Source organism: Adiantum capillus-veneris, chromosome 16 (assembly GCF_014529385.1).
Source record: "Adiantum capillus-veneris isolate H3 chromosome 16, ASM1452938v2, whole genome shotgun sequence".
NCBI lineage: Eukaryota > Viridiplantae > Streptophyta > Polypodiopsida > Polypodiales > Pteridaceae > Adiantum > Adiantum capillus-veneris.
Genome location: NC_140946.1, coordinates 69,718,910 through 69,790,998, shown reverse-complemented (window position 1 = coordinate 69,790,998; position 72,089 = coordinate 69,718,910). Strand labels below are relative to the sequence as shown.

At 42.9% G+C, this 72,089-nt stretch overlaps 2 protein-coding genes across 2 annotated transcripts; both read right to left on the bottom strand.

The window, feature by feature from the left end:
* Positions 1-5,922: 5,922 nt before the first annotated feature.
* On the bottom strand, positions 5,923-9,778 carry LOC147439243 (uncharacterized). Its single transcript, XM_086484278.1, has one exon. It carries the CDS (start codon positions 7,313-7,315, stop codon positions 6,335-6,337), a length of 981 nt encoding a protein of 326 aa, XP_086340404.1. The 5' UTR covers positions 7,316-9,778; the 3' UTR covers positions 5,923-6,334.
* Positions 9,779-18,755: 8,977 nt separating this feature from the next.
* Positions 18,756-51,063, bottom strand: LOC147439242 (transcription/mRNA export factor). The gene is made up of 5 exons (XM_086485111.1): positions 50,926-51,063; positions 50,741-50,828; positions 27,875-27,969; positions 19,450-19,526; positions 18,756-19,369 (listed from the first exon to the last, which is right to left on the bottom strand). Coding segments are annotated over exons 1-5 (336 nt in total). The 5' UTR covers positions 50,928-51,063; the 3' UTR covers positions 18,756-19,295.
* Between the last annotated feature and the right edge of the window lie 21,026 nt (positions 51,064-72,089).

Genomic DNA, 72,089 nt, shown 5'->3' with positions numbered 1-72,089 from the left:
CTGTGGGTTAGACAATTGGGATTGCATCTTTGCTTTACTGCTGTTGACGCATTGACGCAGTCTATGCTTACAGGACAGTCAGAGACAGTACAGGTGCAGGATAGGTTTACCCACAGCTTACGGTGTTAGAGAGACAGTGGTTTTTTGAGCTGTTTTTTGGTCTGTTTTTTTAGTACACCAGAGCCATTTTACAAAGGAGACTCTGCCGAAATTTCTGCAGAATCTGAAGCTTTCTTGGTTCATTTCACAGGTTGATATTGGTTTAGAGGTCAGTTTACAGGGGAAACTCTCCCGAATTTTTCCCAGGAAAGTAAACTATTGTGAAGCGTAGCTATGGCTGGATCACAGGACACTGCTCTTTACAATATCAAGAAGCTGGATGGAACCAATTTCCCATTGTGGAAGAAGCAGATTTGGCATGTGTTGGTACAAAACAAGCAGATAAAACATATAAAGCTCAAGGGGATAAAACCAAAAGATATGGACGAAGATGAATGGAGCGAAATGGATGAATTGGCACTTTCTACCATTATGCTGACTTTGGCAGAAAGCGTTTACTTCAATGTAGCAGACAAGATGTCGGCTTATCAAGCATGGTTAAAGCTGAGTGATCTTTATGAGAAGTAGAGTACAGCTTCACAGGTATACTGGCTTAAGAAGCTTGTTGACTTGAAGATGAAAGAAGGGACACCTATGTCCAATCATCTGAATGAATTCAACACCATCTACTGTCAGTTGTCAGCTCAAGGTGTCAAGTTTGATGAACCTGTTAGAGCTATGTTCCTGTTGATCACATTGCCGGAAAGTTGGGACACTTTTCGCACAGCTTTGAGTAATTATGCACCTCCAGATGGTTTGACCATAGCAGGTGTAGAAGGCAGTCTGCTTACTGAAGAAACCGACAGAAAGACAATGGACAAAGGCAAAGGAACAGCCTTAGTTGTCAGGGGAAGGACCAAAGAAAAGTACAAAGGTGGAAAGAGGGATCAGTCTCGTAGCAAGTCCCGCAGTGCTAAAGGCAAGAGTGACATAGAATGCTACCATTGTGGCAAGAAGGGTCACATGAAAAGAGACTGTATAGAATGGAAAGCAGAAAAAGGCAAAGAGAAAGCAGAAGACCATGGTGAGAAGAACAAGTCCTCAGTGAAGATTCAAGAAATAAATGTGACAAACACTGTTGCAGAGGATGACAGTCTAGTGTCAGGAGACATCTACTTCTTGAAGAATACAATAGACTCAGCTCTTCTTACAGCATCTGATGGAAATGCACTGAGTGACTGGATTATAGACTCAGGGGCATCACTTCATGTGTCTCCAAACAAGGAGTGGTTTACCTCTTATGTGACCACTAAAGATCATGTTCGGCTAGGCAATGGGCAGATATGTGAGATCTTAGGTGTTGGAGATGTTCAATTGAAGTTTCAGAATGGCTCTTCTTTCACGCTGAAGAATGTGAGACATGTTCCCGCAATTACAAAGAGCTTGATCAGCACAAGTTTACTTGATGATGCTGGCTACGTCACTACTTTTGGACAGAACATGTGGAAGATATCCAAGGGTTCTATGACAGTAGCACATGGAGTAAAGTCTGGAGGACTTTACATGATTTATGTATCAAATGTCTCTAAAAATGTAATCAATGTAACCGAGCAGCCGAACGTTTCTTTGTGGCATAGCCGGTTAGTACATATGTCCAAGAAGGGAATGGAAATATTGTCTCGTTCTGGTTATTTGCCTGGCTTGTCATTCAATGATTTTGAATTCTGTGAACATTGTCTGTATGGTAAGCAAACACAGCAGCCACATAAGCATAGAAGCAGTAAAAGAGATACACAGTTGGCACTTGTTCATAGTGATTTGTGTGGACCTATGCCTAACCTATCTCTAGGGGGAGCTTCTTACTTTATGACATTTATAGATGATTACTCGAGGAAAGTATGGGTTTACTTTCTCAAGCACAAGGATGAAGCGTTTAGTGTTTTCAAAACGTTTGTGACACTTGTGGAGAATCAGAGTGGCAAGAAGCTTAAATGATTACGCACTGACAATGGTGGAGAGTATGTTTCAAAGGCCTTTCAGGACTTTTGTGAGTCAAAAGGTATAAAATGTGAACTTACTGCTCCTTACAATCCTCCTCAAAATGGTGTTGCTGAGAGGATGAATAGGACCATACAAGAGAAGTTCAGAAGTATGTTGTCTAATGCACAACTGCCAAATGGGTTTTGGGCTGAAGCTATATCAACAGCTGTTCATCTCATAAATAGATCTCCTAGCAAGGTTTTGCAGAAGGATTCAGTGGCAGAGATGGTATGGTCAGGCAAAATGCCCTCATACAAGCATCTCAGAGTCTTTGGCTATGAGGCATATACTCATGTTCCAAAGGAATTTAGGAACAAACTAGAGCCAAAGAGTAGAAAGTGCATCTTTCTAGGCTATGGTAATTCTGGTGAGATGGGGTACAGACTTTGGGATCCCGAATCCAGAAAGGTTATCCGCAGCAATGATGTTCACTTTAATGAAGCCAAATATCATTCTAAATCAGAGAGGGTTGAGGAGATTAGAAGAGTTGTCTTCCAAGAAGATAGACCTGCACGTGCAAGACAAAATGTCAGGGCTCAAGAGGAGCAAGGACAGGATAGAGTGGAACCACAGGTTGTGGCTAAGCCTGAGCCACCTATTGTGCGTAGATCTGGACGTATCACGCGACCTCCTGATAGGTTTGTTCCATCTATGAACTATGTCATGTTGACTAATTGCAATGAGCCTTCATGTTACAAGGAAGGAGTGCAAATGAAGGACTCCGGGAATTGGCAATTGGCCATGCAGTCAGAGATGACAGCTCTGCATAAAAACCAGACATGGAAGCTAGTTAAATTACCACAGGGCAAAAAGGCTCTACCTTGTAAATGGGTTTACAGGTATAAGATCACCGCTCATGATAGTCAGCCAAAGTACAAAGCAAGGCTTGTTGCCAAGGGCTTTAAGCAAGAACAAGGCATTGACTTTGATGAAGTCTTCTCTCCGGTGGTCAAGATGACTACATTGAGATGCTTTCTTGCATTGGTTGCCATATTAGATTTGGTGTTGCACCAAATGGATGTCAAGATAGCGTTCTTGCATGGTGATTTAGATGTGGAAATTTACATGCAGCAGCCAGAAGGGTTTGTTGAGAAAGGAAAGGAAGATTTGGTATGCCAGTTGTTAAAGAGTCTTTATGGCTTAAAACAATCACCGAGGGCATGGTACCATAAGTTCCACAAGTTTATGCTTTCTCAAGGCTACAAACGTAGTGAGTTCGATCACTGTCTATATACAAACAAGGCTAAGGATGGCAGTTGGCTGATCCTTATTTTGTATGTGGATGACATGTTGATTGCTGGCAAGCACTTGGAAGAAATTTCAGCTTTGAAGTCAAAGATGGCAAAATCGTTTGACATGAAAGACATGGGTGAGGCAAGTCATATACTTGGTATGCGCATTGAAAGAGACAGATCAAAGAAGTTGATTTGGTTATCTCAAACAGAGTATATTGACAAGGTTTTGCAACGTTTCAATATGGAGAAGGGAAAGGCATTGAGTGTTTCATTGCCACCATATGTGAAACTTAGCAAACAAGATTGTCTGGTGTCTGAGGAAGAACATGCTGAAATGGATAAGATTCCATATGCGTCTGCAGTGGGTAGTTTGATGTATGCAATGATTGCTACTCGCCCAGACATTGCATTTGCAGTGGGAGTAGTAAGTCGATACATGTCAAACCCAGGCAAGAAACATTGGGAGGCAGTGAAAGGAATATTGAGATACCTGAAAGCTACAAAGAGTATGCGCACATGCTATGGGAGTCAGGAGCTAAGTGTAAAGGGTTTTACAGACTCAGATTATGCAGGTGACTTAGACAACCGAAGGTCTACGTCGGGTATGTCTTTACATTGGCTGGTGGAGCAGTATCATGGCGTTCTAGATTACAAGATTGTGTTACTCAGTCTACTACAGAGGCTGAATATGTTGCAGCATCAGAGGCATGCAAAGAATCAATTTGGCTTAATCGACTAGTAACAGATTTGGGAATCAAAGAAGAGATGCCTGTGTTATATTGTGATAGTCAAAGTGCTATACAATTGGCTCGCAATCCAGTTTATCACTCAAAGACAAAGCATGTGGATGTGAAGTATCATTTCATCAGGGAAATGCTCGAGGATAAGCAACTTCAACTTGTCAAAGTTCACACAGAAAATCCTGCTGATCTACTTACAAAAGGACTTCCCTCAGAGAGCTTTGCGCATTTTCGCAAGCAGTTAGGTGTAGGGTAGTACATCACTTCTCTACATCTCTTGTATATTAGCTTGTATAGTAGCTTCTCTCACACTTAAAGTACCACAATGGAGTTTAAGTGGGAGGTTGTTGGGGTATAAAGCCCAATGTGGTCGCCCAGGTAAGTGGGCGGGCCGCCAGGTATGTACACATATTCTTTTGTAAAAACCTAATAAGAACTCACTATGCTCTACACATTACAGTAGAGCGAGTTCACCATATCGTCATGCTCTTCTTCTCGCACTCTCTCTCGCGTCGCACTTCCGCTCGTACTCCTTCACAAACGACCCGGGGGATGGCTTTTTTGTAAAAGGGGAATTATGGGCTAGTGATCAGTCTCTACAATCACCTGAGTGCCGTGGAGGTATGGATGAAACTTGGCGAATGCCCAAACAACAGTCAATAACTCTTTTTCTGTTGTTGATTAGTTGAGTTCCGGTTTGGTGAGTGTCCTGCTAATGAAAGAGATGGGAGTCTAGTTTCCGCCAGTATCCTGCTGCAGTAGAGTTGCCCCCAATCCAACATTAGAGGCATCAGTTTGTAGTAAGAAAGGTTTGCTGAAATCTGGATGGGACAACATGGCTGATTGTTGTATGGATTCTTTGAGTTTTGTGAAGCTCTCTTGACATACCTGGTCCCAAGAGTAGGGTATGCCCTTCTGAAGGAGACGCCGCAAGGGTAAGGTTATATGAGCTAGATGAGGGACAAACCTGAGAGAAAACATTGCCATCCCTAAGAAACTCTGCAGATTGTTAACATTAGATGGTGGGGGGTAAGATTGAATTGCAAAGACCTTTGCAGGGTCAATTTGTATCCCTTCTCCTGAAACGATAAAACCCAAAAATTTGAGGCGTGTCGCACCCCATTTACACTTGCGAAGTTGAAGCTGTAGGTTGAAGCGTTGTATGCGGTTTAACACCTCTTGCAAAACTTTAATGTGTTCCTCCCAAGTAGATGTGTGTATAATAATGTCGTCTAAATACACCAAGATAACTTTCTGCAGAATAAGATCTTGGAAAATGGTGTTAGCTGTTCTCTGAAAGGTGCTACCTGCATCAATCAATCCAAAGGGCATTCGGGTGAACTGATAAAGACCACTTGGGGTTCTAAAGGCGGTCTTGTGTGCATCTTTAGGGTCTAAAGCTGGAATTTGCCAATATCCCGAAGCAAGGTCAAGAGAAGTGAAGTACCTTGATTTACCTAGCTGGTCAAGAAGGTCGTCTATTCGTTGGAGAGGGTATAAATCATGCTGTGTGATTTTGTTGAGAGGTCTGAAATCCACACAAAATCTGTAGGAGTTATCATCTTTCTTGACAAGATGTGGTTCAGAAGCCCAATCACTGCATGATGGTTCTATTACTCCTTGTAAAAGCATATCATTGACAGCTGTATTCAAGTTCTCCACTTCTCGTGGTGAGCGTCTACGAATAGCCATCTTTACTGGGGGGATGATTGCCAGTGCAGATGCTATGGAAAATAGGCAAATTGATGACTGATGACTGAGGGTTCCTTTTCAACAAGTTTGGATATTGTGAGAGAATTTGTCGAACATCTATGGTGCGTGAAGTTGTATCTACAATAGAGTGTTGACAAATTTTGGACCTTCTTGTGAGTACATGAAAGGGATAGGGAGTTTCTGGGGCAACATAAGAGCATGAGTTGCAAAGTTGAGCTTTGCCTTGGTTTTCACAAACCAATCACATCCTAAAGTTATAGGAAATAGTTGTCTAGGTAATACAAAAAATTCATGGTGGCTGAAAACATATGATCCAATATGAAATGTGAAACAAGCGACTGTATGTAAGTGATACAACTCCTTATTGTCCCCATACAGGACTGAAATTGGACTAGAAGTGTAAGTAGGGAGGCCTAATTGGTTAACTAATGCATGAGATTGTACTGCCGGAATCAAGTAGTGCTTCATGAGATGTGCTTTCTAGCTGAATCACAGTGGAGCACACCATACGATCGGAAGGTGCGGTTGCTTGAAAATGTGAATGGGTTCCTTCCATCATCCACTCGCTTAGAAGTTTTCCGGAAGAGCTGCTAATGTGGCAGCGTCAGAGACTTGGATTTGTGTATTTTGAACTTGTCGTGCTTGTAGCCTCCGACAATGTCGACGCACATGCTCGTACATGTTGCAATAGAAGCATTTGGGACGGCCTTGAGCGTCACGTGCTGGGAGTGCTCGACGGGAGGTATTTTGAACATTCTGCACATCAATATCCATAGGTGTGGGGTGGGTAGGAGCAGGAGGGGAGGCAGAGATAAGACCCTGGGGAAGAGGGGGTATTGGTGCAGGCAAATCTGAATTCATGCTACCCTCAAGTCGTTGTGCAATTTGAATGGCTTCATGAAAGGACAAGGGTCCTTGGTCGCACACCCGACGTGAAATATCATGTTGAAGACAAGGCCAAAGGAAATAGAGCTTCATTTCTTCAGACATAGATGGATCAGCACATAAAAACAGTTGATTTAATTTGACTGCAAAGTGGGCCACTGGTTCAGTATGTTGTTGACGCAAAGAATTAAGTTGTTGTAATGCGGTTTGTGTAACATTTTGATGTGCGAAGCTCTGAAGCAGGAGTTGTTTAAGTAAAGACCAACTATGCTTAACATTTTCACCTTGTTGCACGAACCATGCGGCTGCCACGCCCTCTAGCACTGTGCGGAGTTCGTGAGCCCTGCATTCGTTATCCCAATTGTGGTAGCCTGCCACATTCTCAAAATGGTCCAGCCATGTGAGGACGTCTTCTGAGGGGAGACCAGAGAATGGTCGTGGCCGCACCTTTGAATCTGTATGCTTTGCTTGTGTTTGTTGCGCAGAGAGGAAACCTATTAGCGATTGGTGAGTATGATTGACTTGCAGGAGAATGTTAGAGATGGCTGAGAACATGTGTTTGAGGTGTGCATGAGCAGATTCCTGGGAAAATTCAGGATGCATTGAAGCATCCTCGTACCGTGGAGAGTTGGGGTTGTGTTTAGGTGATGCAGATCGACTCATGGCTGAGGGTTGTGGGAAGCTAACTGGTCATTATGAAATGCAAGAACCTACAGTCTGGGAAAGAATAAGGGCCAAGATATTGCCCATCAACTCCACCAATGTGAAGTCCTTTACGGGTCAAGAAAGGCTTGCTTACAGGAGGGCGGGGTTGCCCCTTTATGCCCTCGCTATCAGGTGCTTCTCAAGATTACAGGATCTTGATCTTGGCATGGCATGCCAGGTCAGCTATTGGCTCTGCGTGTAGGTGACTAGGCTAGGCTTATTGGGTGTGGGTGTTGTGACCATATTATGGAGAAGGCTTTTCAGTCATTCCACGTGGCAGCAGCTTGGGAGCGAAGTGGTGACCAGCCATAACGTCAAGACGACTCAAGCGGGTGCCAGTGCCGGCTTAGAGGAAGGGGAACAGGCAATGGGGTGCCACTTAGTCCTGAGGATGAGTGGGGGAGGTGGGGATAGGAGTGCCATCAAACTGCTTCACTCTCGAACGTGTGCGTTCAGCCCATATTTGTGTATTTGTGTTTGTGTGTGTGTGTGTGTGTGTGTGTGTGTGTGTGAGAGAGAGAGAGAGAGAGAGAGAGAGAGAGAGATCGTTCTCTGTTGCTATTGTGGTCTGTTAAGAGAGTGCGTAAGAGGGGACTTCACACATCATTTCACATCGCAGAGGAAGAAGAATTGAAGCGGCATCTGCCACACAATGCACATAAACACAACAAAACATGGCTTCATAGCAGAAGGTGAAAGGCAAGGAGACAGCCTCCGAAAAGAGGTGCACAAGACATGGGCCAGCAGTGTTGGGTTGCAGCTTTGGTGTCTCAGCCATGGCAAGAACGAGCGATTCTTAATGAGGCCTAATTTGAGACCATCAAAACTTTCTATGAAATAGACACAGTGGTCATTCAGGGCAGAGAACCTCTAGCAGTGGATACAGCGCTGGTGAAGAAAGCCCTCGGACTCCCCAATGAAGGCGACACAGAACCAAAAAAGACCTATGCCATCACAGATGAAGTACCCAAGAGATGATCCATACACCAAATAAAGGATGTCGCAGACGCAGATAGGACACAAATGGCTTTCTACCTCCAAAATGTCATATTCATGGCTAGAACAGATGACATGTCCTTGAAGACTTGCAGAACAAGGAGAGAAAATCAACTCGGCAGCAATGTGCCTCGAAAACCTAAGAAAACGGGCTGGGATTGCACTATAGGAAGAAGGCAACACAGTGATACGTGCTCATCTGCAGGCACTAGCATGAGCTGCCCCAATAGACGCTCAGGACCCAAAGGCCCACAGAATGTTGAAGCTCATGATGGGGCGGGCTCCTGGTGAACCTTCGAATGCTGACAAAGGGAAACGTAAGAGGCATGTACTAGCTATTCAAGAATTTGTGGATGATGATCATGATGAAGTGCTGGAACAGTTTATCAAGAAGAGAAGGGTGTGTTCAAGTGCTTAAGGGATGGTGTCACTGAGAGAACCGGACGCTACATCTATCCCATCGCCATACAAGGCCAAGGATTCAGTGTCCAGTGCAAAAGGTGAAGCTGGTAAGCAAGAGAAGGGTCTTGCCATGGGGCACGATCCTTCAGCTCCGGGATTGGATACCTCTGCAAGGTTTTCAGACCCTGTAACTAGAGAACCGAACTCTGCATCTATACAGGTAACCACCACACCAGCAGTGGCACCTGAGGAGTCAGACAAAGGTTAGAAAACGCTTGAAACGACTACACCAGAGGTGTTGATCATTCAGCTAGATGACCTGTCCAGACCACTGTCGGCAAAAGGATTTGTGAAGCAAGCTGTCGGAAAATTGATGTTCCTTGCCGATAAGTTACATAAGATCAGTGCCCTGTTTGATCGGATAGCCCAAGCTCAAACACATTTGAAGGACACCATGACGGACATATCCTCAAGCATGACAATAATCAGTCAGGAGGACACAAAGAGACAACTGGCAAGTGCCAAGCAACACCTGTAAGAAAGCCATAAACCATACAGTGGCAGCAGGATACTTTGGAAAGATAGAGGAGAAGGGATTCCGGGGAGTTGCTTAATTTCCAACTTCCGACGATATCCACTCAACTGGAATGCTTTCTTCCGCAGTTCTTCTTTGTTGCTGATCAGTGCCATTCCCCACTTCCACAACCGCTCTTCAATCCTCACTCTCTCGAGTCTCCTGCGACCCTTCGTCTACCCTTTGGCCACCTAGAAAATGCTCGCTCTCTCTCTCTCTCTCTCTCTCTCTCTCTCTCTCTCAGACCCCTCAGCTGCAGACGAGATTTCCATTCTTTGGCTCCCGACTGTGAGGAGTCCCGAGCCCTGAACAAGCCTATCTTAATCTTTTAAAGCACAGAGCAGGACGCTATGGAGATTTAAGGTTTGGAGCCCACCAAAATATCCATCGTCTCACAACCCTCTCACTCTTGATGCATACGAATTGCACCAACCAGCCAGCGCGCAAGAAAAAACCTTTGAGCTGTTGTGTAAACTATCGCGAGTTGGATCAGATTCTTGCTCTCAGTCAGACGAGGAAGAGAAGCAGAGTCCAAAAGGGTCTCTCTCTCTCTCTCTCTCTCTCTCTCTCTCTCTCTCTGTGTGTGTGTGTGTGTGTGTTAATAGTGGTTTCTCAAAGATTAACCTCATGCCTGAGTTCACCATGCAATAGCTTGGCTTGGTGCCCACCAAGAGCGCCACTTTCACTGTCACCTTAGCCGACCAACACAAAGTCCTTAGCCGACCAACACAAAGTCCGCCCGGTCGGAGTGGTGGAACAAGTCCCAATGGTAGTAGAAGACTTCACTTTTTGGCTCGACTTTGTGGTAGTACAACTACCAAAAGTGGATGGGGGTTTCCCTTTGCTAATTGGTAGGCCTTGGCTACGACACACTCGTGCACTTCATGACTGGGGGGCAATGATACAATGTGGATCACTACACCAAGTACAAGGCATAGACAGATCCAACTAGAAAGTGGAGCTGACCCATCCAATAGAAAGTCTTCCCTCAGTATTGCACAACATGATGACCAGAAGACAAAAGCTAAAGAGGTCGAGGAGAACCCACCAGAGGAATAGGTCTTACCCAACGTCCCCGGTGAAGACAAGGAGCTCCTATAATGGTTAGAGGCAGCACCCGACCCTCACTGTTTTGTAGTCCTCACCGAGATGGAGGAAGACACATGTATTGTAGAAGTGGAGTCTCTTGGTCTCGGAGATCCCATCACTCATCACAGGCATGGTAAGAAGTCTCCCCTACAAGGGCAACAAGAAGAAGATTTAGAGCATGAAACTGACACAGATGATTCTTCCCTGTCCATAGGCAAGGCTTCCCACCCCAACGAAGAGTCAGCAAACCAGCTCAAAGAAAAGTAGAGATGACTTGCCTCTGGAGGAACTTCCTTGGAGCAGGAACAAGACTTTCCCATTGATCAGAGTCCTACTCATGATGTGGATGCATTGACCAAAGCTGGCCAAGATGTAGCTGAAGAGTGGAACCAAGGCAACTATCCATACCCGATCAAAGAAGTCAACTTAGGTACTGAAGAAGAGCCCAACCCAGTACTGCCGGCTGCATGGCTCCGAGATCAACCCCAATTACTATATTTAATTATTTATTTTATTATTAGTTGGAAGGATGTCTTTGCTTGGTCATACAAAGACCTCACAAGACTTGACCCGATTTTGGGAGTTCACCCCATACCACTCTAGGACAATGCCAAGCCTGTGCAGGGTCAGACATACAAGCTCAATCCTAAGTATGCACTAGCAGTCAAAAAGGAAATTGATAAGATGTTGGATGCATGTATCATTGAGCCCATTGAAAATACACAATGGCTTTCTCCAATGCTTATTGTACCTAAGAAAAATTCAAACAAGATCAGGGTTGTGTGGACTTCAGAGCACTCAACAAGGTTACTATCCCTGATGGATTTCCTACCCCCTTCTCCAAGAGAGTGTTGGAAGATGTAGCCGGACATGCTTTTCTCACCTTTATGGACCATTCTAGTGGCTACAATCAGATGGCCATTCTAGACGATGACAAGATCAAGACAACTTTTATTACTCCATGGGGAGTTTTTGTCTTCAAAAGGATGCCCTTTGGACTACAGAATGCACCAGCTTCTTGGAATAGAACAACCTACATTGTGTTTGAGCCCTTCCTCATAAGTTTCTGCGGATTTTCATGGACGACTTTTCTCGCTTCTCGGGCCAAGGCTGTGCAAGTCCAGTCGAATGCTTCCAAGAGCACATGGAACAGTTAGCCCTCATTTTTTCTTGCTGTAGAGAGGTAAATCTGAAACTCAACCTGAATAAGTGTCATTTCATGGTCACACGAGGCACTCTATTAGGTCACACGAGCTCACGCAACCTCCCTTCGGCGGGTCTCGTTCGCTCTTACCTACAACGGGTGAATCCCATACAGTTTCTCAAGCTCATTCATGTGAGTATGTGTGTACGTACCTAAGTACGTGTGTGTGTGTGTGTGTGTGTTGCTCTTTTAAAATAACATGAAGTAATGGACTTTCTATCCAACATGATGTCAGTTGGATTATATTTTATATAGGATATGATCAATAGGCACGTGGCCAAGAAGCACTTAGCTATTTTTAGAGAGTGTGAAGTGAGAGATCTCCCAAATGGAGGCCTTTGAAATTCACTTATATCTATGGAATCTCCGGATGGTTTTCAATGAATGCAATAGGAGGGAATCTCGCAAGAAGCAATCACTTTTGTTTAATGTGCTATGCATATAGTCACTCATATTATTAGATGCAAGAAAAATTCCCCTTAAAAGCATGAGAGAAAAATATGCCATTGCTAAAAAAATGGAACGGAGACTTTGCATGGTTAACCTTTTTGTAGCCTAAGATTACTCTCTCTAATCAACAACAGCTCACCATAGCAGTAACAAAGTATGGCATGCATAGGTGGGTAGGGAATGAAGAGTCCTTGCATGAAGTAGTAAGGCTTAAGAAATCCCACTCTATCCCCCTTTGTTTGCTTTGCTCATGTCGTAGCTGAATCTCAAAAATGCCCTGTGATGTAGTCTCTATGCCAATAACCCAGTGCTTTGGGTCATCTCTACAGGCTCGAACAATCTTTGCATGTTGTAGTGCGACCCCTGTTTGAAAATTGGTAGGTGGTACTGGAAATTTTGTGAAAGAGGTATGTGAGTTGTGACTACCATCCTCAAGAAACAGACTTCCCCCTACTCTCAAATGCCATAAAAATCACATCATGTTATTTTTTTACTTTTGTCCATTCTTGATAGATAGAGGATACACACATGTATATCTGATTTGTCTCATAGTCTAACTTTGAGATCTAATACTCGTACCCCAGTCAAGATAAGACTACAAAAGATAAGAATGGGCAGACAATTAAAGAGATAACATAAACTGCACTGGGTGTTTGTGAAAGTCAAGATACATTTAGTACGGCATGCATACGTGCATAGGGAATGAAGAGTCCTTGCATGAAGTAGCAAGGTTTAAGAAAACCCACTCTAACTCCCTTTGCTTGCTTTGCTCATGTTGTAGTTGAATCTCTCAAATGGGCTCATGATGTAGTCTCTGGTGGCTAGTAACTTGGTGCTTACGGTCATCGACAGGCTCGAACAATCTTTGCATATCATAATGCAATCCCTATTTGAAAGCGATCAATGGTACTGGAATCTTTGTTGAAAAAAGTACATGAATTGTGACTACCATCCCTCCATTGGGGTGTTTGGGTGACTGAAAGAGAGTCTCTTTATGCCTAAATCTTTATCTCGAGATCTTTATAAGAATCAACCTAGTCTCTGGTCTCTCGACTCTAATGTGTGGGATGTCTTGTGGAAAGGGTTGTAAATTGGACCCGTATGCTCTCATATGTTGGGCATCTACATACATAGTGCACCTCGCTCTCCATCCATCCACCTTTATATGCAGTGCAAGTCCTTTGGTCTGATCATTCAATCAAGACATAGTGGATTCAAGTGGAAGATATGGGTGGGGCACATGACTGTGGAAACTGGGATAGTTGGTTACAAAGGAAAAGGTGAATCAATGGAGCTTGATGCCGATATGCTATTGTAGATGTAAGGAAATGGTGATGAAAGGGAGCTTAGAATGTTCTCAAGCTATTTAGTTTTTGTGGACTGCAATGAGTATTGGTACCATATACCATCGATGCAGTCTGCTACACACATGCATGCTACTATCAATGTAGGCTTCTACACACATGCACACCCCACAAATAAATCACACCCCCTCAAATCAACATAATTTGATCAAAGATTGTATGTGAGTGGTTGTAACCAGCATCTGTGCAAGGAAAATGACCATGAAACACTATCAATGTTGTAGCTAGTCATTACTCTTCTTAGTTGTTCTCATGATCTCGACCTCTTGGGACCATGGCATATCTCTCTCTCTCTCTCTCTCTCTCTCTCTCTCTCTCTCTCTCTCTCTCTCTCTCTCTCTCTCTCTCTCTCTCTCTCTCTCTCTCTCTCATAGGTGACATGGTGCAAGGCGAGGCATGCCTGTTTTGCCTTCTGCCCCCGGTTCTGAACTCAGCCTATCATCCAATCAAACTATTGACATCCAAAAGAGACAGCTAGTCTACACATGTAAATTGATGGCCATAAATGGACACTATGAGGCGAGGACTTTTATAGTTAGTGTGAGGGGTGACGGTGTGTAGGAATTATGTATGATTCTTCATAGGAAAGTGTGGGTAGGTTCTCGCCACTATTTGGGCACAAGGGGTAGAGAGCTTGGATTGCCCTGACAAGGTCACCCCTAAAGGTAGGGTATGTGTGGAGAAGTTCGTACAATGAGACGCTTTTGTAGGCGGTCTTGGTCTTCAAAATCTCCTCAGCTTGCAATGATGTTAACCTGTGTAGCCTTCCTTGTGGCAGGGCTTGGGCCTCCATGTCTTGTAGGGATTCTGTCTATGCTTGCTTTTGATGGCATAAATGTATATAGTTGCTCTGTCTCTTCTTCTTCCACTATCGGCTACACTTGATTGACTCTTTAGGTTGTCTTGTAGGGAGAGATTTTTCTATGGGCAAGGATAGGTTCTAGTCCATTGTTTGAGCTCTTGTGAGTACTCTAGTAGTGCTTGAGATTTCTTGAGCCAAAGTAGCAGATGAAGGTGAAGGGTGAGGAGTGAGGACATGAGTGGATGGTGAGGGCAAAGTGCACATAGTGGGCTCTTATGAAGCAAGCAGAGAATTTACCGAGATCATATTGAGAGAAGAAGACGGACATTGCTTGGGACAGTCTCTCAAATAGTGATCTTTAGCATATGGACAATGTCTGCACGGTGGAGCTCCTTCTGGTAGAGAACATCTAGTTTGGTAGTGACCATATTCACCACACTTATAGCACATCAGTGGACAATTGGCCTCCCAAGGGTAGGTAGGGCATGGAGGGCGCGGTGCCGTTGGGGCGGAGACTTGGTCTAGGCTAGGGATAGTATAGAAGCTCTGGATCACAGAGCCACCATAAGGGGGCATACTAGGTACATTGGGAGATGGTAGCAATGATGGAGATGTACTAGGGCCGAAATGAGTAGCCCAAGGTGAGCTGGTAGAAGGGCCCATGGGGGCAGCTCTCATGTGCATGGTCGAGACCAAGTTTTGTGCAGATGATGGACACCCTTCAGATGGTGGAAATACTTAGCTTCATGGCCAGGTTTACCACAAAACTAACAATGGACCATCATGGGACATTCTTGATGCGGGTGGCCAGGGTTGTTGCAGTTTCTGCACCATACTTGGGCCCTAGCCTCTTGCTGTGCTTTCAGTTCCTCTAGCTCCCTTTTGAGTTGTGCCACCACATCTGGCGGCTAAGATGACCAAGCTGATGTTGCTAATGACGTCTTTTCATCATGTAGTTCCCTTTGTAGCTTAAGTGTTTCTAACTCTCTTTTGAGAGCCACCAGGGTGTCGGCAGTAATGTCATTCATAAGAACAGTGGGCAAAGAGTTACCTGATGAGCCGGAAAATTGTAATCTAGCATTTTTTATTCTGGCGGTAGCGGCAACAAAATCATCCATGGTAGCTTCAGCCTGCAAGGTTTTACGAAGCTTCTATTGAGTTGAAGCAGGCAAAGCCTTCTCCACCCACTTCTTGATCATGAAATCTCCTGGTTGTTGGGGTAACTTGGCTACCAAGGATCTAGCCTGGGTCATCAACTCTGCGAAAGTCACCCCAGGACCCAACTCCAAGCTTTCTAGTTGGTCCAAGGCATTCTCCCTATAGTCACCCGATTGAAACTCAAGAGTGAAAGCCGCTTTGAGGGCATTCCAATTGGCAAAGTGGCCGTCTGCAAACTGACTATATGGTGGAAGGAAAAAGCATCGTGTAGGCATCTTCTCCGTTTAGTCCACGGCTTCGACAGAGTGACAAGAACCGCCTCACATGGTCGACAGCATCCTCCGGAGATAGTCCCTTAAAAGTAGGAAACTTGATGTTGACCCTTGAGAGAAGGTTTGTCGATTCCTCTGCAACTCGAAGATGATGTCCTCTAGAGCACATCCACCAAGGTGGCCATGCAAGTTGAGCTCTGTGTAGCCCTGTGGCCCTGCTACACAATTGTTTGTAGGAATCAAATGAATGTAGACCTATGTGAAATAAAAAATCATAGTCTAAATGTCTAAGATTTTCCAAAATAGTAAATTAATAACAGCCCTCCATGTAGAGAAACAACTTTCCTCATCTGTGAAAATAACATGTATATCAAAAATATGTGAAAAGAGGCCTATTCCAACACAAAAGAAGCTGAAAATGTCAAAGTAATAAAAAAGAATCGTATCATATACCATAGTTCGTGACAATGTAAATGGTTCTATCATTGTCATTGGTTCCATATAAACCAATTTTCATTACTCAAATCTTGAAAATAGTATGGTTTTCCATATATTTATTCTTAGATGTGTGTTTATTGTATAATGCAAGCACACAAGGGAACCCCTTACAAGTTGTCAAGAGGCTCAGAGTATTAGCTTATTCATGGTCTTTAACACTATAAGGATCAGGAAATTTCTATGGTTTTAGCACACCCAAAATAGTGATGTTCTTTTTAGACAACCTTTCTATTAAGCTTATGTAGGGATCTCCATGCTATCTTCTTCCTTATTTTTCTTATGCATATCAAAAAATTTAGCAAAGTTAATATAAGAGTTAAGAAGCCCACCTGTGTTTTGGTTTTCTTTGGTCCAAAACCAAGTAAAGAGATACAAAGCCCACCTTTATTTTGGTTTTTTTTTTGTCAAAACCTAAGTAAGTAGAAGCCCCAGCAAATGTTTATGGTTGTTTTCAAGAGTTCTAATCGTTCTCCACTCGTCTTTAAAATCTCAAGAATCTTTGCTCAATAGGTTCTCTCTCCATCTCTGCATTTATGCTCATGGGTTACAGTTGTGGTACCTCATTCTCTGCACATCACACTTCAATGATGTGGCTTTGGATAAACCAAATTTCCAATATTCTACTGGTTTTTTTTTAAAATAGTGTCATCTATTTTGGTTCACTCATAAAACCTGATAGACTTCTTATAAAGAACAAGACTCACATTCCTCTTAGTGAGGTATGTATGTGTTTATCAACATATATCCCTTATTCTTTTGTCCTACATTGATCATTCATTAGTAGGCACCACCAATAGGGTTGCTTCATCCACTTTACTTTTTATTCCACTTAAATTGACTCTCTCTTACTAGGGTTAGACATTCTAGAGAGAGCATAGTAAAAGTGCCAAGAATTACAACGATGGCAAGAATGTGCATTCATGATTTACTAATGGGCAAAGGATAATGCTGTCTCAATAATGCCTATGAATTTCACTTTGGAATTTGACGTGATTTTACAACATTAGAATGGCATGAAAATGGGTTCCAAATGCCTTCAAAAGTAAGCTAGAAGGCTAACTAGAAGGGGGAGAACAAGGGCTAGTGGGCATACTTGTACCCCGAGGCACCAAGAGATCAATGGGGCATGTCAAAAGATGAGCACAATGGCTGATGGGGGCACCCTAGGTAGAGTGTGGAGCAAGTAAACCCATCCTCCCCCAAACTCACTCCTTTCCATCTACAAAGTGGGTCTCCTTTCCCAATGCACGCTAACTCGGGTGGCCATCGTCTGGTGTCGACATCTTATCTTTTCCTCTACTCTTTTCCCTTCTCAAGGTTCCATATCCACGAAGCTCTATTATGCAAAACCATGTATCTAATCATAAAATATGAGTTGGCGATCACAAAGGAGATGGAAACCCCACGAGAGAGAGAGAGAGAGAGAGAGAGAGAGAGAGAGAGAGAGAGATGGTCGACATATTAGAGCGCACAAAATGAAACTTCTCTCTATTAATATATGGCTCAATACAATGTTTATAGACCGTCCACCACACATACTCCCAACCTCTCATCCTATGTTGTACACAATGCATGGTCTAAGAGTCCTATACACCTAGGAAGATTTTATTCATGTACTATGAGTTGCAAAACTCATATTCTTCATCCACAAAGCTCTCTACAATCAGTATGATATGGAATTATGGAGCAATCAATCTCCTTAATCTAGGAGGAACATTGTTACAAGAACAAGTACATTGATTAAGTCTCTCATATAGAGAGCATTAAATGAATACAATCATTTCAGAGAGGGGTCTACTTCACAAATCTGGGCACTAGGTCTTTAAGAGGCCTAGTGCCCCATAAGTGGAACCCCTAGAAACCTAGTGCAGGTTTGGGGGGGGGGGGGGGGGGGGGGGGGGGTTTACACAAACACCACTACTTGTAAGAAGAGCATGGGAAACTCCCCTATGTATAACAAATGGCTTCATTGTTTAAGTAGATTCCCTGAAGTGTGTGCACAAATGTACCTTTTCCTTACGTTACAATCGTCTCACGTATTTCCACTATCCCACAAAAAATGATGATTTGCACCTGTAGAGATTTTAACCCTCCATTTACCTGTGCAAGTGGACCGATCCCTTTCTTTTAGCATTTGATGCATGGACTACAAGTGTTCTCTTCCTTGAGCGTTGTTATCAATGTGCACCAAAAGACTTACTCATATACACATAATTCAAGAAAACTATTTCAAACCATGGCATGTCAATTCAAAATAGAGTGAAGGTGGGGACCACTACCCCAAGTATAGGGTCACACTGAAGTTCCCAAGCTCTTCTGAGAGAGAGAGAGAGAGAGAGAGAGCAAAATAGAGTGAAGGTGGTGACCACTAGCCCAGGGTCACACTGTTTTTCTTCCACCTTTGCTTTACATATTAATTGGATGAGCAGCAATGCGGCACATGGTGAGCTATCGGTACGACATGATTACCTAAATTAAATGTGATGTTTAAGGATGATCAAATTTTAGCAATACAGTATCTCTTTCTTTAAAAAAATGTCTCCATCCTAAATTAAGAATTTTATAAAGACTTTGAAGTACTCATTAATGTTTGCTCAAATATGACACAGATCAAAAACCTGTATCTACCTTTTATTTCATTTATTACTGGCAAAAAGCGAAGGACAACTTGAACAGAAAAGCATTCCTTTGTTAGACACTTGTACAACTACTTTGGTTTCTTAGACTTAGTACAACTCTTCTTTCCCTATTGTAGAGCAAACAGAGCAAAGAGCACAGGCAGACAGTTGATGAAGTCTAAATTTTTGGCCTCGACATCGGTTGATAATTACGAGGCCTTGGAATCTGTTTTCGACCTTTCTCATTAAAGCCTGAATGCCCAAAGCTCTGAAATATCGCTACTCTCCAGGGACAACAACCTCATCTTAGCTCGCCAAGACACATGGCATAATCTACTCCATCTGCACTTACATTGAAAAGGCCTCATGTGCTTGCTTCTTCTATCTCCAGCTTTGCCAGTGGTGAAGACGTTGTCCACCATAAGAGACAGGATTCCCATGCCAAGCCTAAAATGCAAAGATGAGCACCAGAGACTGCTCATCTCATTCACGAACACATGGTGGCTCTCATTTATAAAGCAGCAGATAAAAGAAAGCTTCGTATGCGTTGTAGTAACTCTGCTTTCACAGTGTCAGGTACTGATGCTGTCAACAATCAACAACTGAAGAATCAGACGTCAGCTAAGAAATCGTACATAGGAAAATATGGATATCTTCTTGATTACATCTTCCTTTGGGGGTGATTGTTCGAATGAGTTCGTCGAGTGTCACATCTGTTCTGCCTCTTTTTCTAGTAAAAGCTCTGCATTAACAATGACAAGTTGAACAGTTTCTAGTGGGAAAACAAATTGAACACCCGCATGCATATACATGACAGCCCCCCCACAACAACCCCCCAGCCCCAGTGCGCCTCCAAACAGGACCCCAACAGACCTACCATGCAGATGTGTTAGCACACTTTGAGACACTTTCATTGGACACTTAAAGTCATGGAATTAACCAAGATACGTAGGGGACAGTGTGGCTGCTTCTCAACATTAATGGTACTGCAAAAAATGGCGATTCAACACCACTTTTCTTGCAATCTTAGCCACCACCCCTGCATTCGTGTCTTTATTGCAACTGTGTTCTCTGGAGAGGGAGAGCTTTAACAACACCTGCAAACTTAAGATTCTCCCCCCTCTGGGAAGGCTCCTGGTCTACTATTTGCCTTGCTCATCCAAAAGCTCAAAACCCAGGCTCCAAGGTTTGAACACTGTAACTTCTCCATTGTAATGTCACATGCGTGATGGTTTTTATGTCATGAACTCTACAGCACCTTTTCCAATCGTAATCGCCTTGGATGGAAGAGCAAGAGATCCTGGCCAAAACTCCATTTCTAACACCATACTGTTTCCTCCATTTTCTACCTGACGTGGTTACTTTGGATGAAAGAACCAGGGAACGTGGTCAAAGCTCCATTTCCGATGCCTGGTTGCTGACAATAGAAAAGCAACCAAGAAGGGTCCCCAGATGCATAACTGCCACCCAACGCATAAACACCATGCAGTTCACGATGCATGGTGTTTATGCCATACTGTTTCTTCCACCTCCACCATGCCTGGTCACTGACTATAGAAAAGCAACCAAGAAGGGTACCCAGATGCATAACTGCCACCCAACGCATAAACACTATGCAGTTCACGATCAATCAAACATGGTCTGCTTGCATCCCAACATGGTTAATTATCTTTCATAAATTTTACAGTACAGACAATAAGCCCAAGGTGTTGCAATTCTTAACAAGGCACTTGTCGAGCTAGAGAAGAATACGACGTACGTAGCCAAACTGAAGGGGTAACTGGCAAAACCGAGAAGGCTAGACAAGTAGCAACAGCAGGAGGTGAACCATGTGGGTGGAAACGCAAGGAAAATTTAGCAAACCCATGCCACAAGCAGAGGCCACTACACCAGTCATCACAAAACATAATCACTCCATGCCCCACACTAAAATAAAATGCAGTCCTTCTGACAAGCCATAGACATTGTGAAGGAGGCTCCAACTCCTCTTCCAGATCAAATGAGAGGGCAGTACCAAAGAGTGAGGGACTCTGGCCCCCGACCAGTCTCCCCATGGGCGACTCAACTGCTGAAAACTTCACGCATACCACACACACAACCACCCATCCAAACACACTCCCCCCCAAAGCAAATGTGTGAGTGCGCAGAAAATAAACAAAAAAGCAAATGAAAAAGAAGATAAAACAAGAAAACAACATACACAAAAAAGGGGAGAGCGCATGACAAGAGAGCAGCAGCAATCGGGAGAGGTGGAGGCGTCAGCAACATTGGCGGCGTCTGTAGCAGAGCAGCTGCAGCATTGGTCGTGACGATGACATTAACGGCGGAGTCAGCCACTGATGGTGGCAACAAGCATCACTGTATGATGTCTTCCCTCTTCCGAACAAAGTGAAGCAATTTCCCAAGAGATTATGATTGTGACAGCTAGCTGTCACAGCTGATGATGTGGCATGACCCTAGGCACCTTAATGGGATAGTAGAGGCTGACAGGGACTCGGGAGAACACCCAGACGAAGGACCAAAATCTGACGTGAGCAGCCCGTAAATTGCCGTTGGATTTGCAGAAAAGGCACCAGAGTTTTAGGGCCATTGCATCTACGAGTGCCACTCCACCACTCCGTGTCTACTATGTAGAATCTCTCTCTCTTGCAATTTCAATTGTGTTCAACACTAAAAGTGCGTTTCAATTTTGTCTATTATTTGGCGCATGGTGCCCGCGTTTGTAACAGTGGTATCAGATCAATCGTTTATTCAAAAAAAAACGTCCTTCTAGAACACACAAGATGCCACTTTTCAATTCTAATGAGTAAGTGCAATCTCTTGTCGACGAACTTCGCCACATACTTTCGAAGCATCCTCGACAAAATTTGACTATCCTGCAGAACTTTCAATGATTCCTGAATTTTATGCTACCGCTTGTCATGCCTCAGATCTTTTATCCTCTAAACGACACGGGCTATGGTCTACGGAGCATTTTGTTGTAGATGGAAACCTTTGAATGACGCAAGTTGCGGTCTTGGGAGCATTTGGTTGCATATAGAACCCTCTAAACGACGCAGACTTCAAAATGGGAAGCGTTTGATTGTACCTGGATGTCTTTACGTTAAATGCATGCACATGTGAACTTTGTGTCATTTGTAAAGCATTTTGTGAAGCATATGATCTGGTGCATCAATCGTTCCAAATTGGATGAGATTGCCTAGGTACATGGTCTTAGTGCATCAAGGCACTTGCTAGAGATCAATGAGATGTGGATGTGATCACTATTACTGCTACGCCAAAATATCAAGAGCTCCAATTCAGAAGAGATGACTGGACGAAAATCTGATTGTCCCATTCTGTAAGAAGTTGCACTTCAAATAAGGATGTCAGGTAGCTTCAAGCAAAAGTACTTGAAAGCTTGCATGTCTGTAACCGGAGGGCACCATGAAAAGAAAAGACTACAATAGACTTTTAGCACTTCAAAACAACTATGGGGGGGGGGGGAGAGAGAGAGAGAGAGAGAGAGAGAGAGAGAGAGAGAGAGAGAAATGAAATGAAATGTACTATTAACGTCTTCAAAAGGCCAAAATGACCTATGAGACCAAAAGGTTACATGTGATGAATCTAATACCAGATCTGGGTACAAAAAGTACAAAGAACTGAAAAGAAAATAGTGGGTAGGGGTGGGGTGAAAGCTGATACAAAGGGAAGACAAAGGGTGAGCTGATACAATGGAGCTCTCTAATAGTCAAGGCATCATATACATATACATCAGTATCCGGGACGGTTCCTATGTCGTGCCAGTATGGTATGGAGAGAGAGAGAGAGTCCACATGGTAGACATGGAGTGGCAGAGTTCCACTCCCTGATCACTGGCCCCAAAATCATTGTGCCCCTTCTCTTAAAGGCCCTTGGCCCAAAAGCATCAGGAATGAAAAGCTTGGCCTCAAAAGCACCAGGTATGAAAAGCATGCGACCATAGGGTTGTTTTCGCAAATCGCCGACCTGTCCGTACAATGTGCCACGTCATCATGGATTTTCGTAATTCACGAACAACTGCCACATCAGCATGGTTTCTTGGCCCCTTATACTCCAAAGTTCGGCCACTTTGTATCTTTATAATGGTCCCCTATTTAGTTGGGTTGCCACGTCACCAACTTGTGACAATGTCATAACAAGTTCCATGGCAAGGCTCCAAAGTTGGGTTGCTCCTCCACGCCAAGGCTCTTCAGGCACGACCTCGCTCTGATAACTTGTCAAAGTGGACGATGCGGAAGCGTAGAGACCAAGGGGAGAGAGAGAGAGAGAGAGAGAGAGAGGAAACCAATAGCTCTGATATCAATGTAATAGAAATGGTCCATGAACTTTGAGAATAGCGGAATTAGGAGAATTAAAGAGAGCATTTTTGTGAGACTACTTTGAGAACATAGAGGGTGAACTTAATTAGCGATAGCAACATAACCATTATACTTAATTAACTTGGCATAAACAATACTTTTGCGAGAGAGAGAGAGAGAGAGAGAGAGAGAGAGAGAGAGAGAACTTGACAACAGTTGAGAACCGGATTTATGTGGAGCCGATCCCCCCTCCGATAGGCTTTTGTATTATAGATTCTCCCATAAAGAGAGACTTGGTATAATACATATATATACCTAGATGAATCCAGGATAAGCCCAGATTCACCCTTGAAGGAAAGTGCAAGGTATAGCCCCATGGTAGTCACCCACAAGACAATATAACCATCAGCTCCATCATGCATAGTATTGACTAAATACCACGACATCCCCACTAACGTCGTCAGTGCCCAATAGTGGGTGTAGAACTAGGTACTAACATATGCTCCCCAACACAACACACACCACACGCACACACACATGAGCATACATCAACACAAAGTTCAGCATGCTGAGTTTCTGTCATGACTCCGGGGCAGACTCAACCATAATGAAGCCTAGCACTAAAAGAAGCATTAAATCGGAAAAATTAGCACCAAAATGAGGTACTTGATAGGGCATACGCACCACAAAAGATAGAAAGAATTAGCACAATATCAATTGGTCGTAACTCGGACGAAAACTTCACAATGTGAAGTCTGCATGTCCGCAATACGACTAAAGAATATACCTAGATGAATCCAGGATAAGCCCAGATTCACCCTTGAAGGAAAGTGCAAGGTATAGCCCCATGGTAGTCACCCACAAGACAATATAACCATCAGCTCCATCATGCATAGTATTGACTAAATACCACGACATCCCCACTAACATCGTCAGTGCCCAATAGTGGGTGTAGAACTAGGTACTAACATATGCTCCCCAACACAACACACACCACACGCACACACACATGAGCATACATCAACACAAAGTTCAGCATGCTGAGTTTCTGTCATGACTCCGGGGCAGACTCAACCATAATGAAGCCTAGCACTAAAAGAAGCATCAAATCGGAAAAATTAGCACAAAAATGAGGTAGTTGATAGGGCATACACACCACAAAAGATAGAAAGAATTAGCACAATATCAACTGGTCGTAACTCGGACGAAAACTTCACAATGTGAAGTTTGCATGTCCGCAATACGACTAAAGAATATACCTAGATGAATCCACGATAAGCCCAGATTCACCCTTGAAGGAAAGTGCAAGGTATAGCCCCATGGTAGTCACCCACAAGACAATATAACCATCAGCTCCATCATGCATAGTATTGACTAAATACCACGACATCCCCACTAACGTTGCCAATAGTGGGTGTAGAACAATCTTTGTGTTCCTTGTGATCTTGGTGATGCTATGAAGATGGAAAGCTTCATGCATCACGAGCATAACATAAACTTAAAGCCTTAACCATCCCCGGTCTCAGTCCCAAGGCCTGAAACACCTTCGAAGGTGGAGAGAGCTAGCGGGGAAGGAGGGTAGGGAAGAGGAAGAAGAATCGTTCATAGGAGAAAGAAATAGTTCCTCACTTATCATTACTCTTCTTGCTTAGCATAGCATAATAGCATAGTTATGAAGACTGAGAAGATGGCAAGCTTAAGCATTGAAGCATAGCTCTTAGTTGGATTTGCATTTCATAGCCAAGAGTGTTGGTGTAGGCTCTTAACTTCTCAACAAGCTTCGAAAAGGAGATGGAGTTCTTGCACTTTCATCAAGTGAGAATGTGTGAAAAATGAGTGTGTGAGAGAATGTATACCCCCAAGCACACCCCTTGCTTGCTTTGTCGGTCCCTCCTTGTAGCTCAAGCTTGAAGCTCATTGGACCCCTCTAAGCCTAGCCAATCACATGCATAATGTATGGCTAGCATTAGGACAAGTGTCCTCCTTACCTCTTTGAGAGAGAGAACTTGAAAATATCTAGATATTTATTGAATTGAACTAGAATCTCATTGGACCCCTCTTTAGCCAAGCCAATAGGATTTAAGCACACCATGAGGCTAAACATAGGGAGAGCCTGACATGTGTCCATGTGCCCCTTGAGAAAGGGGGTGCCCTGTGGGTGAGGGGGAGGTTAAGTCAAAGATTTCCCTAACTTTGGGGCTTTCCCCTCCTTTGTAGGGTCTCTTTTTGACATCTGTTACAAATTGATGAAGGGAAAACTTGAATTTACATTTGAACCTGAATACGTTCCTTAAAAAAGTCCTCGATAACAACAGTCTAATTCCAAGGATTCTCGCAGCACGTTAACTCAACCTGCACGACCTCGACTTACTACCCGCCAACAAGAAACTTTGCAACAAGAAGGGGATAAAACTTTCCTATCATTGTCCACATCCAGGGTATAAAACTCTTGAGCGACCTCCCGCCAAGAAGGCAAAACCCACAGAGGAACTTGTTCCGGATATCTATGCAATTACTACACCCGATAAGAATTATGAAGAGCTTATGGAAACATCCATGGCAACAAGGCACTCATCTTCTATGATCTTGGAGCCAATGAAAACTTCAAACATCCAGATTTTTGAAAACCATGAATTTTGATTATGACTAATTTGTTGGAGGCATTGAAGCAGAGCTAGCTACAAGAGATACCAATACAATTGTTCCTCTCATTGGTGCTCTTCATATCACCATTCAAGGATACCATGGCAAATTGACTTCCACATTATGCAGTTAGGACACCGTTGCGTACGTTTGGAAATGCCATGGAATCATCAGAATGATACTACCATTCATAACTGCAATCATACCATTACTTTGAACCAGGATGGTAAATAAGTAGTCCTCTGAGTCAGCACCAAAACAAGGCCAAACAATACCCAAACAGTATTCTGAAAACAAAAAGATTTAAGTGTCTTAACTACAAAAGCGGTAGCAAAATCATTTTGGGTTTGTGAAATTTGTTTGATACTGGTTTGAATGCTCTTTCAATATTGTTTGATGAACCTCTAAACGGCGCAAGCTACGGTCTCGGGATCGTTTAGTTGCATATGGAATCCTCTAAACGATGCAAGCTGTAGTCTCAGAATTGTTTAAAATTTAACTCTGTTCAGGCAGATTGTGCTTTGAGCGCCATCCAAATGGGTCAAGTTTATGTTTTATGTCTTGTGACTGCATCTCTGAAAGCATTTGTGAAGCATCTAATCTAGTGCTAGGTATGTGTTCTTAGTGTATCAAGACATCTATAAAGGATCAGTACGATAGATTAACATCACTATGCTAGATATCGACAAATCCGACAAGATGAGATAGGTGGGTGGAAATCTGATTGTGGAACTGGATTTTGTGTGATGCATGCTAGAAAGTACTACCTTGTGTTGATGCTCATTGGCATGTGAAGACAGTGCATGCTCAAGAATCAGATTGCTCCTCTGAGAGTGCTCCTCCCCACGCCAGGCTTTTGGGGCCATTGCATCTGAGAGTAAAACTCTGCCACTCTGTGTCTACTGTGTGGAATCTCTCTCTAGATTTCAGTTGTGTTAATTGTTAAGTGTCTGTTCTAGTTTTGTGTGTTATTTGGCACGTGATGCCCGGGTCTGTAACACTAGCTGTCGATGGAGGCTCGCACAAGCAATGACAACAGAGGCTTACCCCACCCGCTGCTGTTTCTCTACAAGAGCAACGTCCAAATGCACAAAATGCACTACATAGTATATGGCAGACCAACTAAGCCATCTCATCAAAACATAAGCAACAGGCTGGCGGTGCAGAGAGTGATAAACAAGGGCTACAACAACAGGACGTGGAACAACAATCGATGGCAGCCAGGGGTAATTACTCTCCAAGAAAAATCCGCCTCTCATGGCAGGTAATTTTGTCAACGTTGATTGTTTATCTCAATTGCTTATTTCAATTCCTAATCTTTCAAGCTCTCTTTGGTTCAAGCCTCCTACCTGCCAAAGCTACAGCCGGTTACAAAGCACCCATCAAATCCTTGCTAAGCCTCGTTACTATAAACCTTAACTCCATTTACCCGTGCCTTGCCCACCTTCACATAGAAAAGCTTATAAAAATATGCTTCCTGGTAGTTCTACTCGAGATGAGTTGCCCCTATCAAAGTTCATGGCTCAATATGAGCAACACTTTCCACTTTTAGAAGATACACTTGAAGAAATGTTCTTATTGAGAAGATTAACTAGACTCAACAAAAACAAGTAATAGTCTGGTCCATTATACTGTATTTCGCACTGCACTTCTCCGTAGTCTTCTCTCATGGTATATATCTTTGTACTTTACCTTGAGCTATGTGTGCCTGAATCAAGCATTGATGGTGTTATCAAGTGCAAAGGTCTTAAAGGACACAGGTAGGGACAGGCAAGAGGTGAAAATAACATTTTTTTAACGAAAGGTTCTAAAAAGTACCTATAAGGCTGACTCTAATGACATGTGCAGAAGTACCTAAGGACATGTGTAGAACTACCATACGATCGTCGATAGAGATCATGCCATACAATACAATCTCAGGAATGTGTCATTGCCCCATCCCCTTATCACAAGTTTGGATTTTATCTTGTTCAACTTTGGCCTTGTCTGACTCTCTTTCAAACACTTCCTGACATTGAATTAGCTAATAATGTCTGAAAAACACTGCCAACTGCCATGTTCCTCAAAATCTTTGTCTGATCTTGTCAAGAGGGACGACTTAAAAAATAAATGTCACATATATAAGCACCTGCAATGGCCCTTCATCTCGTCCTTCCATCCACACTCAAAAAGCCTCTCCCTCAACAACTCCTTCAGCTTTTCCTTCTCTCCACTTTCAACGAGCTGGAGGACAAAGGCCCAAAAAAATCAACCAAGGCATAATCCCAACCAAAATAGACAAAAGACAACTAGTCAAATGCAGTAAAACACTTGTGCCATGATATGGATAATTTCAAGACCGAATTTTCAATGCATGTATGCATGGCAACAAATAGGGTTGACACGTCCGAGCATCCAGTGCTAGTACAGTTTGGTGTTAAACATGGAATGCACTAAAACAAAGCCAGTGCAACATGTACAATTGAAAAGGAATATCACTAAGTGCCTTCTTAGGTCTAAACGAAACTTGACACCTATGAACATTGAAACTACTCTTCAAATTGAAACATAAAGGAGTTAAGAAATTCTTTAGAATCGTTTGCAGCATAGGAAAAGAGCACTAGAGGTCCACTAACTAATTCCATCAAAATTGGATGCCATCATATTAATCATGCAAAAACTTTAAAATTCTTTTCGAATGATCATTTATGACATTTTAGCATTGTGTAGTAGTGAGTAGTAAACTGGTTACAGCCAATAGCTAGTAACTAAGTTGGAATCTCCAAATGATGAGTTTGGTAAATAGACGCTTCCATGTCTCTATTTATATCAAAAATGTCCTATGATGTACGCTTTTTTATAATGGTACGTATTCTTGTCAAAGTCGACGATGCGGAAGCATAGAAACCGGGGGGGGGGGGGGGGGGGGGGGAGAGAGAGAGAGAGAGAGAGAGAGAGAGAGAGTCTCCTGAACCAATCAACCTTGGCAATGAATAACTGAATATGTATACAATGGGGGCAAGGGGGTCACATATGTACCCACACGAGTAAATTGCCCTACACAGACTTTCACAAATAAGTAAAATAAATACCAGGATCACATTAAACAGTTCACTTGAGATGCCAAAACTCTTAACACCCTCTATGCAGCTCATAATGGACATATAAATAGTGAGACCAAGTCGATGAAGAAGCTACCATGGACACCCCACGAACAGCTCCTTACTGGATACACCTCAGTTTGGCTACCCTCAACTTTGTACCTTAGAAGAATGCCATCTTGAGCATCAGTTTCCGTTTAGAAATTTTAAATTGTAGACCATACTACGTCCAAGAATCCCCATTTGTGAACTGTGATCACATCACGTCCAAAATACTCCAAGATAATGAATTGTGGAACACATCCTCTGTCCATGATTCGACCAACAACAATGGATTGGTGCACTCATCCACATAGTGTTTTAGATACGTCTAATTGGTTCCCTGCCCTGCCAGATGCATTTGCCATGAACTCCCACCCACATGTTCAAACACTGATAGCTTGAACTTTAACACAAGGGTCCAAATTGATTATACGGAGCACTATTTGCCCGTCTCTGTCACTCAGAAGCCTCTCTCTGGCTGAAGTTGGTGGCAATGTTGGTCTCCACGTGACTAGAAGGCGGAAGTCCTTGCCAGTGTAGACTCCACTACACCAGCAGCCTCTTCGTTGTCCTTCCCTCAATCATTATCACTACTTTCCTTGTGAAGCTTGCTTTTGCCTTTGTCCTTGTAGAACCTGTCTTTGCTTTTGGATTTGCAATCTTTAGACAAATGATCACGCTTTCCCGCTTTCCACAAGTGTAACTGTCACAAGACAGGCACCATGTGCCAATAGAAAAGAACAGACTGAACACACTTTTAGCACTTCAATAACAACTGAGTTGAAAGAGAGAGACGACACTCGACATGGAGTGGCGGAATTCCACCCCAGACAGTATTGGTCCCAAACCTCGGCGCCCCTTTCAGTCTTTCTTTATATTGCATCATCAAAGTACAAGCCGGTACTCCATCCTTTGCACCTTCATCCACAAGCATGCCAAAGAATGAGCCCATGGCCTCATATCTAAAGGCCCTAGGCCCAAAAGCAATTTACACGAAAAGCCTGGTCCAAAAGCGATGCCCAAAAGCTGCCAGCGTAAATCGCAGAAATTCGTACAGCTACCACGTCAACAATTAGCGCAAAACGCGGAAATCCATACAGTCTACCATGTCATCAGTCAGTGGAAAATCCAGAGCGTCCATACGTGTCACAAAGTGATGACGTGGCGGACAACAGAAACCCTAATTTCTGCCAAAAACCCTAATTTCCGGAAATCGCGGAGGCAGATTATTATTTATTAAAAAAAAAAAAAGGAAAATGATGAGCGACACAAATTTCGCTTTTTTCTCTACTTAAATGAGAAAGAGAGAGAGAATGCTTTTGCTTTCATGTTTTGACTCTTTGTGAGAGAGAGAGAGAGAGCAATTGCTTTTGATTTGAAGCTTTTGGGGCTCTGCTTTTGGGCATCCCTTGTAACCTTTAAATTAGTGGTGAGGGCCTCACTTCTCAGGGCATCTGGACGCAGAGTCTGAGAGTGAAACCCTAACCGCTCTCTTGTACTTTGATGATTGATTAATATAAAAAGAAATACCGAAAGGGGCGCCAGTCTTTGGGGCCAATATCTCTAGGCACGGAACTCCACCGGGCCAGTGCAAATCTATTGTGATCTGTGAATTGTTTTGAAGTGGTTATTTGGTGTTGTCGCGGTTGATTCTTGACTTGGAGTGTCCAAGTCTGTTACAGTGGTATCAAAGCACGGCCGATTTCTCTTCTACGGGAAATCCGATCCCCGAATTTTTTTTCCGCGGCACCTATGGCTTCAGGCAATGATCAGTCAACTCCCTCTGCATCTGGAGATGCGGGCTGGGATCACAACGAAGATTCAGGCAGAGAGTATGGCCCGCCTTGGCCTACTTAGGCGGAGCGGCGAGAGATAGAGCGTCGCCAGTTGATTGGCGATGCAACAAAGATGATGCTCAATTTTGCCAAGGATCCGAAGATGGCAAAATATATGAACCAGACCTCTTTGGAAGAGGTACAGATGGAGTGGCAGAGAACCACAACACCACTCCCGAAACCCGCTCTCAAGAAACCTTCTGCCTCCAAGAAATATACGGAGAAGGAACTGGAGAACGTGGTTGATGCACGGATTGCTCAGCTTTTCGACGTGCAAAAGAAAGACAAAAAGCACGGCAAAAAGCAGAAGAAAGGCACTGACTTCCCAGGATATTTGGGTCGTCGGTCGACATTTGACAAGGCAAAGAAATTGAAGAAGCGCGTCAAGACCTTCTTCTTCTTCTGACAGTTCTTCTAGCTCCTCGGATTCGAGCGAAGAAGACAGAAAAGGTAAAAAGCGAAGAAAGAAGCAACGCTTTGGAAAGGGCAAGAGAAAGGCACAGAAGGCTAAATCTCGCCCAGAGACTGACAGTTCTACTGAGGACTCTTCTACAGACAGCTCAAATTCCGATGACGGAAAGTTTTATGCGAACAAGAAGAATTTTTACAAAGCCAACCAGTATGACTTTCTCGAAGATAAAAGCAAGAAAGTCCGAGAGTTTAAGGAAGGTGGCCACTCGATCAAGTTTGATACTTTTCAGGATACTCGGATGCTTCGAAGGCTTTGTCTTTTATACAGCAGTTTGACATCGCTTTCGCGGGAGGACGCTATTCAGAGCACTCCAAGATTCGGAGAGCTGCCTCTTACTTTAAGAGGAATGCTCGTACTTGGTGGTCCACGCTTCTATTAAGCAAGACTGTGCCAGTTACATGGCTGAAATTCAAGAGGCTTTTTATTTCTTCTTGGTTGACTCAAGAATATGAACGAGATGTACGAGCTGCTTGGAACCATCTCCGGATGACCAAGAGCGATACAGTGAATTCTTATGGTGAAAGATTCTGGAGCTCTTTTCTACCCGCCTCTTCATTCAAGAAGATCTCGTTCAGAGAACAGATTGAGCGGTTTACCTTGGGTCTACCTACAAAGATGCGAAATCACTGCTTGGAACAGAAGTCAGCTTCTATTCAGGAGTTGATGAGTCATGCGAAGCGGGGCTTTGCCATTCACTCTGGCAGTCTGACCTACCCCACAGATGAGGCCATGACACAACGAGCCGAACAGACTTCTGGGAATGAAAGTAGAATGAAAAAGATCAACCCAGAGAAAAAAAAGGATACACGACCCAAGCTTACTCCTGAGGAGAGAGCTCGCTTCATCAGAGAGGGGGAGTGTTTTGGATGCGGGGAACATGGACATATCTCCGCGAAGTGCCCTGATAAGGCACAAAAAGAACAGAATGATAAAGACGACAACAGGTCTGAGAGTTCGAGAGCAGCTGAGGAATGTGGCAGAAAAGGCAGATAAAAAAGCAGAACTAGTACCACATGGCATGGGACTTGCACCGAATCAAATGAATGAAAGTACAAACTTTGCCGTTTTTTTTGGGGCAAAGTGAAGGATCAGGAAGCTCTTTTGAAGGAGCCAAGGCCAACTTCTTTTCACTTGGAATTGGCGGCTCGATTTGGAACTACGCCCAACAGACTGACGCCACAGGCAGAGGTAGTTCGACTGGCACCCGGATGGGATGTTGCCATTACACCGAGCATTGGCAAACTTCGTTTGCAATGACAGGGGTGTTCAGGGCACGCGAGTGACGTTCTACTCGGGATCCCTTGGTACCACAAGAACTACGCCGTGGTTGACTACCGGGCCGAGAAAGCGACTTTGATAAATGAAGGGCTTAGAGATTGTACTTGATGAACTTCAGTTTTCTTACTCATTCTTTTGGGAGAACTGAACGATGGATAAAGGTTGAATATGTTTTGACCTGAAGAAAAGAACGCCAAGATTTTTTTTCTCCACGCTCATGCCGATTGCTTTTGAGAGGGCCTGAAGATCATACCATTGATCTGATATCTGGAAGCACGCCACCGAATCGGCCACCTTATGGTGTGAGCCGAGTACAGAATGAAAAGATTATGAACTCAGTGAAAGACCTCTTGGAAAAGGGTCTTGTCCAGCCTAGTACTTCACCGTATTGCTCTCCAGTGTTGTTGGTTTTGAAGAAAGACGGATCTTGGAGAATGTGCATCGATTATAGCACTCTCAACGAAATCACCATCAAGAACAGATTTCCGATTCCTAGGATCGATGATATACTCGACAGGTTACAGGGATCCTCGTGCTTTAGCAGGATTGACTTGAAGAGTGGATATCATCATATCAGGATAGCGCCAGGAGATGTCTACAAGACAGCTTTTCGGACGACTTTTGGGTTATTTGAGTTTTTGGTGATGCCTTTTGGCTTAACCAATGCTCCTGCGACATTTAACCGGATGATGGCTAGGATTTTTCGAGAGTACAGGCTATTTGTTGGCACTTTCTTTGACGACATCATTGTTTTCTCCAAGAATGAGGCAAAACACAGAGATCATCTGCTTCAAGTCTTTCAGGCATTACGAGATCACACATTAGTGATTAATGCTACGAAAAGTGAATTTTTCCTACCAGAGATACATTTTTTGGGACACATTGTGTCAACAGCAGGAGTGCAAATGAACCCGGCCAAGATAGAGACTATCCGTGATTGGCCCGATTTGAGGAATGTCCATGAAGTTAGAAGCTTCTTGGGACTGTGTTCGTACTACATGCGGTTCATACGAAAGTTTGCATAGGTTGCTTCCCATTTGCATACCTTGACACAGAAAGGAGTACCTTTTTCGTGGGGACCCACAGAGGTGACTGCCTTTCAGACATTGAAAGAGAAATTGACTACGGGACCTATTTTGACTTTGCCGGACTTGCAGAAGTCATTTGAAGTATATTGTGATGCTTGTGGTCGTAGTCTGGGTGCGGTCTTCATGCAAGAAGGCCATGTCATAGCTTACGAGAGCCGTTTGTTCTCTAGGCCGGAGATGACAGCACAGATCTATGGGAAAGAGCTTTTGGTGGTTATCCATGCTCTTACTCAGTGGCGGCATTACCTACTCGGAGCGGATTTTACTGTCTTTACAGACCATCAGAGTTGGCGCTACTTCTTGTCATAGAAGCAGCTTTCGGAAAAGCAGATGCGGTGGACGAACATCTTGTCATAGTTCCACTTCCAGATTTTCCATGTGCAGGGACAGAAGAATGTGGTGGCAGATGCTTTGTCTCGGAAACCGTTGGTTCTGGCTATTTCCGCGATACATCATAGGAGCTTCGAGGATATGGTCGATCAGTATGCCATAGATACAGATTTTGCAGATATTTTCACACGGATACGGGATGGGGAGACAGTAGCGGGATACTCCCTTCGGGAAGGCTACTTGATGAAAAAGATTGTTGTGCGCCGTTGAGGGAAAAGGTTATGACTGAATGCCACTGTCCACCTTTTACGGGTCACCGCGGCATTGCTACCACCATGAAAGGGGTAGAGAAATACTTCTTTGGGCCGAGACTCAAAAAGGATGTGGAAGAGTTTGTGTGCAGTTGCTCAGTATGCCAGAAGGTCAAGTTTGACACGCATAAGGCACAGGGACTGTTACAGCCTTTACCCATACCCACCCACCCCTGGGAAAGTATTGCAATGGATTTCATTTTTGATCTCCCAAGAACACAGAATGATCACGATGATTTTCCGATTACATGGCACGTCTGAGACGATTGTCTTCGACAGAGACCCCAGATTTATGAGTTTGTTTTGGAAGGCAATTTGGGAGAACATTGGCACGCGGTTACAGTTCTCGTCATCGTTCCACTTGCAGACTGACGGGCAATCTGAGATTGCCAATTCAATGATTTTAGATTTATTGAAGTCTTGTATCTCGCATCAGAAGACTCAATGAGAAAAGAACTTACCTTTGGTGGAATTTGCCTACAATAACACGATACACTCTTCGACGGGGAAGATGCCATGTGAGATTGTTGAAACTGCTGCGAAGGTTCCATCCTTCCTGAGCACGAAAGATTAGAAATTTGAAGCGGATGAATATTCGCGAGATTTGGATACGGCTTTTGCCAAGGTTCGCGAGGCTTTGCAGGAGTCTCAAGAATGACAGAAAAAGGCAGCGGATCGCCATCGTCGCGACTTGAAACTGAAGGAGGATGATTGGGTGCTCTTACTTTTGAGAAGGCACGTCTAAGAAAGAAAAAGGGAAAGGAGAGGCTTTTTCCAAAGCTTAGTATATGATACTACGGACCTTTCCAGATTACTGACAAGATAAATGATGTCTCCTTCCGATTGAAACTGCCAGATACTTGGAGGATTCACAATGCATTGCATGTGAGTCTCTTGAAACCTGTTAAGGGTGATGTGCTTGATGATGGGGAGCCTGATGAGCAACCCAAAGTGGAAGAAAACGAGGAGATCCTTGTTCCTGAACAGATTTTGGCACATAATGATACGAAGAAAGGTAAAGTCCGAAGGCGGTTCTTGGTTAAGTTCAAGAACTTTCCTGCATTTGATGCGAAGTGGATGGAGGAGGAGGACCTAGCAGATACTCCTCGGATTGTGAAACTTTACCTCGATCTTTTGGTTTAGCATAGTCTACTCCAAACGGAACCCAGAAACTCAGCTTGGCCGAAGATTTGGTGCAGTGGGATGCACAAGAGGGGAGTTACTCCGCTCCTTTGTCAACAGATGCCTCGATTTTGATACTAAAGTCACTGATGTCTCTTTGAGCTTCAGGGATACTGAGAGCTGACAGTATTCTGCTGGATGACTTTATGAAATGGAATTCCTGATTATGATACTGATTTGTTCTTGAGTTCTTGTGAGTGCAGGAACTGATAGCCGAAATGACTGCAGCATTTTGGTCTGATTGATCTCGAATAGACATGGTTGCAATAGGGGTTAGTCAATCGGACATCGATGTGGTCCCGATTGGACCTAGATGTGATTGCTAGCTACATTGCCGATAAATCATGGTCTAAGATCCAAATGAATGTTGAATGTCTGGTGATGTCCTGTGATGTCTGGTGATGTCCTGTGATGTCGTGTGATGTGACTGTCGATTTTGTACATGTGCTAGATGTGCGTTCCTAGTACGTAGGTACTAACAGTCAGTGTCTACTAAGACGGTTTATGGCTTTTGTCGGTTTTGCAGGCGTAATCGCGGTCGATTACAATGCTTTCAAGAGGGGGGTATGTCACAAAGTGATGACGTGGCGGACAACAGAAACCCTAATTTTTGCCAAAAACCCTAAAATTCCTGCAAACCCTAATTTTTGCCAAAAACCCTAATTTTCGAAAATCGCGGAGGCGGATTATTATTTTTATAAAAAAAAATTATTTTTTTTTTTGGAAAATGATGAGCGACGAAAATTTCGCTTTTTCTCTACTTAAATGAGAAAGAGAGAGAATGCTTTTGCTTTCATGTTTTGACTCTCTGTGAGAGAGAGAGAGCAATTGCTTTTGATTTGAAGCTTTTGGGGCTCTACTTTTGGGCATCCCTTGTAACCTTTAAATTAGTGGTGAGGGCCTCACTTCTCAGGGCATCTGGACGCAGAGTCTGAGAGTGAAACCCTAACCGCTCTCTTGTACTTTGATGATTGATTAATATAAAAAGAAATACCGAAAGGGGCGCCAATCTTTGGGGCCAATATCTCTAGGCACGGAACTCCACCGGGCCAGTGCAAATCTATTGTGATCTGTGAATTGTTTTGAAGTGGTTATTTGGTGTTGTCGCGGTTGATTCTTGACTTGGAGTGTCCAAGTCTGTTACAATACGACTAGCACGTCATCAGCTACTGCGCAAGCCTGTGTGTGTGTGTGTGTGTGTGTGTGTGTGTGTGTGTGTGTGTGTGTGTGTGTGTGTGTGGGTCTTGCTTTATTTTAATTCCTTTATGTCTCTTGGGCCCCATCGAACTGGGTCCCACAATTCCTTTATGTCTCTTGGGCCCCATCGAACTGGGTCCCACCATAAGTTGGTAGGACTTCTTCTGCTATTGCTTGCTCTTCTTAGGGTTTAGGTCCCTCGACCGTGATATGAAGGTTGGCTCTGTTCTTCACTGACTTGACACGTCAGCAGTTTGTGACATCCCCCCTTCTTGAAAGAGAGTAATCGTCCGCGATTACAATATATCTATAAAACAACTCAAGTTAGCTTTATAAAAATTTTGAGGGTCATTCCGAGGGACAATCAGTTTGCTTTTTTTTTGTTAAGGAGTTGGCTTCTCCTTTCGGCTCTTTTGATCAAGGAGTTGGCTTCTCCTTTTGGCTCTTTTGATCAAGGAGCTGGCTTCTCCTTTCGTCCAGATCGGAACTCTTGATATGCTGGCGTAGTAAAATTAGCCATCACACCCAGACCGCACTGATCTTCCACGGGTGTCTTGATGCACTAAAATTACATACCCAGGCAATCTCATCCAGTTAGAAATATTCAATAGTTGGCACATCACAATGCAAAACAAATGCTCACATATGCATGTTACAAACACACCAAACAGAGCCGTTGAGCACTCCCCCGAGACAAACGATCTGCGCTATGAAGCTACTCAACGACTACCTCCTCACTCCCCCCGCAAATAACCTAAAAAGGTCCGGGCCATGAGCTCAGAAGACTGTACAACCAAACGCTCCCCAGACCGCAGTCCGCCTCGCTTGGAGGTTCAAGCATACAACCAAACGCTCCCCAAGCATCTGCCTGCATCGTTCAGAGGTTTTATAGCATACAACGAAACGCTCCCCAGACATCGGCTTGCGTTGTTCCGAGGTTTTCAAACATACAATGAAACGCTTCACAGGCATCGGCCTGTGTCGTTCCGAGGTTCAAACAATACCAAAATTGTATTTCTCACTTCTCCACCCGGGAGTAAAATCACCAATCATTGAAACCAGTATTAAAACTAGAGTCAAAAAATTCAAATCGGCACCAAGACAGGTTCACAACAGATACCATCCATTTCAAATAGGATCACCAAACAAGTTCTCAAACATATTCTCAAACAAAATTCAAACTTAAAAAGCAATCTCGACAATAGCCGAGCTCGAAAAGTCGACTAACTTTCCATCCTGAAACTTGCACCAAAAAATAGGGTTAGATGTCACGATTGTGACTATGTTGCTGTAACAAATTGCTGACGTGTCGAAACCCTAATTTTGTTGAAACCCTAACCCTAAAATCAAAAACCCTAATTCTGTTGAAACCCTAACCCTAAAATAAAAAACCCTAATTCTATCCAAAACCCTAATTCTGCTGAAACCCTAATTTTCCCCTAAACCCTAACCCTAACCCTGACTCTGATTTGCTGACGTGATGGGCTGACACGTGGGCTGCTGTATGAACACCAACGCAATTTACGAAAAGGTGGCAGCTTTTGGCATTGCTTTTTGGACCAGGAGCTTTTGAGTTTTGAAAGCTTTTCACTATAATCGCTTTTTAGGCCAAGGGTCTTTAAATATGAGGTTAGGGCTCATTCTCTGGCATGCTTCTTGGAGAAGGTGCAGAGTCTGGAGTACCGGCTTGTACTGTGTTGATGCAATATAAAGAAATACCGAAAGGGGCGCCAAGGTTTGGGGCCAATACTCTCTGGGGTGGAATTCCGCCACTCCGTGTCGCGTGTCATCTCTCTCTATTTCAGTTCAGTTGTTATTTGAAGTGCTTAAAGTTGTTCAGCCTGTTCTTTTCTATTGGCACGTGGTGCCCGTCTTGTGACAGTGGTATCAGAGCATCACGCGTGTGCTTTTTTGAAAGCATACCGGTCCTACAAAAGAAAAGACAAAGCTATTGGAATTTGGATTTTTATTCGTGGCCACTTCCCCGGACTTATTAGCCACTCCCACCCTTACTTCATCACGCATCGGCCGCGCTCCCGTCTTCACCGCTCATGTCTTACAGGGCATAAGCCATTAAGATCACTTGCAAAGAAGGATCCGATATTTGTTTCGAGTCACTGTTTTTCTCAAAAGCAGTGTCATGCAGATGTTGATGTCTATAGCTACCAAGCCGCACACTCGAAGTACTTGGCAAGCTTTCAAGAGAAAAAAAAATTTGCCCGAAGTTATATGGTTTCTGACATTTTCCTTCGGAGTGCAATTTATGGCAGAGTGGGGTATCCTGAAAAGCTTGCCATGGAAACCCTAGCAGATTATATCTTGAATTTTCTCGACATCTCTCAGTAGATGTCTCTTCACGAGCAGATGACCTTGGAGGTTTAGTGCGATTGCTATCTTGGGACTACCATCGCCACCAAAGCAACATTGTTTGTCCAAGAGCTGATGAACCATGCTGTGCTCGGCCACGACCCTATGGAAGAAACCTAACCCTAATTTTTGGTGCAGGTTTCAAGATGGAAAAGCAGTCAACTTTTCGAACTCGATTGATGTCGAGATTGCTTTTTAAGTTTGAGTTCTGTTTGATCTTATTTGGTGATCCTGTTTGGAATTTGTTTGAAATGAATGGTATCTATTTTGAAGCCGATTTGAATTGTTTGACTTTGGTTTGATACTGGTTTCAATGAATGGTGATTTTACTCCCGGGTGGAGAAGTGAGAAATACTGTTTTGGTATTGTTTGAACCTCGGAACGACGCAGGCCGATGCCTGGGGAGCGTTTGGTTGTATCCTTGTAAATAATTGTTGTTGTGACTCCCGGCCCGGACCTAGATGGTTATGCGGGAGGAGTATTAAGAAGTCTGAGCAGTGGTTACTCTCAGCACCTCCAAACGACGCAAGCTGCGATCTGGGCGACGTTTGGTTGTAAAAGGCCTCTATATCTCCCGGCCTGGACCTTTTTAGGTTATGCGGGAGGAATGATGAGGGAGTCGTTGAATATCTCCCGGCCCGGACCTTGTTAGGTTATACGGGAGGAGTGTTCATCGGCGGTTTTATGTTTCTATGTCTTGTAACATGCATATGTAAGCATTTGTGTTGCATTGTGATGTGCCAACTATTGAATATTCCTAATTGGATGAGATTGCCTGGGTATGTAATTTTAGTGCATCACACCCATGGAAGATCGGTACGGTCTGAATGTGATGGCTAATTTTACTACGCCGGAATATAAAGAGTTCCGATGTGGACGAAAGGAGAAGCTAACTCCTTGATCAAAGAGCAGAAAGGAGAAGCTAACTCCTTGATCTAAACAGCCGAAAGGAGAAGCTAACTCTTTGATCAAAAGAGCAGAAAGGAGAAGCTAACTCCTTAATAAAAAGAGCATCGGAATGTCCCTCGGAATGACCCTCGGAAATTTTTGAGCTAACTTGAGTTGATTTGCAGATATGCTGCAATCGCGGACAATTACTCTCTTTCAAGAAGGGGAGATGTAACAAACTGCTGACGTGTCGAAACCCTAATTTTGCTAAAACCCTAACCCTAAAATCAAAAACCCTAATTCTGCCCGAAATCCTAATTCTGTTGAAACCCTAATCTTAAAATCAGAAACCCTAATCCTAAAATTAGAAACCCTAGTTCTGTCCAAAACCCTAATTCTGCTAAAACCCTAACCCTAAAATCAAAAACCCTAATTCTGCCCAAAACCCTAACCCTAACTCTGATTTGCTGACGTGACGGGCTGACACGTGGCCTGCTATACGGACACCAGCGCAATTTACGAAAAGGTGGCAGCTTTTGGCATTGCTTTTTGGACCAGGAGCTTTTGAGTTTTGAAGGCTTTTCACTGTAATCGCTTTTTAGGCCAAGGGCCTTTAAATATGAGGTCAGGGCTCATTCTTTGGCATGCTTCCTGGAGAAGGTGCAGAGTCTGGAGTACCGGCTTGTACTGTGTTGATGCAATATAAAGAAATACTGAAAGGGGCGCCAAGGTTTGGGGCCAATACTCTCTGGGGTGGAATTCCGCCACTCCATGTCGCGTGTCGTCTCTCTATATTTCAGTTCAGTTGTTATTTGAAGTGCTTAAAGTTGTTCAGCCTGTTCTTTTCTATTGGCACGTGGTGCCCGTCTTGTGACAGTTGCAGTATTACATACACTCCTAGTTGCAGATATGTAAAGTGCCATGCCAAGGAGAACCCCAACGCTTGGATTATCACACCCCTTCGCCCAAGAGACATGCCTCTTCGCCAAAAGCCACACTCCTTCGACGACTCGTCGCACCCCTTTGCTCTACAGGTGCGACTCTTCGCCCAATGGTTGCAGCTCTTCATCGAAAGGATGTGCCTTTACGTATAAAGTCATGTCTCTTCACTAGGAAACATGTCTTTTCATTTGTGTCTCTTCGTCTCCTATATAAGGAGCCCTTGTATCACACATTCAATCAATCAAACTCAGAGTCTTCTAAGTCTTGTTTCTGAGTTCAGTTCAAGTTTCGTAAGTCTTAATTATGGGTTTAAGTACTTAATTAAGGATTAGTACCTAGAATCCTTACAGTGGTATCAGAGCAAATTTTTTCCCGGGACCCCAAGGTTGTGAGCCTCTCACCCTTGCCGCTACACTCTATCCTCTCCCGGAGTTGCATGGCAGCAGAAGAAAGGTGGTACACACACACATATGTGCGCATGAGGTAAAATGAATCTTTCTGTTTCATGTCTTTTCATTTGTGTCTCTTCGTCTCCTATATAAGGAGCCCTTGTATCACACATTCAATCAATCAAACACAGAGTCTTCTGAGTCTTGTTTCTGAGTTCAGTTCAAGTTTCTGTCACAAAACGAGAGCGTACACGAGCACTTGAAAATCTGAAAATTAAAATACTTTGCAAATGTGAGAGAAGGGAGAAGATCGACACAGTATTGGGGACCAGAAGATGGGCTGGCCCCCCCCCCGTTAAGAGTATTCTTTTATTCAGGGAGAATTCGTATACAAGCATGAGAACCCGAGGAAACTCTTCCGTTCTGTAATCTTAGACCCGAAGGTCGTGCTTTCCCGTAAAGGGCTTGGGCACAAGGCTGTTCCTTCTCGTAAGGGACTTAGGCGCGAAGCCGTACTTTCCCGTAAGGGACTTAGGCGTGAAACCGTACTTCCCGTGAAGGGCCTTCCTGTAAGAGGGGAGATTCCTACAAAACAAACCACACAAACACGCGACAACAATTCGTATGGCGAATCCACAATAGATACCTGTCGCTCTTGCGCGGGAAAAGCGACTTCCGTGCTTCATAGTCTCGCGATCTCTTGCGGCAGAGTCTTCTCTTGCTGATGTTGGTACCTCCCGTGAGTGAGGGCATGTGGTGCTTTTATAGCTCCCTAGCCACGGCACGAATAACTGCTCGCGTAGAGATTGCGCCCGTTTTTTTTTTTTTCTTCTTTTTTTTTTCTTTTTTTCTTTTTTTTTTCCGCTGTTCTACCCGAAATAGGGAGAGAGAATTCGCTGGCTGGTTTTGTTGCTTTATCTTCTAAGTGGCTGCCCACTTATTAAGTGGGCGGCCGGCATATTTTAAAATTGGTATGAACCTGCCCAAAAACTCAATAAAACCTTATAAGTTAAAACCAATGCATTTAACAACACTTCCCAGGCGTCCCTGGATGCAACCACATGCACGAATGCAATGCAAACATAGATTCCTCGCGGGAAAGCGTTTGCCTTCCCGCGATTGTTCCTGCTTTTCGTAAAAAGCTTCATTGAACCCATCTTTATTCTTGTGCTTGCGTTCTTACGCGTATTTTCTTACTCAGTTCGGATTTCCTCCTTAGCCTACGGGATGCCCCCTTACTGATGCACCCGTCACCCATCATGTGACGCATCAGGGGCACTCGTAACCCGGCCCTTTCCACCGAACTTACGAAAACTCCTTCGCGATGTTTACCGTCACCCATCAAATGACACATCAGAGTTGTCCGTTCTTGATGGCAGTTCCTGTAGCTACAATCTTTTAACAGTTCTTAGTGCACACAATAAAATATCCTAAAAAAGAGATTAATCATTAAAAATAAGAAAATAGTCCAATTAGCAACAGTTTCTTAAGTCTTAATTATGAGTTTAAGTACTTAATTAAGGATTAGTACCTATAATCCTTACAGTGGTATCAATGCAATTTTTTTCCGGGGACCCGAAGGTTGTGAGCCTCTCACCCTTGCCGCTACACTCTACCCTCTCCCGGAGTTGCATGGCAGCAGAAGAAAGGTGGTACACACACACATATTTGCGCATGAGGTAACATGAATCTTTCTGTTTCAATTACATAAATAACGGACAATGACACAGATGTGTGTGTGGCGTACCCGGTGACTTTCGGGACAACTTCTGTTGGTGCCTCTTCGAGTGCCCTTTCCTCGGGTAGTACCCCTTCGAACCCATGGTCGCACCCCTTCATGCGAAAGGGTACCACGCCGGCAGGCTGCCACCTCTTCCCAATGCTCGCACCCCTTGGAAATGCCCCTTTGTGCATCCTTTTTCCAAATTCTGCCAAGGCTGAGTATGCTTAAACGCTGGGCTAAATTGCTGAGACGTGGGCTGCATATGCTGAAAACGTTGGGCTGAGTATGCTGAAATCGCTGAATCATTTCGCTGGCAACTCTTCGCTGAAGGTGCACGGAACTCCTTCGTTGGGTTGTTTTTTTACATGACCAGCATGCCAATGTTGCCTATTAAAATATACCCAATTTACTCACATTAAGTGGCCGACTGGCTTGCTCCAAATTTACCCAAGTGTGAACATTGTTAATTCTCCACACCAGCCAGTGTATAAGTTTAATGCTATCATTTACCTTCAAATTTAATGGGTCAATTGACCGGCCAAACCCCAAGCTCATGTGAGCTCACTAGCCCACAAATAATTAACACCTCTACGATCAAAAACTTATGAACGACAGCATGAAGACTAGCCAATCATTTACCTTCAAATTTAATGGGTCAATTGACCGGCCAAACCCCAAGCTCATGTGAGCTCACTAGCCCACAAATAATTAACACCTCTACGATCAAAAACTTATGAACGACAGCATGAAGACTAGCCAATGATTGGATTTTTCATATGCTGCTCCTTCCCACCCTTTCCTCCAGCGCTGGCCCCTCAGCAAGCACCCTACTCCGCGCGCGATGGTAGACGAATTCCACGATGTGCCCATTCTGTAAATTTCGTATATAGACGAAGTTCACGAAGAAGCAGTACAGGCGAATCCTCTCCCTATAACAGAGTTCCTGCAAGTGCTCTCGTCGCAGAACCTGTACCTGTTCGAGTTCCTTTTGAGGCGTAACCATGCCGAATTCTAAGGACGGAGATGGTCAATCTGACGATTCCCTTACTCTTATCAAGGAGCAGATGGCCACACTTTCCACAAGCCTCACATCACTACACACTCGCTTGGATGAGATGTAGATGCAAAATACTTATCGGAGTCGTCCTACGACTTCTCGGACAACTAATGCTGCTTCTCCACCACCTTCTTCCTAAGCTTCAATGGACAAACCAAATGAACCAAATCCAACTGATGAGGTAGACAATCGCGAACTTTAATTACTTTATAAAAAATTTAATGCTACACAGAAGAAGCAGCTTGATGTTAAACTGCCTAAAGCCTAATAATGGTCGCCGCGATAAGCGCGTGCTGGACCAATGGTTGTTCAAAATGGAGGTCTACTTGTCCAACACGGACTTAGTCGAAAGTAAAAAAGTTGCACTTGCTAGTTCTCTGCTCAAGGATACAACATTTCTTTGGTGGCAACGACTGGTTGCTGATGGTAAACACACACCTTCTTGGGATAAATTCCGGCGTGCTATTCGCAGCCTGCCAATGCGGATTTTCATGCTCGGTCCTCTCTTCACCGCCTGAGCCAGACAGGTTCCTTGGCCACGTACATCACAGAGTTCCAAAGGCTAATCTAAGGTGCAGCCGAAGTGAATGTTGAACTTTGCTCAAGATGAGTGCTTCAAACTGTGCTCAAGGTTCTTTTTTACTTAGGGAAGGGAGAGCCTTCCGTTCCTTTGTGAGAGAGTGCTAGTGATCACAAACAACGTGGATGAAGGTGCATGAGTCTGAGAGATAGAGAGAGAAGAGAATACGACACCAGAAAGTTGTCAAACCCTCCTCCAAGGGCCCCACTCTCAATGGCGAGAGTGGTCTATGCTATTGATTGCACAATCTGATACAAGGTGCTGATGCAATGAGTCTAAATGCTACTATGCCGAGGTCAACGGTGCGGACGACGATGACGAAGCTAAGGCTGAAAACTGAATGATGTGAGTCGGTTCCTGCCGCGCCAAGTTGGGGTTGTTCCGTGAACTTGATGCCTTGCTGAAAACGCTCTCTTTCTCTCTACAAAAACGCTATCTCTGCTGGTCCAAAAACGTTCTCTGCTGCTCCTAAAACGCTGGACATGCTCGTTCCAAAAACGCTGGTCATGCTGGTCTAAAAACGCTGGTTATGCTATTCAAAAATGCTGGTCATGGGGCTGAATTCACTGCGGTAGCAGGACTGAAAATCGCCGTATTTGCTGAGGGGGAATCACTGTCGAAGATGGCTGAATCTGCTGGTCTTGCTTGCTGAAAAACGCCAAGAGATCTTGGCTGAAAAGATGGCTTTCTTTGGTCTTGGTTCTTGTTGAGAAGATGCTCCAGAGGGCCTGCTGCACGGGGTGCCTGTGCTCTCCTTCCTGCTTCTGCCAGAAATGCTAGCGCTAGGTTTTCCTTATATATTGCTTTAGTCATTTTGCCCTACCCAATTCCCAACAAAAGTCACTTAAAAATAATAAGTGAAAAATGTCAAAAATAGGAAAAATAGGTTCAATGCACTGGAAAATGCTCCTGATGGATTCTGATGGTAATGCTGATGGTCATGTTGTGTACAACCAGAGGATATGCAACTAATCTAAGTGCCTGGACATGCACAGTCTGCGAACAAACTCACAAAAGCGCAAGATCACTTCCTATCCTAGACTGACTTGACTGAACTGAACCCTGGTCATGCTGTAGCTTGTCCACGGACACATAGGGTTGGATGTGTCACTTGACAGCTAACTCTGGAGATAGAGACCCTTAGTCCCTCTGATAAACTTCAAAGTTCTATCGAGGGACTCGAACCCAACCTGAAGGACGATGTGCACACATACAACCCTACCACCTTGGATGTTGCAATTACCTATGTGGAGCATCTTGGTGATAATCGCCGCCCTACACGGAATCTTCTTCCCGGTGACAGATCTTCAAATAGCGCTCGCTTTTCACAATGCGATCGTAAAGAAAGCTTTAGCCAAAGTCAGCAACATTAGTTTCAGTTCAGACAGCAAGCAACGCAACCTTTTTCAACTTCAAGGTTCTATTCTCAAGATTGCCAATCTCAAAGTAGATCTTCGTCAAATGTTCCTCCATTTGATCGTGATAAAGGACGTGATTTTTCTTAAGATCGGCATTCCAATACTCAGCAAGGCTCGTCAAATACATCTTCGACTTCAGAGAAGGACGATTTGTGTACAATTTGCGGTGGTGACCATAGATGGTATCAATGTCCAAATAGACCAAATCCGTCTAATTTGAAAAGAAATTCCAACGCGGAAACATAGTCGAATGTTGAATAACCAGATTCTGCTAAGGATAAAGGAAAATCAGTGGTCAACACAATTCGTGTCTCAGAGGATATGACTATTCTTATGAATGCTCAATGTGGTTCTTCACTTTTGGAGCCTCTCTCAAAGAAAGTTTTGAGTCTTCTTGGAACTCTCGACAGTCGTTCCATCAATGTTTTGGTGGACAGCGGATGTTCGAATAATTTTGTCAACACTCAAATAGTTCAACAGCTTGGCTTACCAACTCAGAACAAATCTCACTTATATGATGTGCAATTAGCAAATGGATCAATTTTGACTTGTGATCAAACAGTTTGACACTTGCAGTTCGAGATTCGAACTTATAAAGATCAATTGGATTTCGAACGCATGCCTTTATCTTATTACGACATGATTCTTGGTCAGCATTGGTTATTTCAATATGATCCAACCATTAGCTTTCGAGGACATACTATCAATTTGTTCAAAGATGGACGTGAACTCGTTTTACATTGGCTTTATCATGCGGAACGAGTGATTCAAGCCTCACGTGTACAAGTCGAACACCATGATACAGTGGATTATGAAGCAAATATGATCTCCGATGCAGATGCAAAAATTCTAATTAATGAATTTTTGAATTCATTAACTTCTCCTGAATCAATTGCTGAAGACAAAGATGATTTCAAGCAAGAAGTTTTTCCAAGTGATACTTCGTTACCAATTGATTCTTTGCTAGATGATGATATGCCAATTGCAAGTCATGAAGTGACAGTTTTTGAAGATGATTCTGAAGAATTTTGGGATTCATTATTGGACAATGATTACACTCTCAAGCCAAAATCCTCTCCAGTGATTACTAAAGTTGAAGTTATGTAACAAACTGCTGGCGTGTCAAAGCCTAAACCCTAAGAAGAACAAGTAACGGAAGAAGTGTCACAAAGTGATGACGTGGTTGTCCAAGAGCAGAAACCCTAACCCTAATTTTTGCCAAAAACCCTAACTGTTGAAACCCTAATTCTGAAAACCCTAACCCTAAAACCAGTAAACCCTAATTCTGGAAACCCTAACTTGCAAACCCTAATTTTGTTGCCAGAAACCCTAAAATCGTAGAAATCCTAACCCTAACCCTAAGGGCAAATTTCCAAAAATTGCACTGGCATGATGACATGGCAGGCTGTTCGGATTTCCGTGATTTACGCTGGCAGTTTTTTGGCTTTGCTTTTGGACCAGAAGCTTTTGAGTCTAAAGGCCTTTTATTGTAACTGCTTTTTAGGCCAAGGGCCTTGAAATATGAGGTCAGGGCTCATTCTTTTGCATGCTTCCTGGAGAAGGTGTAGAGTCTGGAGTACCGGCTTGTACTGTGTTGATGGAATATAAAGAAATACCGAAAGGGGCGCCAAGGTTTGGGGCCAATACTCTCTAGGGTGGAATTCCGCCACTTTGTGTCGCGTGTCGTCTCTCTCTCTTTCAGTTCAGTTGTTATTGAAGTGCTAAAAGTCTGTTCAGTCTGTTCTTTTCTATTGGCACGTGGTGCCCGTTTTGTGACAAGTTACCCCATCTGAAGAGTACCTTGAGAAGATTTCCTCTTCCCTAAATATTTCGCAGTTACTACCAGAAATCTTACATCGCATGAAGCAAAGGTTCAAGACAAAGGTTTCCGATAACATGGGAGGGAATGTCACGATTTGTGACTATGTTGCAGTATTACATACACTCCTAGTTGCAGATATGCAAAGTGCCATGCCAAGGAGAACCCCTACGCTTGGATGGTCACACCCCTTCGCCCAAGAGACATGCCTCTTCGCCAAAAGCCACACTCCTTCGACGACTGGTCGCACCTCTTTGCTCTACAGGTGCGACTCTCCGTCCAATGGTTGCAGCTCTTCGTCGAAGTGTCTTTACGTATAAAGTCATGTCTCTTCACCAGGAGACATGACTTTTCATTTATGTCTCTTCGTCTCCTATATAAGGAGCCCTTGTATTACACATTCAATCAATCAAACACAGAGTCTTTTTTCTGAGTTCAGTTCAAGTTTCTTAAGTCTTAATCGTGAGTTTAAGTACTTATTTAAGGATTAGTACCTAGAATCCTTACATTAGATTTCTTTCATAAGGTCGTAGTCAACCACAGCATGGTCCACAGCTCTTGGACAGACAGTGTTTCTGAGGCGTTGATGGTAGTCCCAAGACATAGAGGTCACACCGAACCTCCAAGGTTATCAACTCGAAAAGAGACACCTACTGAGAGATGTCGAGAAATTTCAAGTTATAATCTGCTAGGGTTTCCATGGCAAGCATTTCAGGATACCCCACTCTGCCAGAAGTTGCACTCTGAAGGAAGATGTCGGAAACCATATAACTTCGGGCAAAAATTTTCTTGAAAGCTTGCCAAGTCCTTGGAGTGTGCAGCTTGGTAGCTATAAACATCAACATCTGCATAGCAATGCCTCTGAGAAAAAATAGCAGCTTGAAACAAATCTTGGATCCTTCTCTTGCAAGTGATCTTTATGGCTTATGCCCTGTAAGACATGAGCGGCGAAGACAAGAGCATGCCCGATGCGCGATGAAGTAAGGGTGGGAGTGTCTTATAAGTCCGGGGTCGGAGCACGAAGCTAAAATTTATAACGAACTTTGGAAGTACGATCTTGCTCTATCTGCTCTTTGGTAAGACCGGTATGCTTTCAGACAAGCACACGCCTTATGCTCTGATACCACTGTCACAAGACGGGCACGATGTGCCAATAGAAAAGAACAGTCTGAACACACTTTTAGCACTTCAATAACAACTGAATTGAAAGAGAGAGACGACACGCGGCACGGAGTGAAGAAATTCCACCCTAGAGAGTATTGGCCCCAAACCTTGGCGCCCCTTTTGGTATTTCTTTATATTGCATCATCAAAGTACAAGCCGGTACTCCATCCTCTGCACCTCCATCCAGAAGCATGCCAAAGAATGAGCCCATGGCCTCATATTTAAAGGCCCTAGGCCCAAAAGCAATTTACATGAAAAGCCTTCAAACTCAAAAGCATCTGGTCCAAAAGCGATGCCCAAAAGTTGCCAGCGTAAATCATGGAAATCCGTAGAGCTGCCATGTCAGCAGTCAGCGCAAAACGTGGAAATCCGTAGAGTCTGCCACGTCTTCAGTCAACGGAAAATCTGAAGCACCACGTCATCAGCTACTACGCAAGCCTTTGTGTGTGTGTGTGGGGTCCTGCTTTATTTTAATTCCTTTATGTCTCTTGGGCCCCATCGGACGGGGACCCATAAGTTGGTAGAACTTCTTCCTCTGTTGTTGCTTGCTCTTCTTAGGGTTTAGGCCCCTCGGCCGTGATTTGAAGGTTGGCTCTGTTCTTCACTGACTTGACACGTCAACAATTTGTGACAGTAATAACGGTTCTTGGTCTTCTTTCTGAAATCCGAGGAAGCAAGTGCTTCCACGCCTTTGTCAGAAATCTAAATTTTGCCTTGAGTTATCAACACAGCTTCCTCCCCAATGAGAAAAAAGCTGAGATCATCAAATTCTAGCTTTTCCTTCATGATTTGTAACCGAAGTGTCCTAGACACCGCTTCATACGCCTCAGGCAACTTCGTGAGAACCGAAGCTGCTAACTCAATACTCGTCAGTGCACTTTTCAACCTTGGCAATGAATAACTCAATGTGTATACAATGGGGGCAAGGGGGTCACATACATACCCACCTCAGTAACTTACCTTACCTAGACTTTGACAAATAAGTAAAAGAAATACCTAAAAGCCAAAACAAATAATGAGATCACATTGGGCAATTCACTTGAGATGCCAAAACTCTTAACAATTCTTACATACCTTAAAACTTTACCCATAACAAACAATGTACAATACATACCGATCCGTACGGTACACATCATATGGCTATCAAGTTTGGATAAGAGTAGAACTGAATTTCTTGAAAATCACAGAGATTGTTTCACCCTTATTAGTTGACTTTAGAACGCCCGGAAGCTAATGAGACAGATCTAATACCTGGCACTTCTCTCCCAAATCAACCCCTTCAACAAAAGATGAGTTTGCAAAGATCAGAGTGTCTTCCAACTGTGTATATGTTTGGACCAATGGCACTTTACAAACCAAGTTGAACTTGCTTGACAAATTCCACAACCAGGTGCCCTACCGGTTAAAAGGTGAATAGTGCCAACAACAGAGACAAACCAGTCCCATTCTGATGTATAATCTTAAACATAAAATCGCAACAAGTCCAATCCATTGAATGTCACCTCATTACTAACCATCAGCATGGAAGGATGACGAAAACTTCAAAGCTGTCACCCAATTCTCAATTTCTCACAGAGTGCTCACCCAAACAAACACATCGACTAAGAATCACAATGATCATTTACAAGAGAAATAGTCAAAAATGATATGAGTAAACTTAAATAGTCTTCCTCACAAAGACAAAGTGGACTTGCGAGCAAATGAAGGTCAAGATTTGATCATGTAAAATGCCAACTGGTAGCGCATGGTAGATCAAAAATCCATGGCAATATTTTCCCATAGCCAATCAGGAATTACCGAGAAACAGGCTTTTGCAATAGAAAAAATCTTACTTTTATGTTGATAATCTCTTGAAGGGTTGGCTCTGCCCCTTTCTCATCGTCTCCATCAGGTGTAGGAGGCCTGTTCACAGAAGCCCTCCTGCCAAAGTACACGCGCGATGAAATTGCAAGGAACACACACACACACACACACACACACACACACAGAGAGAGAGAGAGAGAGAGAGAGAGAGTACATTGACGATTCTCTGCAGGCCGCAATGGGTTTTCGTCGGTCTCTTTTCCAGTGAGCCAAAAGCTGTTTGTTGCCTCGAGCAAATTAACTTGCTAGTCATGCTCCTTGATTTTTTTTATCAATGAGAGATATGCCAAACATCAAACATCAAACATCAAACATGTAGTAGTCTTGCTTGGTGGACCTTGCTAGAACATATTATAGCAATGAATAATTAAATAAACATGATTTTGAAAGCTATATGGATCCAAATTTATGTCTGTCGGATGTGATATATGCATGTCGTCTTAGTGGCTTTGCAAGTGTTTCCAAAATCAAGAAACTAGTTTTGTTTTGGGCTTGATCCATTAGGTCAAAGGATTCTAGCTGTGAATGGCAGCGGTTCATGTCGCCTGGAACATCTTTAGATAATATGCAGAATTCTATTCTTTTGTATGGTCGTTTGGCTAGGATTATTCTTGATGTTGAAAGCAAGGACATCTGAAATGGTTGAGCTGGATAGTTCATGAGTTATAGAGTGTAGACTAGCATTATTTGACCAAGACATCCTTGGGTTATCTAGCAACGATCTTCGTTCTCGCGTCTGTAATTAATATGTACATACTACAGATGTTGATCGACATTGAGTGTATATTTTTTAAGACAACATACATGTAAACCAAACTAAAGGAAGCATTGTGCAAAATTCTAAAACAAGCAAGTGGTAAAGCATCAATGAACTGCAATAAGAAATAAAATGCTTTACTGACTTGTAATGATGTACAAGTGCATTTCGATTGTCCAAATTGTAGGCCAATATTTGAGTCAAGCTACAAAAAAGCAATATGAATAGTTAAACATTTCGCCTTGCAATGAAGGGTCACAAACTAAAAATACGAAGTATACAGCGCACGCCATGCAGAAGTGCCATAAAATAGTATGGTGGAGAGTTGGCACTGTGGTCTCTCCAAAAGTTATAAGAAACGGAAGCCGTGCCCTGCCCCGTAGCATTTATGTGTTGCGCCAAGCAAACGCATAGCCATGGGGAATTGGACGCAGATAACGAACCTTGCAGTCTTGTCGAACTGGAGACTTGCTTGTGCAATCAAAACGTCCACTGTTGTGAATATATGTCCTCTCTGTCAGACACAAAATACGCATTTAGACAAATACAAAAGATGCAAGATATTGATTAAACCTAAAGATAACCAGATCTATATTCTATGTCAAGGATCCACTACATAAAGAGTTGCATTTCAAATCAGTAGTCATTCGATTAGTTGGATTCTTGACAAGAGAATGAAGATAAGAAAAGGAAAATGGTGGCTAACTGACAAAGAATATGTTATTTTGGCATCTTCTTGGCTCAAAAAAGCATGACTTAAAATGTATTATTTAGCATTTTTATTTTCTCTCTCTAAGTTGAAGTGGAACTTCTTAAAGGATACAAAAGTGAATCCAAATTTCTCTAATGACATTGGAGGGCCCACAAGGGGAGGTGCTTATCCTTTTCAAGTATTAGCCATGAAACATGGTCGGGAAAGGGTTGCGTACCATTGGACAAGAGCCACACATAGGCATCACCATGGCCACCTAATTCATGCACCACATGTACTGAGAACAATGGATAGAGCAAGTAACTGCCAGCAACAAGCTACAAACGTGAGCACAATGTGTCTCTCTAGAGGGGACCCAATAGGGAGCCCACAACCTATAGATTGCTCGGGGGGTCCATCTCTATGTATGTAAGTTTACTATGAGAGTTCAACCAGAGGGGGTTTTTTAATTCAAATTTTTTTGGTAAATTTACATAAATATATTCAAATAAGGGGTTTTTTTATTTCACTTTGGAAAAAAACCCGTAAGTTTATAAAGAAAAAGAGGTTGTTTTATTGATTCAAAATTCACAGATAAGGGGTTTTTTAAATACCCTTTGAACGCACGTAGAATAGGTGGTTTACATATAGTGAACCCCCCGAGATAGATTGAGAAGACAAAACCTTATTGTTAGACCAAATCTTTTGGGACCCTAGGCTAGCATCTTTACTAGTTTGCTATAGAGCCAGTTCACATGCCAGAGGAATTGCTACATGCTTGCTCTCATGAAGGCTGACACCTCCAAATTTGACTATTCTCCTTCGTAGCTTTAGGCAAGGGCAATAGTGCTTACCTACTGCTTACACATTGCAATGAGCACTTTTTGCGCTTTAAGATATGGCCAATTAATGGGGGGTTTCCTGAAGTTGAAATAGACAAGGCGTCACAAAGAGATATATCACATATCCATAGATTTTGCTAGCAGATCATGCAATGCTTACTGCACGAAACCAAAAACGTGCAGGGATTCCACTCACAATCTTCTTGGCACATGGAAGATTCTCTTGCATCATGAAGATCCTAGTGCCGCAATCGCCCTCATCATGTCTTTGAAGGCTTGTGCCAACAACAGAGATCTGTGTAAATGCCGCGAATTGCACAAAGAAATTGTGACTAGTGGGTTTCTAAAAAAGAATGTATATGTCAGCAACACCCTTGTCAGTGTGTATGCCAAATGCGGTGCACTTGAGAAAGAAAAAGAAGTGTTTGATGAGCTCCCCTTCAAGAATGAAGCTTCATGGAATTCCATATAAGGAAATAAGGCAGGATTTTTCTCCCAATCTCGATACACAAAAAATTTCTTGGAATTTGTGTGTATCCACTAACTATACAATATCTTAGGAATCAACCACCATTACCTGGTGCTATCATAATGACATATGTGCAACTAAAAGAGGTTAAACAATATGGACTAGTAGTGTCAGTCAATCATGTCATAATTACAGCAGCATGAAATAGGATTGACATGGAACGCAGCTACATCATAAGAAAAAAACAGTTTTCGACCATCATATCTTGCTTCAAGTTCATCCGGATGCAACTTTCCATCTTGGACATTTCAACTTCAACCCTTCATGACAAGCATTGCCAGCAAGTGGAATCCTCTCATTAAGAAAAGCTACCTGTCCTAGTGGGCCGCATGCCCAAAATTTGACCATATCATTGTAGTCATCTACTGTTGGGTTAAAAACACAATCTTTGCTTATTTCCAGCTGCGGTTCGAAAGATCACTGCAATGACATGAATATAAAACAATTGCAAAAGTGACCATCTGTGGTTGTAGGCCTTGTTCCACCATCTTGTCAGAGAGACAGAGAGAGAGAGAGAGAGAGAGAGAGAGAGAGAGAGAGAGAGAGAGAGAGAGAGAGAGAGAGAGAGAGAGAGAGAGAACAAATTCGTCCTTCTCAAGCCGGGCATACCCCACCATGCTTATTAAAAGAATGTGGCATTTTATCAAAGGAAGACAAGGCCCATGAATTCATGCTCATATTTGTAGCATCAATGCAATGCAGAAGTAGTTTGAAGCAAGTGCTTTTCCTCCATTGAAAACCTCCTAATGTAGTAGCATTTAATTGCATTCTTAATTCTGTGGTTAAGAATGAAAAACTGTAGATAGTTGGTGGCATTGCGGATGGCAGGTTTAACCTCATTTGCCATCCTAAACATCACAAGCTTTCAAGTGTTTCCAACGTTGGAGTGCTATGACTAAACTGATCCTTATGCTTTTGTGTAGCATGTGAATAGACTTATTTTGAAACGTACACGTGTAGGTAATGTCACAAATAAGCAGTAGGAACAGGACAGATCTATCGTACTTGGATACTTGGGTAGCTTCATCTTCAATATATTGCTCCATGACATGTGCAGAATCCAGATGCCTAATTATGTCCTAGCTTTTGTGTGCAAGGCATGTAGCTTGGATCTTGCAAAACACATGAAAGGATTGTGGATGTTTCAATTGGAGGGAACAGGTGTTAGAAATTTAGAGGACATGGACAACTGCACTTGGCCACATTTGCAGGAGCTTCATGTGGGGGAATACTTCCTGGAAGGGATTAGGCTTGGTGCTCTCCCAGCTCTGAAAAAATTGTGTTGCGATAGTCTGGAGAACTACTGGAGAGAGAGAGAGAGAGGTGTTGCGACAGCTAGACAATTGTTGGTGGAGGGCAAAGACTTACTGATGGGATGCCCATCCCTATAGGACATGGGTGTGACAAGTGGCCTTTTTAAAGACGTCGAAGTAATGAAGCCAACTTGGAGGGGCTTACAGGTGCTAAGGCTGAGTTTTGTCATATTTGCCATGGAGCTTGGAGATGTAATTGCATCCTTAGCGCGTTCTCTCAAGCATTTGCAGATTTCCTGTTGTGATAAGATTTAGAGGTGAATGTCTTTGTTGGGCAGCTTTTGAGGCTCACGCGTCTCACCATCGACAATTGTCCAAGGGTCGTGGAGGTCAAGTTTGGGTTGGAGGCCCTTCCGAGCTTGACAAGCTTGAAAGTTTGTGATGTGTCCAAGATGTGTGCTTGAGGAATTGAGGCTGCAAGAGGATTTAGAAGTAGATTGTTGTTCAATGCTGCATACCAACACTTGTACTCTCACTTGTTTGCTTCTCTTGGAAGATCTCAGTACATGTATGCCAAATGTGGTAGGCCAGGAAAACCTGGGCAGGAGATGCAAAGCGAGGAATCGCTCCAGATGGAATCACCCATGGTTTCATCTTTAAGGCCTGCAGTTGCACTACGCAAGAAGTTGATGGGGGCAAAAAAATTCACGAGAATATTGTTAGTTAGGGACTGCTGACAAAAGGAGTTGTGCATTCATCGACCTCTGCCGTCTGCATTGCCAACAGCCTAATAGCATCAGCTAAAAAATGTGTTGAATGGTCCGTGCTCATCACATCGGCAAGCATCCAAAGTACCCTCCAGGTTGATGATTTGCAAAATATACCCAGGGTTTGAAAGGTCTCCGGTACTCCTTTTTGGGTCTGCCCAGCTTGCTGCTTGTAAGGGCAACATACGTGGAAAAGAGTTAATCCCCACCTGCTCATGGCCCTCGTCCCTTGTTGCATCGCATTTCCTTGCGCGTCTGAGGATGTCTCTCACTCGATTTAAATTGCTCAATCATCTGCTTTTCTACGAACGACCCAAATTTCGACTATCGAATGGTTGAGCTTGAGGCAAGTGGCTCACTCCACGATCCAAAAAAGTGAAAAAAGATATTAGGCTCACTAAGTAAACATCAAACATGTACTAGTCAAAAACAATGTACTAGTATGGCCGGGTCTGCCACCTCTCTCTCTGAGTGCACTGAGCGCTGGGTTGTAGAACACACCATTGGAGCTGACCGAAGCAAGGAGAATGCACCACGTGTTAGGGGGAGAGATCTGGAATCCCTCCTCCCATTATAGATAGTATAGATATGAAACCAGTCTTGCTTGGTGGTAATAGGACATACTCAGATTGACATCAAGCATCTAGAACTAAAGTAAACAAGTACAAAATGCATTGGAGAATTTCAAAAAAAGAAGTGCATTTGTTGCCATTGCTCAGGCCATTCACCTAGTTGACCAATGGAATGAGTTGGTCACTTGATAGCTATTCTAGAGTTAGGCTCAAAGTCAAATGTCAAATATCAGATTAGATCAGACGAATATAATATAACTTCAAATGCCTTAGTACTAGACTTCAAACAGACCACTAGAATGTAAGTAGTTAAACATTTGTCTTCTTGCAATGAAGCGTCATAGAGTGAAAATGCTAAATATACAGTGCAATGTCATGCAGAAGTGTCATACAAAAGTATGGTGGAGAGTTGGTAGTGTGGTCTCTCCAAAAATTATAAGTAACAAAAGTCATGCCTGATATAGATAGAGGAGTGGAAGGCCTCGCAAAATACTAAAAACAACATACTGCAAGCCATAAAACTTAAAAATCTTCATACCTAGCGAATTCCATAGCTCATAATCAGAGATGCACGCGGTCGGAGAGAGAGAGGAGAGAGAGTGAGAGAAGAGAGATAGCACGTGCAAATGCACCTCCTACAGCAAAGTGCTACACCCGCATGACCAGAGAGGAGAGATGAGATGAGAGAAGAATAGACATAGGCATTGGGTGCAATCTCTCCCTGTGAAAGAGTTAGCATTTTCCTCTTGCACGTATGTATTTATAGATTTCTCGAATGCTCAAAGTGAATACATACTGGCTGATCGGACATAACGGCCATAGCTCATAAAGAGCACTTGTGAATAATAAAATATACATAGATATGATGTCCTTTCGTGTATCCCATAGCTTGGTCCTGCTTTTTCAACCTGGAAGTTGTAGGAAACAACAATATGCCAATATTCATTACATACCTCTTCGTTAGAAAGCAACTGTCCTCAGTTTGCGAAGATAAGAATCTACAAACCATACTTGCCAAAAACAATGATTAGTAGTCTATGTCAGAAATATGATATATTGAAAGAATATATTTATAGACTTAAACAACATTGCTCATGCATGCCGTCATCCACATAGTACATATTCTAGTGTCCCATACCACTAGAATAAGTAGTATATGTCATACCCTGACGAATCAGGATATCATCGTTTGCACTCATTGTTAAATAAATGAATTCTCATAAATCTCAAGTCCAATTTCATAAACATTGTTGCATTGCGTCGCTTCAACCCCCTACGAGTGCATACTACCACTGTCCTAACCACTTCCGATCTTTTCAAAAACATGTTGGGCGACGACAGGAAATCATCATATACCAAATCCAATTCCGTATCTAAAGATCTTTCATTTTATAAACCCAGGTAACAAGGGATAGTGGCGGCCAGTCACACTGCAGTATGATTTTGTGATTGATGTTGCCTCAACCAGCGAATCTACACCAATGAGACGTGCTTCCTAAATCAGAGAATCTACACTAAAGCTGCCTAAACCGGAGGATCTGAATTAAGTTTTGTTTAGAATAGTGAATGCGCAAATTGTTGGTGTGCTACCTAAGTTAGTGAATCTGCACTCATGATGCCTTAGCCGATGGATTTGCACATACAACTGGTGTTGCCTAAATCGACAAATCTACACTAATGAGTATTTACACACTACCTAAATCGGCGAATCTGTGTGCACGTGACCAATGGACTATACAAGGCATAAAAGACAAAACATTTACTTCCTGTTTGACACAAAATTGGAGTATGCATAGGTGCCAAAGTACTTACAAACTGTTTTTCACTATCCAAAAGCATCGTATCTCTTTTGTGTGATTGTATAGCTTGTTGAGAAATCTTCTCAATAGAAATTACATTCAGTGTAAGAACAAGCCACAATGTTAGGATGGTTAATTTAATTCACATACCATAAGAAAATGCAAAGAACCAAAATATCTCTTTCCTTTTAAATTGTCCAATGGTATTATCCTTGTAATTACAAACTACCTCACTTTGTGCCCTTGAATATACATACCAAGAAAACAACTTACAAGGAAATGGAGAGTGTAAGTATTATCATAATACTATTTCAAGTGAGTCTATTACATTATGATCAAATGAGAGATGGATCATAATGACAAGATCTTAAGGCAAATAATAGCAATAAATACATTTAGGAAGTGACTCATGAGAGGGAATTCAAATGATTTCATTAGCCAGATCTATATTAATGGAGTACATTGAGAAACTATGTACTTGGAGGTTTGTTGAGAAGCTTGAGCAGATCCCCTTGCGTGTGCATCCCCTCTTGAGAATATTGGAATCTTGAGAGGTATCATGGATCTTCAACAAAATCAGATCTAGGATCTTCACATAGAAGAGTTGAAAGCAATTGAGCAGTCATTGCAAAGCTTGAGGAATTTTGCAGAGCCTTGTGAATTGATTGCAAAGGTTGCAACAAGAAAAGCATGGCGTTGAATGTGTGCTAGATGTGAGCCTTCGAGAGCTTGAAGGAGTAGCAAGAGGAGGCAGGGATTGAGCAGGTAGAGCTTGGGGATCAAGCAGTGAATTGAGCATCTGCAGGTGAAAGCGCTGCTGGTCCTTGGTGAGCTAAGGCAAATTCAAGTAGGGAAATTAATTGAAAAGTGGGCATTTGCAAGCACACATCAAAATTGAATCAATGTGAAAAGACCTTGGTTCTAACAACTTTTAGGTGTAAACTTTTCTTAGGTGTACTTTGGCACTTCAAGCCCTAGTTGCTACTCCTCTTTATCCCTTTAGAAAAGCACTCAAGCTCCTGTACCTGTGGCTCGTATATCATTAATTGCAAGGAATAAAAGAGAGGGTCTTTAAACACCAAAACAGTACCGGCTTCTATCAAGCTTCTAATAGCTCAATAGTGGTTAAGCCGTAGGCAAGCCCCGTAGGACTCCACTGTTACCATATACATGTGGTAGTGATGTGTGTGAACACACTAGGACCGCCGGGGTATTTTTTCCCTCTTTAGGAGGTTTTTTCCCCCGAGCATTGAATATACGCCCATCATACTAGGGCTATCTATCTTTCCATTGCACACTAACACACTCTCTATTGTGTGCCTTAAGCTTCCTTCGTCTTCTCCAAGCTGTGTGTGTCTCTCTGGAACCCTTATTCCAACAATTGGTATTAGAGCAGGTTACGTCCTCCCGGGCTTAGTCGCTAGCTGCTCCAGCACACGCCTGCTCACTTTCTTCTATTACAATGAGGTTTGGCGAGCGTTCGTAGGTCGACAAATATTACTCTGCTCAGATTTCTGATTCGGGCTTATTTCGGCCTCCGTTTCCACTACAGGCAAGTCTGCACAGGCAATTTTGTCATTTTGTGCAGAATTTTTGTCAGTGCCGTTTTCTGCACAAAATGACAGATCCCATACAGTCTACTACAGGTTGTGCTATATAGCACATGCTAGTCTCACTCAGATTCTCCTCATTTCGGGTAGTTTTCACATCAAGTGCAGATGTTTTCCATGGCTGACAACAACACAGATGTGTTCAAGATGTTTGTTGCTGTTGAGAACAGATTGGATGGGGACAATAACCCTATGTGGGCTTATATGATGCAACACGTTCTTGTGTCAAAGGGCGTCTAGAACATTGTGCAGGGCATTGATGTACCTCCTGGTTCTGAGGATGTAGGCGATGTTGAGGATGTTGCAGGCCTTGCTATAAGGATTGCTGCTATTAGAGTTGTTTTGCCTATGGTAGAACAAACTCTTTTGGATGTAAAGGATGCGCAGGCTCATGCATTGATTGCGTTTTCTGTGAAGCGCACCATTGTTCCTCACATCCGTTTAGCAAAATCTGCAAAACAGGCTTGGGATATTTTGGCTGGCCTTTATGCAAGTCGCAATGAGGCTAAAATTGCTTTGTTGCGTAAAGAGCTGGAGTCGAAGATTATGCATGAGGAAGATGATATGGACACTTTCCTTGCTAGTGTCAAGGATATCAATGAGCAATTTATTTCTGCAGGTGAAGTCATTTCAGACAGTTCCCTTGTGCACACTGTTCTTGATGCCTTACCAGATTCTTACCAAACTTTTGCTAGTACTTGGAGACTTATGACCCAAGGAAATCCAGAAGTTGTCAAGTTTGATGCATTATGCACATTGTCATTGCAAGAGTCACTTTCCAGAAAAAACAGGACTAGACAGCGTGTAGTTGAACAGGCTTTTATTGCTTCTCAAAGAAAGGGTGGTAACAGCAATGCAGCCACTTCTTATGGTTCTGCTACGAGTGGCAAAACTTTTGTTCCTAATGCTCTGCTGCTGGCAACACTTCGTCTGGCAATTCCGGTGATAAGGGAAAAAAGAAGATGCGCTGCCATTATTGTAAAGCTAATGATCACTTGATCAAGTCGTGTCCTAAGTTGAAGGCCAAAGAGGCTAAGAAGAAAGAGGGTGGTTCCACTGCAAATGCTGGTTCCAATACAAATGCAGCCATTGTAGAGTCTTCTGTGAAAGGAGACTGTCTTGCTGATGTTGATGCAGAATGGGCTTTCAGCGCAGAGTGCACTTACAATCCTGCTGTCCATGATGCATGCTTGTCAGTTGTGCTGCAGATTCACATGTGTGGTATTTCGACAGTGGTGCTACAAAGCACATTACCTCACATCGTGAATTGTTTACCTCTCTCGAGTCTGTCCCTCAGGGGAATTCAATCACTTGTGCTTACTGCTGCTAATGGCAATTCCTTCACACTTGTTGATGCACTTTATGTACCTAGGATCAAGAAGAATCTCTTGTCTATATCCGCACTTGCTAAACTTGGATTTGCAGTCAAACTTGTGGATGACAGATGTACAGTTCATGATCTCAATTTTGGTGATGAAATTGTTGCATCTGGCCTTTTGTGCCGTGGGCTGTATAAGCTCACTTTGTATAAAAAGTGTGGATAAAATTTTGCAAATGATGTTGCAGATTCAAGGGCTATTTTAGATGAAAAACTTTGGCATGTACGTTTTGGTCATCTGAATTTTGCCAGTTTGTTGCGTTTGCAAAAATCTGAGATGGTTTCTTCTTTGCCGCCTCTTGAAGCACCTATCAAACATGTTTGTGAAGGCTATATTTTGGGTAAGATGCAGCGTTCTACGTTTCTAAAGGATGGTTCAGTTTGGGCCACATGTAGGTTGCAGCTTGCGCATAGTGATGTTTGTGGGCCCATGCAAACTCCGTCCTTGGGCAATTACCCTTACTTCGTGACTTTCGTTGTTGATTACTCCAGGAATGCATGGGTATTTCCGCTTAAAGCGAAGTCCGAAGTTTTTATGTGCTTCAAACAATTTCTGGCTATGGCTGAAAATGTCTCAAAATGTACCATGGGCACCCTCCGTTCCGATCAAGGGGGGGAGTATATGTCTCATGAATTTAATGGATTTCTGGCTAGTTGTGGGATAAAACACCAATGTACAGTGCCTTATACACCTCAGCAAAATGGTGTTGCTGAGAGGAAAAACAGGTCACTGACGGAAATGGCACGATGTATGGTCAAAAGTCAAGCTTTGCTGCATTCTTTTTGGCTTGAGGCCATCATGTGTGCCACTTATGGACGTAACAGGTGTCCTACGAAAGCTTTGCAGTCTATTACTCCATATGAAGCATGGCATGATAGAAAGCCTTCTATTGAGCACATGCGTGTTTTTGGTTGTTTGGCATATGCTTTGGTGCCACAAGTGCAACGCAAAAAATTGGATGATAAGGATGTCAAATGCATTTTTGTTGGTTATAGTGCTGAAAGCAAAGGTTATAGGTTATATCATCCGCAAACAAAGCGTATTCTGGTTTCACGGGATGTAGTGTTTGTGGAAGATTCTTTTCAGCCCTTGCTGTCATGTACTAGAGACAGTGATGTAAGCTCACATGACATTTATGACACTTTGTTGCCTCTTTTTAGTGGTGTAAATACAAATGTTAGTTCCAATGAGGCAAATGTACAGCCTATGGGGGTTTCTGAAAATGTTCTTGAACCTCACACCATCGTGTGAGGTATTCGATGATGACTATCATATACCTGTTACCATTAACAGTCGTTGGGAATGGACCCATGAGATCCCAACCAATGAGTTCGAAAGGGGCAATGATAGAAATGGGAGACAAATACCCGACCTTCTGGTGTGGGTTTTTAATTGCTTGGCAGACTACACACTCTTGTAACTGTTTTGAAATTGACTGTCGCATCCTAGGCCAGTAATGGGCGAGTCACAACTTTTCTAGAACCTTGTCGAGATGTCCTGATAGTGGGTGGGCATGATAATGATGGATGTAGTGCTACTGTAACGCGAGTGGGACATAAAGGTGAGGAGGATGCCCCTGTTGAATGTAATAAACCAAATTATCCCTGAGCATGAATCTCCGTTTGTGAGGGTGGGGTTTGTCACTTCTGATATTATGAATGATTTCTTGGATTGTTGGGTCGGCTTGCTGTAGAATGGGCAGTTGAGAGATGGAAATAGGAGTTTCGACACTTGTGACTTGTGCGTGTTGGTATTCAGAGCGAGAGAGGCCATCTGCAAGAAAGTTGGTGGATCCTTTTTTGTACCTAATTTGAAACTCGTATTCTTGGAGGGCTAGAACCCATTGGAGCAAACGACCCGGGGGATGGCTCTTAATGGGCTGGTGATCAGTCTCTACAATCACCTGAGTGTCGTGGAGGTATGGATGAAACTTGGTGAATGCCCAAACAACAACCAATAACTCTTTTTCTATTGTTGAATAGTTGAGTTCTGGTTTGGTGAGTGTCCAGCTAATGAAAGAGATGGGAGTCCAGTTTTCGCCAGTATCCTGTTGCAGTAGAGCTGCCCCCAATCCAACATTAGAGGCATCAGTTTGTAGTAAGAAATGTTTGCTGAAATCTGGATGGGACAACATGGTTGACCGTTGTATGGATTCTTTGAGTTTTGTGAAGCTCTCTTGACATGCCTGGTCCCAAGAGTAGGGTATGCCCTTTTGAAGGAGATGCCGCAAGGGTAAGGTTATCTGAGCTAGATGAGGGACAAACCTGAGAGAAAACATTGCCATCCCTAAGAAACTCTGTAGATTCTTAACTTTAGATGGTGGGGGGTAAGATTGAATTGCAAAGACCTTTGCAGGGTCAATTTGTATCCCTTCTCCTGAAACAATAAAACCCAAAAATTTGAGACGTGTCGCACCCCATTTACACTTGCGAAGTTGAAGCTGTAGGTTGAAGCGCTGTATGCGGTTTAACACCTCTTGCAAAACTTTAGTGTGTTCCTCCCAAGTAGATGTGTGTATAAGAATGTCGTCCAAATACACCAAGAAACCTTTCTGCAGATAAATTGAATATAACTTCTCATCAAAATAAGATTTTGCATAGATTTCAAGGTGTATGGATAGGAAAAAACTTATTTTAGGAAGAAATTGAGCTTCCTAACCTAGTTATGTGACTAAGTTTTTGTTATAATCAAAAGACCAAAATCTTGAAAATGCTGACAAAGAGGAAAATTTTGGTCTTTCAAGGCCTCTTTCATTAATATGATGAGGTTATGGGACAAAACCTAAGGTGTATAATGTATCTATAGGTAAATACCCATCAACTAAGCATTTTTAGAGGGTTCAAACTCATAGGTATCTTGTGATTTAAGCTCATTTTAAAAAAATTGTAGTGCATAATTTCTTGCAAAAACAACATTGCTATGAAAAAATAATGAAAGTGTGTATATAAATCTCTCAATTGTGTCCATATGAGGTATTTGTATACAAATAAGTGAGATGAACGAAAAAATCCAAAAGTGGACTTTATTTTAAGGCTTATCTTTGATAAGTAAAATCATAATTACAACATGCACAATTTTTTGGATATGCCATAAATCACCAAATGTGGCTTGCATAACCATTAAAAATTATCACCTTATGTAATGGAGTCATAGATCTAGTATATATGCATCATAAGGCACTGTAAATTAGGATGAAAACTAAATGTTTTTTGTGATTGTTAATTGAATTTGTGAACGTTGCATATTTGACCCACGGGACTATCTATATTTAATTCTAGTCACAAAGATTTTTTTTCTCACATGACAATTGTAAAATATCAAACACATATATAAGTAGTTACCACAGATTATTGCATGCACCCTACTCATTTTTTTCTTAGGCTAGAGTACGAGTTTTAATGAAACATTGAATGCTGTTTTGCGTAGGTTCTTTTCAGGAGTGTAGTTACTATTTATGTTATGATCAAAAGTGAGGGATTATAACTTCTATGAGTACTTTGGATAACATTTTATAAGTTTGCAAAACCATTTCTTGAGATGTGTTTTGGATTTCATGTACCATTTTATTTAAATTCGCAAAAAAAGGACACTAAAGTGTCCTTTTTGGTACCAAACTAGTGTTAAAGGGAACCCTCAGTAGCATCCGCACTGGCAATCATCCCCCAGTAAAGATGGCTATTCGTAGACGCTCACCACGAGAAGTGGAGAACTTGAACACAGTTGTCAATGACATGCTTTTACAATTTTGTTAAAACTGCACTAAATTTCTATGATTTTTTCATCTTAAAACTTATCATTATAATCTTAATTTGGTATTAATTTTGGCAAAAGAAAAAAAAGGCTATGTTCTTCACCTCATAGCTGACCTAAGATATGAACATGACCTACGAATTGTTTTCCTAGATTCACCAAATAATTATGACAAGTTGCTAGAAAAACAGGACACTTTAGTGTCTTAGGAGATTTGAGTGTCCGATTATAGAACTAGTGTTAAACAAGTTTGAATATTGTGAGAGAATTTGTCGAACATCTATGGTGCGTGAAGTTGTATCTACAATAGAGTGTTGAGTGTTAACAAAATTTGGACCTTCTTGTGAGTACATGAAAGGGATAGGGAGCTTCTGGGGCAACATAAGAGCATGAGTCGCAAAGTTGAGCTTTGCCTTGGTTTTCACAAACCAATCACATCCTAAAGTTATAGGAAATAGTTGTCTAGGTAATACAAAAAATTCATGGCTGAAAATAGATGATCCAATATGAAATGTGAAACAAGCGACTGTATGTGAGTGATACAACTCCTTATTGTCCCCAAACAGGACTGAAATTGGACTAGAAGTGTAAGTAGGAAGGCCTAATTGGTTAACTAATGGATGAGATTGTACTGCCGGAATCAAGTAGTGCTTCATGAGATGTGCTTTCTAGTTGAATCACAGTGGAGCACACCATACGATCGGAAGGTGCGACTGCTTGAAAATGCGAATGGGTTCCTTCTGTCATCCACTCGCTTAGAAGTTTTCCGGAAGAGCCCATGTAGCTTGTCTCAAGCCATATTCCCACCTCTTCCAACCTCAAGCAGCTCTTCTTCAAGGGGGGGAGGTGTCACAGCCTAGCCTAGTCACCAACACGCAGAGCCAATAGCTGACCTGGCACGCCATGCCAAGATCCTATAATCTTGAGAAGCACCTCATAGTAAGGGCATAAAGGGGCAGCACTGCCCTCCTGGAAGCAAGCCTTTCTAGACCTGTAAAGGACTTCACAATATAGATCGTTTCTGTTAAAGGCCTTGCTCCTGACAAAAAAAGTTATAGCCATTTTATGCATGTCTAGGCCAATTAATGCTAAAGGAGTGCAAAGCTTTGTAGGCAGATATTGCTAGGCCTCTGTCTTGCCTCACTAGTCATGCCCAACCCTTTCAATGGACCTCTACACATCGGTAAATCCTTTCATTCTAGCTCTCATTAGGTACGACCTTAACTTGGATGTGTATAACTTTATTTTACTTTAGGCATTATGTTATGTGGTGTATGTGTGTACTTGGACGATAGGCTTGTAATAGATTTCTACCCATTTCATTTTGCATCTCATGTTAGGGTCAACGTCACAATTAATAGAAAGATTTATTTTCAAAAGCGCATGGTGTTCTTGTTTGGTGCACAAAAGATTGCAGAAATTCTTGCATCTCCACAACCTGTAATTTTGCCTCTTATTGACTATCACACTTCATTTGATGTGCATGTTTTCATTCTATTGTAAAATAAATTTCATCCTTGCAAAACGTTTTGTGTTTTTTTTCTCTCACAAAACAAAAAGCAGGATTCTCGTAGCTTCAGTTGAACCATTTGCTCTTCCAACCTTGATTGGGCTTGAAGAAGATATCTTGTTTGAAATTGTGAAAAGGCTTCCTCACTCAACGTGGGTGGAGATTGAAGACAACGAGCTACATATCAATTGCTACTACCTTACTACCTTCAACAAGAACGAAGATTTCTCTTGCATAAAACTTGTTTGGACTTTGGGGATTGTTGAAAGAGTGCAATTTGTCACTTGGGATGTTGTCACAAGTTGGAACCAAGAAAATGAAGTGCTAGAGATTTTCATTAATCGCTTAGGCTTTGAGGAATTTCAACCCTTTCTAGAGGTAATCAATAGAGTTTTGTTCTATTTTGACCAAACATCTTGTGAACTCATTGAATCTTGGTTAGACGAGGATGAGGATCTAGGGTGGTTCTCCTTGACTTCACCATTTTCTAATGATTGGTTGTGAATCTCTTGTTTTTTATTCTTGTTGTAATCAATTTTTTTGCAAAAGGAGGATCAATGATGACAAACATCAATGATCAATGATGACAGACATCAATGATCAATGATGACATCTTTTCTTTGGAGAGCCTGGTGAGGATGTATTTCTTTCAAACTTTTGCATGACGTTTCATATTAATCATCAAGTGACAGATCAAGAGAGATTGGTTATGTTTGAAGTAGTCCTTAGAAACGATGCATGCACTTTGTTTCAAACCCTGTCTGAGGGTGGCAAGAAATTTTTGTTTGAAACAAAAGTCGTTTGGTGATTATCATGCATTTAAAAAGGAATTTTTGCGCGTACGGAGTCTTTGGTTAAGAAGCTTTCCTTACCCTGGGGATGGGGTTGAGTTTTTGAAAAAAGAGAGGTTTATTGTTGGACTATTTTCAACTTTAAAACTAAGGTGATGGTAGGCGAACCAACAAACTTTACTAAAACTGAGCAAAGAGCTACTCAAAAGTTTTGTAAAATGAAGTGTGTGCAGGATTGTGGTAGTAATGAAGACAACCCAACAAGGGAGACTGAACAAAGGTCCAACCATCGTGAAGTCCTAGAAGTCACATCAGAGGTAATCGAGAGGATCAACAAGTCAATGAACAATTTGTCCATTCATTTTGCACAAGGTGTAGGACCAAGAGGTCCACCTCAACACCCAATGGAGCAAGATCCTAATCCTAGGCCGGTGCTTGAGTGCTAGAATTGTGGAGAAAGAGGACATGGCATGTAAAATTTCCCTTATCCAAGAGGAGAACCAGGGAGGCCAAACCTAAACTATTCGGTGATGAATGTGAACGACCCGCCACGACAACCACTCTTGCTGCAAAAATGACCAGTGGGCTGATGTGAGGCCACCACCCCTACCAAACAATGGAGAAGAGACTATCCCACCTTTGTGCATGTAGTAGAGGTATTTCATCCATCTCAAAGGAGTGATGGGGTCATAGAAGCAAATGGAGTAAAATGAGATCGTGGTAAAGCAACCAGAGAGTAGTAAGAAGAGGGGTAAGGAACAGAAAGCCAAAGTGAGGAGAAGAAGGTGGATCAATCTCCCAGACTTTCCACTTGGTCATTGGATGGATCCATACATTTTGATTGAGGATATGCAAGGTAAGGGTCCTAAAATTTCTAGGCCTCATTTTTTAGCCCTATGTCCACAAGTAAGGAAAGAGCTTGCACGAGTGGTAAGCACGAGGGTGAAAGTCAAGGGAGGGGTACCTCTTTTAAAGATTGCACAAGTAGAAGCTCAAGAGGCCATCACTCCAACATGATTGTTATATCAAGGGTCCACTTGTCAAAAGAGGGTTTGTAGGTGGAGGTGCTCAAATCAATATCATGACAGAGAATCTCATAAACAAATTAGGGTTGAGGATCCAAGAATCAACAAAGATTAAGGTAAAAAATGCAAACAATTGCAAGGCATGTTGCTTGGGCTTATCAGGTATGTCGGAGTGGAGGTCCTTGGGATTAAAAAGCATGTTGATTTGAAGCTTATATGCAAGAATGAAAACCATAGGAAAATTGTCAACAATATGAAGGAGCAATGTCAAAGAAGACCTACGAGGGGAGTCGACACTAATTGATACAAAAGAAGATCTCACAACTACAACCTTGGAAGAAGAAGGCATTGACCTCACCACCACCACTAAAGAATATTCCTTTACAGAAGTGACGGGTATCAGACTTAAACCTCTCATTCAGATGATAGAAGAAGGGCAACAAAAAGAGCAACCACAAGGACATAATGAAGAGATGATAGAGGGTATGCTTTCCAAAACCCTCACACAAGAGGAAAGGGGAGAGTATAAAGAAATGTTACAAAAATTTCTCACTTGTTTTTTAAATATTACATTGGCATTAGAGGAGTTTATGTCATCCAACATCAAATTGAGCTAAAGCTGGAAAGTCATCCTCGAACGTAGAAGCTACGAAGGTTGGGTGTTGTAAAGGAGGCATCACTTTTGAAGGAGGTCAGAAAGCTACTATCTGGAGGTTCCCAGTGGAGAATTCAGAGTGGGTGTCCCCAGTAGTGGTGACTCTAAAGAAGAACGAAAAATGGAGGGTGTGTGTGGACTATCGACCACTTAATGAAGTGACTAAGAGGGACAACTTTCCTCTTCGTTTCCAAGATGAGATTCTATATGAAGTAGCAAGACATAAAAATTACATTGTTTGTGATGGCTATTTAGGCTACTTCCAAATACGCATTGCAGAGGAAGATCAAAGGAAAGCAACATTGACTACACCATGGGGATGTTTTGCATTCCGAATCATGCCTTTTGGCCTAACTAATGCACCAGCCACCTACCAACGGTTCATGAATTTTGTGTTCCAAACTTTTTTTTGGGGAAGTCAGTTGATGACTTTTGTATCTATAGCTCAAAGTATTTACATGTGCTAAAGGTAAAAGAAGGATTGCAGTGCCTAGATAAGCTTGGAGGGCAGCTCAACCCAAACAAGTGCCACATTGGGGAAGACGGTGTCATTTTGCTTGGCCATAGGATATCACAAAGAGGAATTGAAGTGGATCCATCCAAGACTAAAGCTCTCATGGAAATGCCATCGCCTAGAAGCATCAAGGAGGTTACATCATTTATCCACAAGGTGAAGTACATGGCAAGGTTCATTCATTTAGCTTCTGGGTTGTTGCAAAACCACTCCAAAAGCTAACACAACAAGTAGAGTTTTCATGGTCTAATGATTTAGAGGAGTATTTTAAGGACATAAAGATGGTGTTTTCTGAGCTTCCAATGTTGATGCCAATGTGTTGGGATTTTTCTTTCTTTGTAAATCCAAGTGTGGGTATGGAAATAATAGGAGCCATTCTCCTACAACAGGATCCACATAGTATTAGAATGAGGCCAGTGTACTTTGTTAGTAGGGTAACAGACGTCAAAACGAGAGAGAAGTAATGATGCTTGCACTCATTTTTCACTGAGAAAATTCAGATCTTATCTTTTGCCTAGACCATTTGTCATCCTTACTAGATAAAACTTGTTTCCTTGGGTGTCATCACAAATGATACCAAGTCCAAGGATAACAATGGTTGATGGCACTGTAGGGATATGAGTACACATTCAAGGTAGAAGACAATGTGAGAGACCAGCTAGCAGACATTCTCACCTATTGGGTGCATGAGAAGATCATCAAAGTGCCTAGTTTCACTACAAGAGGTGTTCGCTCGTTGTGTGACGTTCAAAATTAGCATCGTAGCTATATGCATCGCTATGAACATCTCTATATGCGTCGCTATATAGCGATGCTAAACTCAAATATAGATCTGGTTTTGGCGCTCTCAAGCAAGCAAATGGAGATAACACCCTCATGTGTGTGTGTGTGTGTGAGAGAGAGAGAGAGAGAGAGAGAGAGAGAGAGAGAGAGAGACGTGCGCGTGAGAGGAGAGAAGGGAGAGCCAGCTATGCTCCCTCCCTCTCCTCTCTCTCATGCTCCCTTCCCTTCTTTTCTTTCTCCTTCCCTCACACGCGCACACACACACGCATGCACATTGAGAGAGAGAGAGAGAGAGAGAGAGAGAGAGAGAGAGAGAGAGAGAGAGAGAGAGAGAGGTCTTACAACATGGCAAGCAAATTTTTTTGAGCGACAAAAAAACGAGCGAGTCCCTCAATAAAGTTATTTGTGAGATAGAGAGATTTTCAAAAGTGGGAAAGTAGACATAATAAGCATGATAACATTGTAATAAGTGATCAACTACTTGTCCTCTCAAGGGTGAACAAAACTTATAGGCCTATGTGGGTCTGTTAGATGGAAGAGGGTGCGAGGGCAGATTGACAACACCTATGGGAAAGGACAGGGGGATGTCTATGAACGACGCTCCCCTAAACTACACATCATGCAATGCTCTCTCTCTCTCTCTCTCTCTCTCTCTCTCTCTCTCTCTCTCTCTCTCTCTCTCTCTCTCTCTCGTAAGAACAAGACCTCTGCCCATATCAATCTGTTAACGCTCATGGACACCCTATCACCTTCGACGGATGCCTTATTATTCATTGCGTCATGGACCGGGCTTGTCAGTACAATAGGTGTGTAAATGATCACCGATGAGAGGCCACCACTTATCTTATTTTTACAGTAGTTTTGCAACTATGGGCGTCCATGTGTGAATGGGTTAAACTCTTATAAAAGGTCCATTTGACCTAAAAATTCTCATTCTTTGAGATGCAAGCTAAGATGTGCTCTTGCTCTATCTCTATCTCCTTCTCCTTCGTGTGCTCACGAGTGTGTGTGTGTGTGTGTGTGTGTGTGCGCTTGAGAGAGAGAGAGAGAGAGAGAGAGAGAGAGAGAGAGAGAGAGAGAGAGTGATCGAGCATTGTGGCAGAATTGGCAGCGGCTCCTTCTTCTTCGCAGCACATGATCCTTCATGACAGACGCATTGAGCGGTGAGTGACACACCATTGTTTCTTTGAGCTTGCTAGGACTGTCTAGTTGTGTGCTTGCAGCCTTTCAAAGCTCACACACAATGCACAGGAAAGTTCCCAGCCTCCAACAGGTGCGACAAAGCGCACATTTTTGGCGTCGTTGCTAGGGACTGCCTTGCACTAAGCTTGAGGAGCACTCAATGCTACCTCTAGAAGCCATTCTTCCATCTATTTTCAGCTTTTGTCTAAGATGGTGTAGATCTCCTAAGTGGTTGTAATGCGCAAATTTAGCAGGTTTCTTAGAATCTGTTAGTGTTGAAATGTGCAGGTTTTTTGTTAGATTTGCTAAGATCTGTAATGTGCAGGTGTTAGTAGATCTATTAGTGTGCGCGTCTGTCGCACGTGTCAATGCAAGGAACTTGCCGATACACTATGGGCGAGCCACAAATGGCTCCAAGCACACAATAAGCCTAAACTAGTAAGCTCAAAGATGGCGATGGTGTGCCACTCACCGCTCTACGCTTGCTGTCGTGGAGGATTCCTCGCCGTGAAGAAGAGGGAGATGCCGCTGCACCACGCTCAACCGCCTCGCCGCCATCGTGCCGCCACAATGCTCGATTGCACACACTCCCTCTCTCTCTCTCTCACGCATACACACACACACAAGGAGATGAAGAAGAAGAAGATGGAGATGGAGCAAGAGCACTCTTCAATCGCACAAATGAGAGAATAAGTGAATTTTAGGTTTAGTTGACTTTTATATGAGGTGGCCCCATTCACACTTGGGCACCCATGCTTAGCCAACTAATCCCTTGAATGTTCCATTTAGAGTGCGCCTCTTATCGACGATCACTCTTACCCTTTTCGTGTTGGACCGACAAGCCCGGTACCTGACTCTACCAAATAAATAATACAGTATCAATCTTAGTGATAGGATTGTGCGTAGGGT

Coding starts and splice junctions, on each gene's coding strand:
- LOC147439242 (XM_086485111.1), bottom strand. Junction 27,970..50,740: donor AAGAGATTATCAACATAAAA/GTAAGATTTTTT, acceptor TTTGTCCTCCAG/CTCGTTGAAAGTGGAGAGAA. Junction 19,370..19,449: donor AATCACCCCCAAAGGAAGAT/GTAATCAAGAAG, acceptor GATTGTTGACAG/CATCAGTACCTGACACTGTG.
- LOC147439243 (XM_086484278.1), bottom strand. CDS start 7,315: ATGAGTCGATCTGCATCACCTAAACACAACCCCAACTCTCCACGGTAC.